Source organism: Phyllostomus hastatus, unplaced genomic scaffold (assembly GCF_019186645.2).
Source record: "Phyllostomus hastatus isolate PE091 unplaced genomic scaffold, TTU_PhHast_1.1 phas_contig_254, whole genome shotgun sequence".
NCBI lineage: Eukaryota > Metazoa > Chordata > Mammalia > Chiroptera > Phyllostomidae > Phyllostomus > Phyllostomus hastatus.
The window spans coordinates 14452368-14524456 of NW_025333810.1; the positions used below are offsets into that span (position 1 = coordinate 14452368).

At 35.9% G+C, this 72089-nt stretch overlaps 1 pseudogene; it reads left to right on the top strand.

Moving 5' to 3' along the window:
- The first annotated feature begins 17859 nt into the window (after positions 1-17859).
- Positions 17860-58401, top strand: LOC123818058 (annotated as a pseudogene).
- The last annotated feature ends 13688 nt before the right edge of the window (positions 58402-72089 follow it).

A 72089-nucleotide genomic window follows, 5' to 3' on the forward strand; every position in this document is an offset into this window, starting at 1 on the left:
CAGGCAGTCCCAGAGACCAGAGCTGTGTGGGACTTTCATGTGCTGACACCTAGTTTCACTTTTTTAAAAAATCATATAAATTAGACCTTATAGACATATCTGAGAATGTCACTTTTTTGGCTTATAGTATTAATAAATACAGAGACTCAGAAACTCATGTCAGTAGCACACGAAGTAGATTACCTAGTCCTGTATATAAGTTAATTAAAAAATAATATATATCCCCAAGAAAGTAGAGTGTCTGAAAGAATGTCACAAGATACTATTAATAAAGACCATAATTTAATTTTTTTGGGGGGGGGCTAAAAAGAAAAAGAACTATTTATTCAAAATTTATACAGACAGAGTAATGACTTAATGTCCTTGTTAAAATCTCGAAGTCCCTTAAAACACCCACAAGCACACACAATCCTTCCTTCCCCTCTTTGCCCAGTCAAGCCAGTCAGGGGTACCGCATCTCAGGAAAAAAAATATTGATCAGTGTTTTATTTTATTTTACTTTGTTGGTTTTCTTTTTGTTTGTTTTGTTTTCTTTTGTTTTAATTTGAATCACATGTGTTAGATACCCAACTAAGGTTCTGTAAGACATTTAAAATTTCCTAAGAAGATTTTTTAAAAATCTGATAATTATAGTCTGGCTAACACAGGAAATAACCTTTCTTGCGTACACACCAAAGCATTGCTCCCACAGGCTGAGTCCTTTAGAGAATGACATTTTGCAAACTTAATGAGAAATAATCCAGTCTCTTAAGGAAATGGAGCTTAGAGGAATTTGAAGTAGAAGATAGCTTCACCTACCTAGGAAAGCATAGTAAGAGCCCAAATGAAGTCAGGGGCAGTGAACCATGTAGGAGGAGTGGATTTGGAAATTTGAGGGGATCAGGGAGAAAGATAAAATAAGATATGGCTCTAGTGTATTAGGGTATGTGAGCAAAGATGATAAATTCCAAACCATTAATTAATTGGGAGCAGTCTGGAGTTTAGAAGAAAGGATGGCGTGAATCACTGAAGAGTGGAAAGTTAGTAACATACAGATAATACTTTAGGTCTAAAACTTAAATTATAAGGCACCTATTATGGACCTAATTGTGTCCTGCCAAATTCATATGTTGAAACCCCAACCTTCATTGTAACTATATTTGGAGAGAGGGTCTATGAGGAAGCAAGCAAGGTTAAATGTGGTCTTGATCTAATAGGATCAGTGTCCTCATGTGAAGAGATACCAGAGAACTCTTGCTCTCTTGTTCTGATTCCACACATATTCACAGTAGAAAGGCCATGTGAGGACATAGTAAGAAGACAGCCATATGCAAGCTAGGAAGAGACCTCTCATCAGAACCTGAAAGGCCAGAACCTTGATCCTGAACTTCCCATGTTCCAGAACTGTAAAAATAAATTTTGTTGTTTAAGCTGCCCAATCTGTGGTATTTTGTCATGGCAGGCCAAGCAGACTAATAGAGCATGTAAATGCAAGAAATTCCCCAGGGAAACTGATTAACATGAGGAGAGCTAAGTAGTACATATCTTAGAAGGTTTAAATTGACCTTTTTTAGCAGATGATCAGGATAATCAAAGTTATCAGCTAGAATCTATGAGAATTAATGGGGGGTAATGATGAATTTAATTTAAAAACATTTTTAAAAATCAGTAGCTTTCCTAAATACCAATAATTATCAGATTAAAAACATAATGTCTAAAGAATCATATTCACAACAACAAGAAAGTATAAGATAAATAGTATTAAACAAAACAAATTACATCATAATTATCAGCATGTAATAAAGAAAAGTATAAAACTATGCAAAAGATATAAAAGGAATATATCTTTACTGAAAACATAACAGACCATCTACATAAATCTATTAAATGGTCTATTTTCTTTGGTAGAAAAACTGATTACTATAATGCTGCTAATTATCTAATAATTAATGCAATTAATACTATTTTTTAGCAAAATATCAAGACTTTTTGTTCAGAGATGTGACAGCCACAAAATAATTAGCAACAACAGTTCTGAGTATTTAGAAAAAGAAACTAATGAATGATTTTGGCTCCCTGGATATTGACGTCACTACCATCATCTGCAGTATTTGAAACAGGGTGGCACTCAGAAAGGTATGAACAATTGTACTAGTAGAACAAAAGGTCTGGAAACAGTTCTATGTAAATGTAAAAATTTGCTTGTAATGAAGGTGACACTAGGATAGAAAAAAAAACCTACTTTTTTTAGATAATGCCAGGAACACAGAAAGGTGTAAATTGTATTGCAACAACTGGATTAGTCAGTAAGACAAAGAATATTAGGCTTAACTAATCACATATCAAAGTAAATTTCAGAAAGACTGATGATTTTAAATAGGGAAAAAGGAAATTGGTACAATAGTGAAGAGGGGGAATCATTTCTAAGTGTGAAGTAGAACCTTGTTTACATAAACTTAAGAACCACAAAGAAAATGCTAATTGATTATGTAAAAATTCTAAATTTTTATGATAACTAATAAAATAAAACTACAGGTAAACTTCAAAAATGGTAAAAACTGCTGCATGTCTCAGAGAGATGTAACAACATTCAGTTAGACAAATGATTAAAATTCCAATAGAAAAATAAGATTAAGCATGTAAAAAGTAAAGTTTTCAAAAGGTTGTATGAATATAAATGTGAAAATTAAAATATGAAAATATTAAATTCAAGTAATACTCCAAATTTACATATTAAAATAGTAACAATATGTATCTTGCATGTAACAAATTAACAAAGATGTAAAAGAAGAAAAAAATTATGTTGGAGGTAATAGAAACTATCATGAACTATGGTGGAAAGGTAAATTGCTGTAACTTATCTGTAGACCAATTTGGAAACAGATGGAATAGACCCTGAAGGCTTGCATACTCTAGTCCTGTGATTTTAGTTTAAAGGACTACTTATGAATATATGATAACTTCTATATACATACCCATATACAAAATATTTTTAAGAATAACCTAAAATGACCTAAGTATTCAACAGTATTAGAGTCACTGAATAAACTTGTGTAATGGAATCATGCCCATTTATTAAAAATAAGTTTAATTAATTTAATAAATTTAATTACAATTAACTTACTAATTCAGAAATATGTTCATGTTATATATAAACAGATTGTACAATAATAGAGTAAGTAAACCTTTAAATCTATGCATCTCTTCCAATTATTTCTTAGTTTTATTCTTTTATTTAAAAACTGTAATCTAGTAAGTAAAATGGTTTAATTCTGTGAGCCCCTCTGGTGAATTAATCAAGCCAAAGAAGTGGCCATTGGGACTTCAAATCTACACCTGGTTGGTCAGAAGCACAGGTGACAACCCGGCCTTGCAAATGGCCCCTGACAGGAAGAGGGCAGTATTGTAGGACCGAGCACTTAACCTGTGGGATCTGACTCTGTCTCCAGATAGATAGTGTCAGAACTGAGATGAACTGTAGGACACTGAGCTGGTGTCAAGGAGTTGTTTGTATGTGAGGGGAAAACCCCCATACATTTGTGGTAGAAGAAAGTCTAGAAGCATAGGTATCAAAGTAATAATGTTGATCTTGGGTGAATAGTGTCCTCTGTGTACATTATCTGATTTTTAAAAATAAACTAAAAATTATAGCTATCTTGTGAAACAAAATACTTTATTTATAAAAATAAGAATTCTCAGTCACCTAATATGGGTAGAAGAAGAAAAGCAAACAAAAAAGTAGAGATTTAGGTAGAAATTAAGAAGTAGACATGATATTAAACCAGAAAAAGAAAACTTTAATGAATAATGAAGGGGAGATAGAGTTCCCATTGCTTCCTAATTTATTAAGTGCTCAGCATGTGCCCAGCACTCTTCTAGATACTGAAAGTCAGAGAAGTAACATCCTGCAAGTGTTTATGTTAATAGAACTTACCAGGAGAGGCACAGTATGGCAGATGAAGCACAATTTGCAGTGTTTGCTTGAAAATGTGTAGTGGCAATGGAGATGGAGGGAAACAAAGAAATATAGAACAATTTGGAAGAGAGAACACATTTTTGGGTCTTGCTATGGGTTGCTTACTGGGAAGAATATAAGAATATTATCAGGGAATACTCTTAAATTTTGGTAGCACTTTTCTACTGAAATTAATAACAGAGGGAGAGAGAAATATCCCAAGTTAATTTCTAGATATACTAAACATGGAATGATGATTAGGTCTTTGAGTGAACATATCAGGTTGGATGTTAGATAAATATGTTTGAAGCTTAATTGAGGAATTAATGTTGGAGATAGAGATTTGGGAAGCCATAAAAATAAAGATGGCTAATAAAGTCAAGAGGCTAAATAAGATCACTTATGAAGAAGCTGTAAATGGACAAGGGCTGACTCCTGGGCCACTTGAATGTAGGGAGTGTTTGGAGAGGAACAAGCATGTGCAGGTGACTAAAGAAAACCAGCAAGAAAAAGAACACAGGTGGTTGTGATGGCACAGCAGCTATGAGAATAATGGGTTTGTAGTGAGTAAATGATAATCTATTTGGTTAATACTAATGGTAAAACAGAAAAATGTCCCCTGGATTCAGCCACCGTAATGTCACTGACAAGAACATTGTTAAGACCAGTTTCAGGATGTGATGAGGTCAGCAGCCAGATTGAAGTGGGCTGACAGTTTTGTGTAAAGGAAGAGAGAAATATATGGTATCAGGAGGCTGTACTTCTGGAAACTGCATGACTCATCCCCAAGTCTCCAGTGCTCCTGTGTGTATCACTGTGTGTAACACTTCCCTTCTCTGCTGATCCAAATACTGTCCTTCCAGTTGCATAAAGTTAGACCAAAGTCTTAATTGGCCTTAACTTGCTGAACTGTGTGGGAAGCTTAACAAAATCTAGTTAGAATTCTGAACTTGGTTCTTGATGAATCCAAGGATTCAGTGAGAGATTTAAGAATAGGTTGCATATTTATTAGTAAGAAAACTTATTAGATAAGATGGGCTCAGAACCTAATGAGAACAGTTACCCCTCCCCCAGGCTGTTTTTCTCACACACCAGAGGTGTCTGAGGGACCCAGCTCCTTACTCCAAGTTCCTGTTAGAAGTTGCAGCCCTGGCTGGCGTAGGTCAGTGGATTGTGCACGGACTGCAAACCAGTGTCCCAGGTTCGATTCCCAGCCAGGGTACATGCCTGGGTTGCAGGCCATAACCCCCAGCAACCGCACATTGATGTTTCTCTCTCTCTCTCTATCTCCCTCCCTTACCTCTCTAAAAATAAATAAATAAAATCTTAAAAAAAAAAGAAGTTGCATACTCAGCTACATCAAGGTTATATGTTAGAAACTGAGAATGTAGAGGAGTCTTCTGATCTTCACTTGGGTGATCTTGAAAACATACTGAAACAGTTAGGAGGGTGGTGAGGAATGAGGTTTGGTTAGAATTAGAGCTGTACTCACTAGAATAAAGATGAGAAGACCCAATTGACACCAGATGCATAGAGGTTTGGACATCTATGACTGATGAGGTAAAGTGTCAATATTTACTTCCATTCCCTCTGAGTATATCTTACCTAGAGTTGCTTTGAGAGTGCTATCAGTGCAAACCAGAGTTTTGTGTATTTAGTTATTTTGGTATTGAGCAGTGAGAGAACAAAATTTATTACATAAAGGAAGAGGTGATTTTGCTTTTTCAAATTCAGAGCCACCACTTTCAAAATATAGGACATATCTTTTTTTGTTCATGCATGGCCTAATAGGCATTGCCTAAAGTAGAAAAAAATAAGGCCTGCAAGATGTAGAAAGAAGAGGGGTGTCACATCTGACAGGCTAGGAAGGACAAGATTGTAAGATTCAAGTGGTCACAAAAGCTGAATTTGTTCTCACCATCTTCAGGGACTCAAGGTGGAGCCCAAAACATTAGTGAAGGACAATTTGAGAAGAGGTTGAAGAGTTGGGAACTCCTGGCTAATCAGCACATGCAAGAAGAGAATAAAACAACTGTGCCAGATGCTATACCAGAACCCACGGGGACGGAAAACAGGAAATAAAGTCAGGAGATGTACATGTGCTTGCTGGAAAAGTGAAAACTTAGTTTAAATAAGTAGCTAAGTGTTAACATTGGTAAATTATTATATGTCAGATACAATCCTAGGGTTATAGCTAATTTAACTTGTTTAATCCCCATTATAAAATAAAAAGAAAAACAAAATCCAGAGAAGCATATAGGAAATGGAAACCCAGAGAGTTAAATATCCTTGCCAGGGCCATGCAGCCAGCGAGTGGAGCCAGGATTCATACCCACTCAGTCTGTCCCCAGGGCTTTTGTCTTAACTGTGAGGAGGGTAAAATAAGGAATTCAAGAACAGGACATAAATCAAACAACATCATTTTAGCAGAAAAAAATTAACTTAAGAATATTATAGAATTAATTGAAGAAGTAGGTCACAGAAAAAAATTTAGCATATCTGAGACCAAATAAAGAATATCATCATAAATGCCAAGTATTGAAAAAATTAATTACTTCTAGGTAAAATGGGTATTTTGATCAGAAATATATATATTTTTATATATAACATTTATCAAGAGAGACAGGGCTGACTGCCCTCATGGGTAGACAGCCTTTGAAGTCACACAGAGCTTTGTGCTTACAGGAAACATGTGCCTTGTTTAATGTGTTAATGTCAGCAGAACATTATTCTTAATACATTCGGAAAAAGGGTCTGTGTATTTTGTTTTGCACAGAAGACCTTGTGAGTTATGTAACTTGTCCTATATGTAGCCAGTGAAATATTTGACAAATTATCCCGTCATGCCAGTACTCTTAAATTTGTATCTAATTTAGCCAAAGTGAAAGCACTAAAAAAGTTAAAGAAGATTTTGGTCTTCTAAAAGTAGAAGATTTTGAATGTATTATTAACACATAACAAAAGAAACTTTCTCATGTGCTCTGTTGAAAAAGAAAAACAGCAATATATCTTTGGCTCTGTAAACAGGTAAGTCAATTGCAACTAATTAACTAATTATAAAAGAGTTTGGAAAGGATATCCAAATTACTGGAAAAGTAAAGCCTCTGAGAATGTTTCAGGAAGCAGTTGCAGCCAAGACAAAAAAGAATGATCCAACTTAGTTTGATGAAGAAAATGCACAGAGGAATTTGAAGGCAGTACCAGAGCATCTGTCAATTCTGCATGGGAAGACAATAAGAGAACGGATAGGATAGAAAGTAAAAATTCATGCCTATACAAGTCTAAATGTCTTCTGCCCAGCAGAAGAGGAATCACCACAGTAGCCTAAGTCCTTTAGGACACAGTCAAAATGGATGAGAAGAACTTTCCAAATCTACTAGGTTTTTGCTAATGCCATTTCAGTCATTAGCATGTGGAATGAAAGAATGTCAGCTAATCCTATGGGTGTTCAAGCAGAGATGTCCATGATATGTGTGGTCTTCGTAAAATTTTGCTTCAATGAATGGAGTAATAAAGTACAGAGATGGGAAGTGTATTTCATTCAGTAACATATTTCCTTATATTATGCCTAGAGTGGGACTTAACAAACTGAATCAGTGCAGTTCTATGGTAGAGGATGACGGAAGGATGACACTCGATTGTTAGTCAGACAATGGAAAGACTAAGTGTTTGAGATCAAGATACATTTCTGACAAGGAGCTATTGGCTACTACAAGATTAGAATAGTCTTGCTTTTTTCTTTTATTGAGCACATAAGTATGTAGGCTTTCTGACATCATGTAAAGAAGAGCTCCATATGTTAAGGAGACTTTAACCAGATTAAGCATGTTTGACTGTATGTTTATGTTAAAGTACACATTTAATCATGAAAAGCCTATAAGCCAAATTCATATATTATGCTACTTCTTAGCATATAAATAGTTCTAAAAAATTCTAAATGGATTATCAAAAAATTGATCAGTTTTTGTTTTCTCATTCAAGAAATACAGATATTCTTTTAAGTATCAAAAGAGACTTCCCAACACCTAGGCATTGATTTGTAGATTTTCAGCTAAACCACGTCAGAGGAATATTTTTGTTTTGTTTTATTTTGTTTTCATGGTTGTTCAATTATAGTTGTCCCAATTTCCTCCTGTTGCTCTCCCCTGCCCCACCCCGACTTCAGTCTGCCCCCACACTCTTGTCAATCACCATGCGTCCTTTGTACGTGGTCCTTATCTAGACCCTTCCCCTTCTGTCCCTCATTATTCCTTTCCCCTCTGGTCACTGTCAGTGTTCCTTATTTCCATGTCTCTGGTTCTATTTTGCTCACATTTTTATTTTGTTGATTAGGTTACACCTAGAGGTGACATTATATAGTATTCATCTTTTACCACCTGACTTATTTTACTTAGCATAAAGGTCCATCCATGTTGTCCCAAAGGGTACAAGTTCCTTCTTTCTTTCTGCTGTGTAGTATTCCATTGTGTAAATATGTACCAGAGCTTTTTGAGCCACTCATTTATTGATGGGCACTTAGGCTGTTTTCAGCACTTGGCAATTGTAAATAATGCTGCTATGAACATTGGGGTGCATTAGTTCTTTTAAATTGGTGTTTCAGGAATCATAGTCCCAGCAGTCACATCACTGGATCAAAAGGCAGTTAGTTCCATCTTTAGTTTCTTTGAGGAAATTCTGTACTGTTTCCACAGTGGTTGCACCAGTCTGTGTTCCCACCAATAGTGCACCAGATTTCCCTTTTCCCTACATCCTCACCACCACTTGTTTGGGATAATGTTGGAGGAATATTTTTGGATTATTATTATGAAGCCTAGCTTCAACAAGCAACTTATATATGCAGAATAAAGTCTACAGTAAAAGTTGCAGTAAAATTGATGTAACATGAGAAGCTTCACATTGGCTGTATCTGAATCAAGAAATCCATACTTTCGTCATGCAGTGGACTGTTATTCCAGATGCTATGGCCATAGAGAGATAATCTGATTCTGCCTTCTTTTTTTTTTATTTTTTAAAGATTTTATTTATTTATTTTCAGAGTGGGAAGGGAGGGAGATAGAGAGAGAGAGACAAACATCAATGTGTAGTTGCTGGGGGTTATAGCCTGCAACCCAGGCATGTACCCTGGCTGGGAATTGAACCTGCGACACTTTAGTTCGCAGCCCGTGCTCCATCCACTGAGCCACGCAGCCAGGGCTGATTCTGCCTTCGTAATTTCTGTATTACTTAGCAAAGGATGCAATGTTTGTCATGTAGTGGACAGGCAATAATAGTCTTCATAGTATAGTAAATGGTTTGGATACTTGTCCCCACAGAGTGAATAACTGGTGTTTAATGAATACATACTATGTGCTGAGGTGTTAGGTATTTGGATTCAACTTTTGGTTCAATTTTAAGTAAGTAGTGACTTTTTAAATCTCAGATATCAAAATTATAGAAGAGAAATAATTCCTCTTCCATTGAAAAGGTTATTTTTTTATTCCCAGTTTTATTGAGATATAATTTACATATAATTGTGTAAGTTAATTTTATACAATGTATTGATTTTAAACATTTATGTATTGACAAATAATTTTTGCACTAACATTATCTAAGAATGTCATCATATCATATAATCTTGTTTTTTTGAGAATATTTAAGATATGGTCTGTTGGCAACTTTGAAAAAAAAGTTAAGAAATATTTTTTAAAGATTTTATATATTCATTTATTTTTAGAGAGAGCAGAAGGGAGGGAGAAAGAAAATGAGAGAAGTATCAATGTGTGGTTGCCTCTCGCACACCCCCTACTGGGGAACTGTTACACAACCCAGGCATGTGCCCTGGCTGGGAATGGAACTGGCGATCCTTTGGTTTGCAGCCCACACTCAATCCACTGAGCTACATGATCCAGGATGTGAAATTTATAATACAGTATTATTAACTATATTCACTGGTTAAACATTAGATCCCCAGAACTTATTTATATTATAGCTAGAAATTTTTATTCTTTGACCACATTTTCTCCATTTCCCCAACCCTCAGACCCATGGTAACCACCATTTTGGTATCTGTTTATATGAGTTCAGCTTTTTTTTAGATTCCACATGTAAGCAATATCAGAGAGCATTTGTCTTTCACTGTCTGATACTTCATTTAGTATAATGCCATCCAGGTCTATCCTTGTTGTTGCAAATGGCAGGATTTCCTTTTTCCTCATGGCTGGATAATATTCTGTTGTGTGTGTGTGTGTGTGTGTAATGTATATAATATACAATGTATATTATATATATTTCACTTCTTTATCTATTCATCTGTAGATAGTCAGTTATGCTGTTTCCATATCTTAGAAACTGTGAATAATGTTGCAGTGAATGTGAGAGTGCTGATATATCTTCAAAGATCTGTTTTTCATTTCCTTAGGAGGTATACCCAGAAGTGGAAATGCTGAATCATATGATAGTTCTATTTTTGACTTTTCTGAGGAAACTGCATACCATTTTCCACAGTGGCACAACTAATTTACACACCTACTAACAATACACAAGTGTTCCCTTTTCTCCACATTCTCACCAACACTTGTTATCTCTTTTTTTTATTGTGATTATTTTAACAGGTGTAATATGATATCCCATTGTGGTTTTGATTTGCTTTTCCTGATGATTAGTGATGTTCATTACCTTTTCATGATTTTGTTGGTAATATATATCTTCTTTGGAAAAAATATCTGTTCAGTTCCCTTGCCCATTATTAATTGGATTGTTTGGGTATTCTTTCTATTGAGTAGCATGAATTTTTGATATTTTTTAATAGTAACCCCTTATCAGACGATTTGTGAATATTTTCTTCCATTTCATAGACTAACTTTTAATTTTGTTTCTTTTGCTATGAGGAAGTTTTTAAGTTTGATGTGGTCCTACATACTTTACTTTTGTTGCTTACACATTTGGTGTCATATCCAAAAAAAATCATTGCCAAGACCAATCAATGTCAAGGGGATTTTTCCCTATGTTTTCTTTGGATATTTTCCAACTGTTTATGTTTTCTTTAATTTCTGTAATCAAAGTCTTGTAGTTTTTAATGTAGTAATATTTTACCTTCTTGGTTAAATTTATTTCAAAATATTTTAGTTATTTTTGAGACTATTGTGAATGGGCCTGTTTATTTATTTTTCAGATATTTTGTGGTAGTGCATGAAAACACAATTGATTTTTGTATGTAGATTTTACTTCCAAAATTTTACTGAATTTGTTGTTTAGTTCTAACAGTTTTATGACAGAGTCTAGGGTTTTCTGTATACAAGCTCATATCACCTGCAAACAAAAACAGTTTTACTACTTCCTTTCTGATTTGGATGTCTTTTATTTTTCTTGCCTGATTGCTCTGGCTAGTATTTCTAGTACTGTGTTGAATAGGAGTTTTGAAAGTGGGTATCCTTGTCTGTTTCTGATCTTAGGAGGTAAAGCTTTCAACCTTTTATCATTGAGTATAATGTTTGATGTGGGATTATCAAGTATTGACTTTATTATATTGAAGAATGCTCCTTCTACAGAAAATAAATTGAACATTTTTATCCTCTCTATTTCAAAGCACAAAATATTTTTGTTTTTCAGTTCCTTTTCTATTGGCCTGTAATGTTTCCACTGCAAAACCCATTGAAAGCCTTATGGAAATTCCTTTGTCAATTACAAGCTATTTTTCCTTTTTATTCTTTTAAGATTATCAAATTTGTCTTTGTTTTTTTACCAGTTTTATTGCAATGTGCTTTGGAGAGGATCTCCTTAACTTAATTGTGTTTGGTGACCTATAAGCTTCATGAACTTAGATTTCCAAATCTCTTTCCAGATTTGGGAAGTTCTCAGCCATAATTTCTTTAAATAAACTTTCTGCCCCTTTGTTCCTATGTTCTGAAACTTAGTGATTTGCACATTTTTCTTTCAATGGTATTCCATAACTCAGGTATGCTTTCCTCCCCTTTTCAATTATTTGTCTCTGTTCTACTTTCATTGGATGATCTGAAAGTTCTATCTTCAATTTCAGATTCTTTCTTCTGCTTGATCTGTTCTTCTTTTGCTTGATCAGTTTTGTTATTTGCACTTTGTTTGCATTATTTAATTCATTTTTTTATCTGTGGGATTTTTTTGTTTTTTTTTATGATTTCTTTGTTAAATTTCTCACTTTGTTCATACATTATTTTCCTGATTTTATTGAATTGTCCTTCTGTGTTTTCTTGTAGTTCATTGAGATTTCTTAAAATAACTGTTTTGAATTCTTTATCTATAAATCACCAGTCTCCATGTTTGATTATGGTCACCAGAAGTCTTTTATGATCCTTTGATAGTGTCTTGTTACCTTAATTTTTCATGTTCCCTGAAGTTTTGAATTATTGTCTTCACATCTGAAATTGGACTCACTTCCTCCAGTCTTTACTATCATTGCAGGAGAAATAACTTCTGTCAGTCCTGCAAGAGATTCTGAGGCATATGCCAGTAGATACAACTGCTCCACACTTTTTGCCTTCTTGTGGCTGAATTCTTAAGCTTGTGTGCCTTCTTTGTTCCCTGCAATGCTCTAGGTTAGGTAATGACAGCCTCTCTTTTGTTTTCTCAAACACGACTTAAAGCTCAATTTTGGGATTTCTCCCCGGCTGGCCAATTTGCTCAGCTTTTTTATATCTCCTCACTAGCTCCCTGGCAGAGTCTGTTTTTGACACCACTATTGAGAGTATGCACAGGGAGCTGGCCATAGGGTGGGTTGTGTGTGAGTGAAGCACTTGGAGCACTATGAATCATCATAGACCAGCTGGGGGGTATTCATGGGTGAGGCATTCCCAGTGACTCATTAGGTGGGCTTCTTGATGGAACCAATGACATAATTAGTACTGTCCAGATCCTTTCAATGTCCATTGAGAGTCCTACCTTTTGCTCTCCTCACCACTCTTCACACACCAGCCATTTAGCTTATGATTCCTTGCTCTGGATAGGAGCAAAAGAGAAATGAGCCCTTTGGCAGTGTCCAGAAGCATTGCTACAGCAGCCAGCTTCTCACTCACTAGCTCTATTTTACTTCTGCAGGAGAAATCATGAGCCAGTGAAAACCCCTCCTGACCGACCTGTTCCCCCTTGGGGTGAGGGTGATCCAGATAAAGTTTAATTTTCCTCTACCACCTGTGTGTGTGTGTGTGTGTGTGTGTGTGTGTGTGTATGAATTTACATGTGTTTATATGAGTTTATACAGACACACACATACATACAGATATACATATATACATACATACGTGCACACACGCAGCTGCTGAAGCTTCTCCTCTGGAAACCAGGATTCCTACACAGGCTCTCTTGTCTGGGGGTAATTGTCTATGTCAGTGTTCTCCAGAGTCACCCAGACCACAGCTTACAGTGGCTAGAGTTGGTTCACAGGCTAGTAAAATCAATGTTCACAGCCAGAATTATGTCCTGTCTGCTTATTTACTGATGCAGAGGTGGGTCCCTTGGCATATGGGTCCTTTGGCATATAGAGCTGGATCCCACAGCTCTCTCAAAGGCACGTTTGTCCATGGCTGATTTTGCATTTGAGTAAGGGAAAAATAATGGATGTCTTTTGCCACCACAGTGATGATTTCATTCTGAAATGTTTTTGAAAGTTAAAACCTCATTGGTTATTAAATTATTAAATTTAGTGTTATAAAGTATATTATCTTAATAAAACAAATATATTCTCTGTTTATTAAGCACCAGTAATTGTTGTAACATTTGAATCAATATTAGAACTCAGTGCTTAGATGTGGGTTCATCTGATTTACTCCTATGGCTGCTGAAGGCTGTTTGATTTTAATTTTTAAATTTGGTAATCAACCTTGATATAAGTCCCTTAACTAGTTAATACTATAATACTCACAATCTCTTATCTTAGTGTAACATATTAAAGAGATTGTTTTGAGTGCTGGACTTTCTCACACAGTTCACATACCCATATTAGATGCCCTTACTGAATCTGAAAATTGCGTTTTTAAAGCTTAACCATAGTCTATAACATAATGTATCTGGATTACTTTTAAATGTTCCAGGTCATTTCCCAACTACTGGATATTTTAATGGAATTCAACTAAACTTTATTCTTTTTCTAAATTCTCACCCCAGGGTGTGTTTATTGATTTGAGAAAGGAAGGGAGAGAGAGAAAGAGAGAGACAGGGGAGGGAGAGAAACATCAATTGCTTGCTTCCTGTACGCACATTGACTGGGGATCAAACCCACAAGCTAGATCTGTGCCCTGACCAGGAACCAAACCTGCAACCTCTGTGGTGTGCAGGATGATGCTCCAATCAACTTGAGACACCCAGTCAGGGCAAGCTATATTCTTGACCAAAAAGCATAATTTCAGTTATTTCTATTTCTCTTTGTTATGCATATCCAAAATCCTTGCATTCCTGCTTGTTTGGCCTAATGTCATGAACTTAATTATATATTAAATTTGTAGGTATCCATTGTTAAGAGGCGCCAGCAAATGCATTGTTTGTTATTTGAATTGTGACAAAAATATGTATCTATACATTGCCTCGAGTTACTCCCTATTTGCTTGCTTTTCATTCATAGGCTATTTTTAGAACAGTTTTACACATACAATAATTGAATAAATAATAGAGCTCCCATATACCACCCTCTTACAGTCTCTGCTATTATTAATATTTTACATTCATATGTTACATTTGCAACAATAAACCAACATTGGTGAATTATTGCTAATGAAATCTATCGTTGGTTCAGATTTCCTAAATTGTACCTAATATCTTTTCTGTATTCCAGGATTCTATTCATAATATCACATTACATTTAATCATTATTTCCCTTTAGATTCCTCTTGGGTGTGACAGTTTTGCAGATTTTTTCTTGTTTATTGACCTTGACAGTTTTGAGGAGTATTGATCATGTATGTAGTAGGATGTGCTTATATTGGAATGTGTCTGGTGCTTTTTCATGGTTAGATTATGAGTTTTGAGAAGCACTACCACAGAGGTGAAATGCCTTTTCTATCACTGCATATCAAGGGTACATGCTATCTACTTGACTTATGACTGTTAACATTGATCTTGATCACCTGGCTAAAGATGTATTTGTCAAATTTTTCCACTATAAATTGCACTTTTATTTCCTCCTTACCATACTGCACTCTTTGGTGGGAATTCACCTGTAAGGTGGTATGTGTACACAATTTATCTGAAATTCTTCTGCATGGAGGATTTGCCCCTTTTCATTTATTAATTATTTAATCATTTATATACATCATATGGACTCATATTTTTTATATTTATGGTTATAATACCTAGTTCCTTTTATTCCAATCAGTCCTAGAATCATCCAAATTTCCAAGGATCTCTGGTTTTTTTCTTTTTAAGATTTAATTTATTTATTTTTAGAGAGAGGGAAAAGGAGGGAGAAAGAGATGGAGAGAAACATCAATGTGTGGTTGCCTTTCTCATGTACCCCTTACTGGGGACCTGGCCTGCAACTCAAGCATGTGCCTCTACTGGGAATCAGACAGGCAACCCTTAGATTCACAGACCAGCACTCAATCCACTGAGCCATACCAGCCAGGGCTGTTTTTTTTTTTTATTATTATTAAAGAATGGTATTAGAAACCAAGATCTGGATACTAGGTGCACTTGTGTTATTGGGCATCCTTTCTTTTAAGGCCTCTCAGCTCAGTTAATAGAGCAAAGAAAAGTATATGATATTAGACCATATATATAAATAAGTGTTTCCATATATGAAACCAACTCTATATGTTTTATTAATATTTCCAACTCTAATACTTTACCACTTAAATATTCTAGCCTCCTCTCTTGTTTATCTGTAAATTCTACTCCAACAGCAAGAAACTTGGATTATACCATCCACCATCCATTTACCTAATTGTTCATTTCCTTTATAGGTGCATAACAATCTCAGATTTGTTCATGCACACTAGTTGGTGACAATCTTTTGAATAGAGTACAGTGCTTATATGCAGTTCTTTTTGCCTTTGGTTTTGCACACACCACTCATTTTCAAAGTTACTTAGGTTACTATCTTTCCCACACTTCCTTTGGTGAGGTTATTTCATGTATTTGTAGTAGAGTTATATTCTCTTGTCACAGTCTGTATGATTTCCTGAGATTCCTCCAATGTCCTAAATAAATTTTAACAGTTGCACTGTTACAGAAAAGATGACTCAGATGGCCTCGGAGTTTGCAAAGTGGGGTTTATTCATGCATGCGGACCCAGAGGAGATAATTCCAAATTCTGGGCATTGAGCTTAAGGTGGAGTTTGCTTATACTCTTGTTACAAGGCAAAAAGGAGGGGTGGGGAAACAACTGCTAAAAGCAAGCATACAGAAGCAGAAAGTGAACGTTAGTGTATGGCCTTGAGATAACTGCTTATCTGGGAATGGCTGCTGCCTGGGAACGGCTGCTGGTCAGCTCCTACCTAAAAATAGCTACTGCTCAGTTATGTCCTGTCACAATTCCCCCTTTGATGCTATAAGGTGCTTTTATCCCTTTAGCATCACTGTATGCCTGGCTATGTGGCTGATGTCATGGGGAAGGTTGTAACTGCTGTTACTAGTATTGGTACCAGTGGAGGGCTAACACCTTGGCGGCCGCCTTCCAAATCACTGTGGCCTCCAGGTGTTGGACCAAGGTTCGGAGGATGCAGGGCCCCAGAGTTATGCCTAGGAGAATTATGAGGATGGGTCCCAGAACAAGCAATATCCACCTTAGCCACGTCTGTGGATTGAATCTGAAATTCTAATCCTCTAGCTCTTGGGCCCAAATTCTAATGTTCTCTTTTAATTCTTTTACCTTTTTTGCTACTATACCGGATTGATTGACAAAATGGCAACATTCTTCTCCTAGGAACATACATGTTCCACCTTTCTCTGCAGTAATGAGGTCTAAAGCTCTCCGATTCTGAAGGGTTACCTGAGCCAAGGAGTTTATCTGCTGCAGCAGGGTGGTCAGAGAGTCGGCTGCGTTGTCCATATCTTCGCTCAGCTGAGCTGACAGCTTGTAGTAAGTGGATGCAGACAATCCCATTGCCCTGACTCCTGCCCTGACTCCCACTGCAAGACTTATCCCTATAGCAATGGCAGCCCCTACTCTTCTCCTACGCCGGGAGGCTTCCTTTACTTTAGGTTGCAGTAGTTTTCTCATCTCGTTAGGGGCCCGGATGCTGACGCTAGGGGCTAGGAAGACTTCAATGCAGATCCTGGTCTATTTTGGGGCAGGCACTGGTAAGTTACCTTCTCACAAAGAAGGAAGATTCCAGGTTCAGTACAAAGGCGGCTGTTGTTAGGAATATTACGTTGACCAGAGCAGAGCTGGGGGTTGAGTGTTCCCACACTGTTCCTCAGCTCTTCGGTCCAGTTTGCCACCAAACAGGTTAACTTCATTCCCTTAGCATCTAGGAAGACAATGGTAGCTATGGGTCCTTGGATCACAGTAGGACCTGTGTCTATGGGCTTATGAGCCCTGTTCTAGCTTGGGGGTACTGGAACATCTAGAAACCCCTTTTCTTCTATAGGCAAACATACCCAGCATTTTTTTTGTGGAGTTAGTAACATTCTGGTATGTTGCATACATGGCGTGGACCATGTACTGAACTTAGACTGCTGGGCTCACCCTCCGCCGGGCTTCCTGAAAGGCCATGAGGTTAGCTCCTTTGTAGATGACTGCTTCTTGGGCCAACTGGTTTGCTATTTCTCTTGCAGACTCTTTCTTAGCCTGTTCAAACTCTGTCTGGCTAATTGTACTCAGCTGGCGGTAATAGTTCCAACATACTTGTTGGCCAGGGTATCCATATCCCTGACACTTTTGGGACTAGTATCCTACAGTTCCTTCCATTATTCCAGTCTGGTATAATTTCCCTCCCCAAGTACAGAGAAATTGGGGCTGTGGCTGAATGCAACCTGATGGCATGGAGGTGGAGGAGGTGAAAGCTACGGCTACGGAAAGCTACAGAAGGGGGTAGGTCATCACTCCACCACCGAGCCTAACCCTTGCACAGGGGCACTACATTTACAGACTGAGGCTGAGATAGACCCCACATTTGTCAAACAAAGCATGCAATATATCCAATTACAGAGACTAAACAGAGATAAACTATTCCCAGGGTGACTTGCTCCCCGGGACTCCATTCTGCCGGGGTCACAGTCACTAGTCCAATTCCCAATACTCCTGTGAAGATGTTGATTATAGTCAGGAACCCTATGGAGCAAGAGTTCATCCCCTAGTGTGTTCTCCACTGGTTGGTGTCCTCCAGAGCCTCAGTGTGGGTAGTCTGGGTGCAGGCTTGGTCTTTGGGTCCTCAGGATCTGCTGCTGCTTTGGCCCGGCTGTAGTAGATCCAAGGGGTGATTTCTGTAACCTAAGCAAAGCTAGCAGCACAAGTCTGTCCAGGGCAGTTTGGTTTCCTGGTGAAATTTAGCTAAGGTTTCTTTGAAAGAGTCCGGTGCATCCGCTCTACTTTCCCAGAGCTCTGGGGTCAATAGGCGGTGTGCAGCTTCCACATGATGTTCAGAAGTTTGGCTGTTCCTTAGATTACTTGTGAGACGAAGGCTGGATTAGATTACTTGTGAGACGAAGGTTGTCACTTCCAGTGGTTAGAGTCATCCTTGGGATGACCTCTCTCAGGAGGGCTCGGGTGACTTCTCGGCTGTTCTCGGCTGTTCTCCACCATTCTTGGGTGGGGAATGCCTCAACCCATCTAGAGATGGTGCACACAATTACCAGGAGGTATTTTAACCCTCAGCTAGGCTTGACTTCAGTAAAATAATTCAGCCAGGAGCTTCAGCAGTGTATGCGTTCCCTCCCAGCACCATTCTTGGGATGGGGCCTCCAGGAGGAGGTTGTCCATGTACTACAGAATCATCAGGTCTGGCCTCCCTCAGCGAGGGGCTTCAGGTCCCCTGCTAGGGCTTCCCCAAATAAGGTTGGGGAGTTCTTAAACCCCTGGGGCAGTCTAGTCCAGGTCAACTGAGTCTTGACCGCTGTGTGCGGATCTTTCCATTCAAAGGCAAAAATGGGTTGGCTGGAAGGTGCCACAGGAATGCCGGAAAAGGCATTCTTCAGATCAAGGCAGGTAAACCACATTGCTGTTGGGGGAAGCTGGCTCAGGAGGGTGCACAGGTTTGGGATGACCGGGTGAAGGGTGATGGCTGCTTCGTTGACAACCCGCAGATCCTGGATGGGCCGGTATCCGCTCCCATCCGGCTGCCATCATGGGTCTGGGCAGGTGTGGCCCCATGTCATGGAGCCAATCTTTTCCGAACTCCCACACAGATGCTGTAACTCGGCGGACCTGCCTCCTAGTCACATCTTGGGCGGGGGGAGTCTTTTTTTATCTCCCTGGCCCAGAGCATTGCCACAGCCATTCAGCATATCTAAGTGACCAGCCAAAGGCTATAGGTATGTCAAATGACTATGCCATGGATTAGCTGTAAAGCTGTTGCTGTACAAAACAGCTCTGCACATTCCTGCTCTGTGTGTCCCTTCCCCCAACTCACACCTGTTGGGGAAGGGGTGAAGACATCTTAAAATCTCCTGGATGCCTTGAGTTCTGGTCCCCATTTTAAATGCCCATTTGGGGTCCCCCCTCTTGGCTGCACCCTGTAACAATCTCTCATTTCAGATATACACCCACTTTAAATTCTTTTAAAGGACAATGGATGAAGGTCTCATCTTCTTGTAACTACTTCCGGCTGGACACGGACATCGTCCTACCTACCCTTGGGTCTGGGGTGCCCTGAAGGGGGGGATGCAGCACAGAGGGAGTTCTTCCTGTAAGGGGAATGACCTTATAGAATCCTGGCCAGTTGGTTGTCACCAGAAAGTCGCAGGCTTGGTGTCCAAAGACTGGCATTGCTGGACCGTTGACATCCTGGTCATATTCTGGAGATGACAGATTTGGAAAGAGTTGGAAGGGCCAATTAAATGGTAACCACTAAATGACAAAGGCAGGAACTTAAGTAAAGAATGGCTTATCTGGAGGAAGGTGTACAAGGCATGCTACACCTATCCAAGACTCTTGTGGTCCATTATACTTCACTCGGGCTGAGGGGAATATATTAGGATTTCCCTCCTTTCAGATATCTGAACCCTTCCTGTTCAAGTCATCAAGACAGAAAAGGGAAAATCACTTCTACAGTGAAGCTCACAGATCACCCGAACTGCTCACCAACCCAACCACTTAGTTCAGCCAAACCGTTGAGTTTCAGGGGGCGATGATGAAAAATGGGCTCCTTAAGTGAGGCCTATATTTCAACCAATCACTCAGGTAATGAAGTCATAGGCATACGTCCTATGAAAACAGAAGAACACACAGGTTAATTCACACAATAGTCCCCAAACCAGTCTCTGTGCCTGTGGGACTGTATTTTGGGAAGACGTTCAGTTGCAATGTCTTTCCTGCAATTACATTCAGCAATTGCAATTTGACAGGTCCTCCATACCTGTAAATTGTACATCTTTGATGATATTACAAAACCAGTTTTAACTTTCAAATGAAAAGAAATTTTCAAGACAGTTAGCTGCATCATTCTGATGTCCAATACTGAGCACTGTGATTTTCCTTGAACCATAATTTTTCTCCTTAAGATCACCCTCACTGTTATTAAAGGGACTACTTTGAGTCCCACTTTTCATTTTGACTGTTCGTTTGCATAAACACACCAACAGCAGGCTGGATCACTTATGATCTTTAAGTCTGCTTTGCTGGAACTCACACAGGGAACCTTTAGATTGACTTCTCAGTATGCCCCTCAGAGCACAGAAGCAGAGCCACACATCCGCCATCTGGCTTCACCTGTACCAGTTGTTTCATTCAAATCCTTGAGGCTTCCATTGTGCCCACAGGTTCCTTTTTGGCCATCTTTCATGAAAGCAACCTTTGTTCCAACCTTTGTTCCTTGCCATGAACTGCACGACCAACCAAAGTACCAGGCTTTTTTCATGGGCTTACACTAGCTTCACAAGTCAACCCCACTTCCTCAGGGCTTTCTGGTGACGACCAGAACCCAGACATGCTTCCTTCAGGTGTGACATTCCAGTCAAAGTCTTGGTTAACAAAACCACTATTAGTGAGCAGATACAGTGCAAAATTCAAAACACAAAGTTCCAGAACAATACACAGGTAGAAGCATTCTCTTGCACCAATGAGTCCATTGGTACCTCTCAGAGACATGCTCCTTTAGGACCTGTCTCTTGGCAGAGACATGCTGCTTTGCCTCTGGCTGAAGCACTCATCAGCCCCCAATGATCCTCCCTGGGTCCCGAGTGGACTGGAGGCAAAGGCATTCTCCCCAACCAGTTACAGCAACCTTTCCTCAGTCTTACAGGTGACCTTAAACAGGTCTTCAAGTACAGAGGGTTTCTAATCAGAAACACCACCAAGGGCAGAGACTTGCTCTTTCAAATCTGGTCTCATGGCAGAGACTCCCCCCCGCCCATGATGAATTCTCCCAATTGGCACTGACAGACAAGGGAAGGGATTCTCATGTCACCCACCTGGCCTCTCCCCTCTTGGGGTACTTAGGTTCCGTCTTAGCTAAGGCTGCCCATGTAGAATTTGGGTTAAACTCCCAGCCATTGTGCCGTATGACAGACCGAGGAACCTCAGGTTAGGGCTCACTCATGCTCCGTAGGCTTCCACCTGTGGAGCAACAAACACAGTCATTCACACAAACATACTGAGTTTATTACATTCCCACCCGCCTGAACTGTGGGAACCCTGCCTGGGCCTTCTGTACTGAGGGGTGATCAGTCCCTCCTTCCACCACAAAGGGTGGGCCTGATCTCGAGCTCCTGGTCCCCAGGGCACTTACCAAATTGGTGCCTTCCCAGATTCCACCAGTTCGCACCCCACCAGCCCGGGTCAAAGAATGGTCCGGGGGCTGAGCTTGCGGAGCCTGGGATGTTCAGGACCCAAAATTACTGGGGTGTGCACGTGCCTCCTTATCACTCCTGGGCCCCACCAGCTGCCCCAAGGCCGCCTTCACTGGAGGCAACAGCCTGCTCATGTGAGTTGTTTCCCGATCAGGGAACCAAAATGTTAACGGAAAAGATGACTCAGACGGCCTTGGAGTTTGCAAAGTGGGGTTTATTCGTGCATGCGGACCCAGAGGAGATAAATTCCAAATTCTGGGCACTAAGCTTAAGCTGGAGTTTGCTTATATTCTTGTTACAAGACAAAAAGGAGGCAGGGGGAAACAACTGCTAAAAGCAAGCATACAGAAGCAGAAAGCAAAGGTTAGTGTATGACCTTGAGATAACTTCTTATCTGGGAAAGGCTGTTATCTGGGAACAGCTACTGGTCAGCTCCTGCCTAAGAATGGCTACTGCTCAGCTATGTCCTGTTACAGCACAAACTGGCATTCATCCTCTGGGCTATAAAGTTCCCTGGGTTTTGACAAATGCCTAATGGCATGCGTTCATTATTACAGTATCAGACAGAACTGTTTCATTGTCTTAAAAATCCCCGGTGTTTCCTATTCATCCTTCTCCACTGAATGCAGGACAACCACTGATTTTTTTTTTTACTACCTCTATTTGTTTTACCTTTTTCACAATGTCATATAATTGGAGTCAGAAAGTATAAAGCCTTTTCAGACTGGTTTCTTTTACTTAGAATGAATTTAAGCTTTTTCCATATCTTTTTGTGGCTTGAAAGCTCATTTCTTTTTTTCATGGAATAGTATTCCATTTTATGGCTATTTCATAGTTTGTTCATCTGTTCACCTATTGAAAAATATCTTGGTAGCTTCTACTCTTGGCAATATGAATAAAGCTGATACAAATATACATGTGCAGGTTTTATGTGGACATAATTTTTTTAACTTCCTTGACTACATACCTAGGATCGCAAGTACTGGACTATATGGTAAGACTATGCCTAGCTTTGTTACACCCTACTAGTTGAACTATTTTTTTACTCATTTTGTACAGGGTCTGTCCATAAATGAAAGAAGAGTGTAGAAATCTCTAATCATAATAGTGGAGACCTCTCTGTCTCTGTATTTAAAATAGTTTCTTTTTTAAAAAATAGACATAGTTGCAGATTTGTTTTTTTAATCCACTCTGTCAATCTCTGACTTTTAATTGATGTATTTAGACCATTCACATTTAAATTGTTACAGTTGGATTAATGTCAACAATACTTGTGCCAGTATTATATTTCTTGAATTTGTTCTTTGTTTCTTTTTTATGTTACCAGTCACTTGCCTTAACTAGTTTTAACTGAGCATTTTATATAATTTCATTTTCTGTCCTCTCTTCCTTTTTAGTAATTAGAGTTATTTTACTTTTTTAAAGAGTGTTTTAGAGCTGGTAGTATCCATTTGCAACTGATCTACTTTAAAATAACACTCTGTCTGCTTCACTGACAGTGCAAGTATTTTCTAACCTAGCATTTCCAATTTCTCCTTTCTATCCTTTATAATATTATTGCCATTCACTTCACCTAGCCATATGCTATAATCAGCCAGTGTGTTGTTACTGTTATTACTTTGGGCACTTATCTATCAGATCAATTAAGAATAATACAAATGAGAGGCAACCAATCAATGTTTTTTCTCTCGCATTGATGTTTCTCTCCCTCTTGTTCTCCCTCCCTTCCCTTCTCTTTCTCTCAGAAAAAAATACATATAAAATATTTATTTTACCTTATTGTGTCCATCTCTGACACTTTTTTAAAAATGTAGATCAGAGGTTCTGATCAATGACATTTTCCTACTGTCCAAAAAATGTATTTTTAAATTTATTTTAAAATCACAGTTGACATACAATATCATATTAGTTTCAGGTATACAACATAATGATCAGATATTTATATACTTTACAAAGTGATCACCCCAGTAAGTCTAGTACCCATCTGATACCATACACAGTTATTACAATATTGCTAACTATATTCCCTATGCTGTATTTTACATCTCTGTAACTGTATAACTGGCAATTTGTATTTCTTAATCTCTTCCATTGTTTTCAACCCCACCTCCAAACCCCCTCCCATCTAGTAACCACCAATTTGTTCTTTGTATAAGAAACTAATACAACTTAACTCTAAAAAAGGTGAGGGAGAGAAAGAGCAAACAATTAGATTAAAAGATGGGCAGAAGACCTGAAGAGACTTCTCCAAAGAGGACATACAGATGGTCCATAGACATATGAAAAGATGCTCAACATCCCTATCCATCAGGGAAATGCAAATTAAAACCACAATGAGATATCATCTCTCATTTGTTGAAATAGCTATCATCAATAAATCAACAAACAACAAATGTTGGTGAGGATGTGGAGAAAAAGGGAAGCTAGTGCACTGTTGGTGGGATTATAAATTGATGCAGCAACTATGAAAAACAGTATGGCATCATCTCCAAAAATTAAAAATGGAATTACCATATGACCCAGCAGTCCACTTCTGGGTATTTATCTGAATAAATAAAAAACACTAATTTGGAAAAATGTATGCACCCCTATGTTCACTGCAGCATTATTTACAGTGCCCAAGATCTGAAAAATATCTTTTAACCTTTATTGTAGGCAAATTTACTGAAGACAAATTGCCTCAGTTTTGTTTGCTAAGAATGTCTTTACTTTTCTTTCACTTTTGAAGAATACTTTCATGGGATATAGAATTCTGGGTTGGTGCATTATTTTTGTCAACACTTTAAACATTGTACTATACCACCTTCTTGCTTGCAAACATGATAAAAGGTCTGATGTAGTAATTATGGTCCTTGTAACTCTGTAAGTAATGTGGTTTTGTTTCTTCTGTTTTTTTCAAGACTTTCTCTTTGTCTTTGGTTTTGTGAAGTTAGAATATGACGTGTTTTGGTGTACAGTTTTTGTTATTCACTCTTCCCAGTGTTCTGTGAGTTTCATTGACCTTGTTTAGGTGTTTGGCATTAATTTTAGAAAATTATCAGATAGTATTACATCAAAAACTTGTTCTGTTTCTTCATTTATTTATTTTTAAAAATTCTCTCTCCTCATTTTGGGAAGTCTATATTGATATTCTTTAAGCTTCTTTCTTCAGCCATGTCCAATCTACTGATGTGCCCATCAAATGAAATTTTTTTTTATTTTTTATTGTATTTTCTGATTTTAACCTTTCATTGTGCTTTTTATTAAAGTCTTATCCTCTCTGCTTACATTATCCATCTGTCCTTTCATGTTGTCTACCTTTTGCATTAGAGATTTTAATGTATTAATCATAGTTATTTTAAATTCCCTATATGATAATTCCAAAATTGATGTCATGTATGAGTCAGCTTCTGTTGCTTTATTTGTCTCTTCAACTGTGCTTCTTTTTATACCTTTTATAATACAAAAATTTGTAATTTTTTTGTTGCTAGTCAGACATGATTTCTCAGGTAATGGGAATTAAGACAAACATGTACTATGTGAGATTTTGTGTGATTCTGGCTCACAATTTATTTAGGTGTCTTTAATGTTGGCTGTAGTTGTAGGTACTATAGCTTCACAGTACTCCAGTATCCTTGTTTTTCCCTGTTATCTTTGGGTCCTCTAAGAACTAAATATTAAATAGATTGTGTCTTAGCTATTTCAAATATAGTCCTCTGTTATTATAGGAGTCCTGTTACGTTGGGGTGAAGTGTGGAGAAAGGGAAGCAGTCTATAATCTTATGATTGAATCTCACTGTTTGAGTGGGTGTGAAAACCTGGGCTGTGACCTTCAGAAGTGTTTCTCAGCGTTTTCATCCCAGTTAGGTGAGACATGAAAATGAGACAGTGCTTGAGTTGGCTAATTGCCCTTTCCCCAGATTGGAAAAGGCTCTGTTATAGGTTTTTCCCTTGGACAGCAGGCCTTTGTTGTGGAGAACAGTCTGGATATGATTCAAAAGGGTTATTTTTGCCTCCCCTTTACCAGAGACACAAGGTGATTTTTCCTGGTTCTTCACCTTAATAAATTGGTAGGGTTTCTGTAGATAAAACCAGTGAACGTGTGGGCCCCTAGGTCTTGGACCTGGCACAGAAGCTGCTGGAGTCATATAGTAGTAAAAAATACTTAAATGTTAAGTTTGCTGAATCGCAGGGGGCTAAATGTGATGAGCTTGAATGAGAGCAATTCTTTGATCTAATTTTTGCTCCTTAGGGCTTGAGCTATGGAAACAGCTGTTTGAATGGATTTTACCATCCTAGCTCAGAGAATATAGCAGGATACAGGGGACACTGAGGATATATGTGAATATGTGTGGCTACATTTCTAACCATCAAGCACTGAGATTTAGACATGAAACAATCTCTCGATTTCTGTAATTCAGAGCAGTTTCACAATGGAAAAACAGTTAGAGGACTTTTCCTATTGTTCAACGCATTTCTCTGTAAGGAATGTGTTGAATGACTGGAGGGTGGTTGTGTAGTCATCCCAGCTTTTGGCCTGAGGTAATTTATAAATATATTTACAGTATCCAATGAAACATATGATGGAAAAGTGGCACTTATTGCATGGGGAAAATAGGAGAGAGGAGTTTGCATGAATGGGGTATTTGGGAAAGTTTCATTGAGAAAGTTCATAAAGAGAATCTTACAGATTGAGGAACTCGAGCAATTACAAGCTAATAGAGAATAGGAGATGAGAGGAAGGGAGATTTTATAACATAGCTGTTGTTCTGGAGTTCTTCAACCACACCAACACAGGCCATCTGGTCTACATGAGCACCTGGCCCATATTTGACTTATTAAAAAAGTGGAAAGATGAAAAAGTTTTTGCTTGCCTGTAGCATTATATAATGAATAAGGGAAAATATCCTGTAAAATATTTTAAACCAGAATACGTAGCAAGATATATTTCAAAATACCTGGAGCATTTATTGGATGATTAAAATACTCCTAGATTTTCACAGTAATTTTAAATGTCAAAAATAAGTTGGAAAATGTTTTTAATAATACAGTGTCCTTGGAGTATTCATAATCATTTATCAGATTATCTGTCATTTAAAGAAACATTATGATCCATCTTTGCCCTGGAAAATTGTAAATTGTATAATAACCAGCTGTTTTATCAAAGCTACTGATTTCTAGGTATATAAACAATGAAAAAATCTTGAATAACTCCTTATAAGATTTACTCTTTATAGATATAAATGTTTAGTTAACCTTTAATACTATTGCACTAATTATTCTACCTTGAGATGTTTTTAAAAAGTCTTTCTAAAGAAAAGGAGCAATTTTGTAAGAAAATCATGTGTGTGTCAATAGACTTCAGGAACTGAAAGAAAAAGAATGTTTGATTTATTAGAAACTTAAACACAAATCTCTTTCTTCAAAATATAATATGGTTATGTGGCATCCAAGACTACTAGATATTATTATTTTTACTACATGTTTAAAAAATTCCAGCTTTCAAAGTTATAAACAATTTTTGCTTTTTGGGTAGATCCTTAAATTGTTAAATTCCTCTAGGGACATATTCTTTATTTTTTAGGGTCACAGAGACTGAGGTGGAATTTTTAATTTGCATTGGTAGAGTTTTTTGTTTATAGATATGAATTAAGTGTCTGCTTATTGATCTTAATGGTGCAATGGAGGGTGACAAAAGGGAATTGTCAACTGGAGTCAGAAGCTACTTGAGCCTAGAGGCATGACATACTTCAAGTGATGACAGGGTTGGAAATGTGGGCATGATTAACTCTGACATTTGGAAGGTAGCTGGAACTTTAGCCAGGTAGAGATTCTAAAGTTGGGCATGCTAGATTCTTTGAATTGCTGCCTCTAACAAGAGCTATATCCCCTCCATTAGATAAGTGGGTTGATGAAAATTATCCAAAGGACAGTCGTGTCCAGAAGAATAGACGGTCAGTAGCTAGCACCCAGCAGTAGACAACGCCACAAAACCTTGGGCAAAGAGTGAACTGCTGGAAAGTGAAGGTGCTTGGAACGCTAACACGAAGCAGATGCTGATATCAGGCATGTGGTAGCTGTCATTGACTGGCATCACCACTGGCTGTCGTCCTCAGCTCCCAGCAATGCACCCGGCACCCAAAGGTGAAGAAACCTCTAATCATAATTATTTCATGTAGACATTGAAGGCTGCCTGTTTTTTTTTGTTGTGGTTTTGCTTTGCTTTGTTTTGTTTTGTTTGTTTTGTATTTTCCCCTCTTCAGTTCACTGATATAGCAATAGGCTATTTCCCAGCTGATTGCTCTCTTCATTACATTACTGAACATTCCGATCATTGGTAGAAACACCTTTATCCCCCAGTCATATTTACATATAACTGAGATACAATTTAAGTTTAAGCAACTTTGCTAAGGGGCTACACTTGAACCTTGGCAAAATTACTTAAATTGTGTCTCAGTTGCACCTACAAGTGGGGTTATTCTGAGTATCTTAAGAGACACATCCTTTCCTTTCAGTCTAGCCAGGACCACCCAGATCAGATAACACCCTCTCCATTTGAATTATTCCAAGTTCTTTGCCTCTGGGTAGAATTTGTTGCTTTCCATTTAAATTCCCCAAGCACTTTTAGAAAGCCCCATAACTTGCCATACCTATTTACCTGTCCATCTTTTTCAGGTAACTGTGAATTCCTTAAAAAGAGGGATCATGACATTTTCATGTTTATCTTACTAATACCAAGCACAATGTGCAGTGTATAAAAGATGTTTTCTAACCATTTGTTTCTTAATAAAGTACAATATTGGAATTGTGTTTTGCAACTTAAGTAAATTATCCTCCCTCCATTGCTATGGTTGCTATGTCCTGATGGGTATTCTCAATAAGAAAGAAAGTAGTGGGAAATAGAGTTAGATGTTTTTCACAGGGGCCTAAAAATATTAAAAGATAGAAAGAATAGGTGAGTGATGATCAGAAGGTAAATTTAATATGGTAAAGGAAGAAAGTATATTAAAATTAGTGTTAGGTAAGTAGAGTTTTTAGTTAGTGATTTTAAAAGATATTATGTTATACTAGGGAAAACTTCCAAATATTATATGCATATTATATTTGGAAAACTTTCAGATATTATGTTAGTAGAAAACATATTTTCTAAAGTTGGTAGATTTAAACGAATATATCTTGTTCCATTTGAGAAATGAAGATTAAGGTATGCTGAGTCAAAGGAAATAGTGTGTTTACATTCAGGTAGCCATAAGGTCAAAGTAAAAAGCCAAGTAGCCATAAACCAAATATATCAGAGGGTCCAGTGAAGACTAACCCTTATAATCAGCATTCCTGTGAGCCCTGGTTATTGGTTCTCCTCCTCATGTTAGTGTAATTTAAAGGTAAAGTTATAGGCAAATGGTTAAAGAGTAATCAGAGTTGAAGTAATACCTGGCATTGTCACTTCATTGGAGGAGGAATGGAAGAAATACTAGTTGTTCAAATAAAGGGAAAAAGAAACATCGTACATGGAAGGACTTTCCTGGTTAAAGAAATAAAAGGAAAGGGAAAGCAGACATGTTCTAGAACATTCTGGATATAGTAACACATTACTTCTCATGATGTAGTTACAAGAGCAGGGGGAAAGCATGATTCCACATACCTGTGCTATCCAACCTTTTACCATCACCGCATGGAAGAAAACCCTCAGAGAGCAGGATAGAGAACTCAACACATAAGTGACACCAACATGATCCCCCCATGATATTATCAGCTGGTTCACAAGTTTTCTCCCTGCTTTTCTACAGCTATCAGCCTCCTAGAATCTCCTAGTCATGTTGGACACTTAGGCTTTTTCAACATTTATTCTATAGGGGTGGGCAAAAGTAGGTTTAGAGTTGTTCATATGAAAAATAATACAGTGATTAATAAATAATAGGAATAAACTGTCTTTCACATACAACTGTAAGCCTACTTTTGCCTACCCCTTTATGTTAGATCAAATATCAGGAATCTGAGCTACCTCATTTAGTACACCTCACAAATATTTAAAGTAAATATTTTTATAGCCATTTTGCAGATAATAAAATTAAGGATGAGAAATTAAATAATGTCCCTTGTCAAACAGCGAGGAAATGGAAGAGCCACAATATTCAGGCCCAGGTAACTCTCCAAACTATGCTTCTTACAGTATTGTGTCCCAGTAAAGGACTTTCTGGTTCATTTTTTTTTTCATTCTTTATATTTCTGGTAAGTACTTCTATATGCCATATTTTAAATTATTTTAAAAACAAAACAGCAAACTATTTTGCTTTCATTGTAAAATAGTTATCACTGATCAATCAAGTAGCTCTTTGAATTTTTAAAATATATTGCTAGTTATCATACTCATTGTGCCATGATCATACTCTAAATTATTTAGACTAGAAAACATGTGCAAATCAAATTGCTGCTAAGCTATTGTTTCTGAAAATTAAGATGGAAAATGTTTTAAATGAATTAATTTAAAGGCAATGCTTTTGGGCCAAAACTTCCACAGTGATTTGTTGTAGGCAATAAGAAAACAGGTGATTGAGATGAGATATTTTATGTCCAATTATTGGTATACTTTCATTGTAAAATGAAAATATTAAAGCAAACATATCACTTTGAAATTAAAGGCCTATACATTGTGAAGAGTGACAGAGTCTTGTGTTGCATGTGGCAAACAGTCCTTGATATATTTATTTGTCTTCTATTGGCTGATCATATTGCTACTGTGCAAACTAACAATGATTCAAAAAGAAACAGTTTGTTTCAACCCAGGAATATACACAATGTCTCTTATTATTTTCTAAGTGGGCAAATGCAAAGTGTTTTATTACTCTGCTTTTATACTGACTTAGGTAACTAGAAAGTTTCTTCCAAAATGTTTTGGACATAGGCTGTTACCATGAGTTGAAAGACATTCTCAGAGGCTTATATATAATTAAGTGGTAGGATCCAGGCTATGAAAAATAAAGACCACTGTGAAGAGTGCTGATCTATTCATCCCAATGTGACACTTTGAACAGTGCATTCTTTTTGAAAAGAGAACCAGGGAGAAATACCATTTTGTGCATTTAGTGATTTGTTTGGAAATAGTGAAGTACTTTAATTGTTTCTCTTTCTAAATAATATTATTTTTAGTTATTGAAATGACAGCTGAATCTCAAAACTTTAATGATGATTTGTATAGGGTTATATAAAAAGTGAAAGAAATAAAAATTAAATGATCATATCTGATATACTACCATGCCTAAATTTCAGTAGCTAAAAATAAGATTTATCCTTTTTTAAAAAAAAACAGTAACATTGAAATTAAGAACAACTGGACAGTAACCAGAGAAGGGTGGGAGGGGATAATGGGGGGAAGGGTTTTAAGGAACAACTGTAAAGGACACATGGAAAAAACCGGGGGTGGGGGATAGAAGCAAGGGAGGGAGGTTGGTTTGGCTGGGGTTGGGGGGAATGGTGGGGGATAAATGAAGACAACTGTAATTGAACAACAATAAAATAATTTTTAAAAATACAAAAATAACAATAAAATTGAAGAAAAGGGTGAAGAAAAACATCACTTTTACTTCTTATCATTGAAATAGTTAGCTATGTATGCATATTAAACTCAGCGATTAAATGCAATATTTTCACAGCTGGAGGCAATATTGTTTTTGCATGTTTATGTAAGATTTATTTTCTTTCATCTTTAAGTCCAGCAGAATTTTTTCTACAAAGAGCAAATTGCTTTTGCGTGGCAAAGTTTTTGTATAAGTAGCCTATACTTTAGATTTTAACTATATAAATTTCTAGTTGATTCAGTCACTTAAATAATTCAGTAGACTACAGGGGAAAATATGGATATTTCAAAGTAAAAATTTCAGGGCCCAGAACCTTATATAATTAAAGTAGATAAATAGATAAATAGATAAATAATTCCCACTTCTGAGCCAGAGAGCAGCAATGTAATGTTTAATAATTGAAATGTAGTAACAGTGGCATATTAATGAAAGTCAATTTATACAGTTGTTTTGTCCAATACAGAATGTTTGAAATATAAATAGGTTTAAAATTAAAGCAATTCAATTAAGTGCAGTAATTTTAGAACAAGATTTTTTAAAATTAAAATTTATACTAGTTTATTTTTTAATTAAGACATGACCACAGTAGGCAGTTTAGAAGAGTAGAAAAAAGAAAAATATTATCATTTGCCATCAGACCTTCTAGTGTATTCCACTCCCATTCCCTCTCTGCTGCATTCTTCACATGGAAGCCAACAGTGGCCAGATTCTTCTTTCTTGGTCTCAGTTTTTAATATTCAATTGCCCAGTGAAAAGCACTTCAGCCTGTGGCACTTGAACATATCCCTAATTTGGTAGAATGTGTCCAGGACTTGGAAAGAGACAATTGTAAAATGATTTTCAGACCTGACTCCATCACACTGGAATGTCCTCTACAATGTAACTGATAATGTAGGGTCTGTTTCAGGTACCTAACAAACCTAGACTAAGAAAATATATTTAGAGTATGCAAAATTTCTTCTGCTGAGCTGACCCTCCCTAGTCTTATCTAGAATCCAGAGATTTTCCACTCTGAAATAAGTGACAAGATGGCTGAAATTAAGCTAATAAATATTCTTCAAGGAGATATGTTTTATTTTTTTTAATGAAACTAGCTTTAGGATGGCTCCCGTACTATTTATCTTTAGTTAAGCCAATAGGAAGCAACTAGGGTATTTTCTTAGGAAACCTGTATAGCTTAGCTTATTTCTATCAAGGACATATCTTCCTAGGGAACTTTTCTCATAGGTGTGCTCAAGACTTTCTATCAGGAAAGGAAACTATTTTCCCCTCAATTTTCAAGCAATATGGTCTTCAGGGTGTGCTCTGCGAACAAGTCAAGGTCCTGAAATTCCAGGGTTTTTTTATTTTTATCTCATCCCTTGAAGATTTTCTTTTGGTATGTATGATTTACAATGTAGATATTCCAGAAAAAATATCAATGCCAAGCTGGGTGATATTTCAAGATATTTATAACTGTGATAAGTGGAATATATTTTAAGTAGTAGAGATAAACATTAGCAAGTATAGACCAAAACAGAATTTGACAACAGATAAAGCAAACCATAGACTATTGCATGTTGCTTTCTGTGAATATGAGGGCTTCCTTTTTTACACAGTATGTACTTTTAAAGTTGTTTTCTTTGCTTGGAATGAATTATTAAAGAGGTAGTAAAGGCTACATACTTTTCGTCAGCTGTGGTGTTGAGCTACTGTTAATGTAACGGCTGCTCAGTGAGTTGGAGGAGGCACTGAATAGCTATTGAAATTAGTAAGGGAAAATAGATTTAAAAATACTGTTTTTTTTTTAGAACATGGTGTCAATTTAGTAATACAGGTTTAAACTTCTGCATGCTGTGTTAGATTATTCTAGCTAGTAATGAATAGTAGTATTCAGCTTCTTTGATGAATGGCCTACAGATTTATTCAGCTCTGAACTGAGCACAGCATAGAGAAATATTAACATGCTTTTATCTACCCACTGCAAACTAATAAGTCAGTCTGCCTCATGGATGATGAAAATTACCCCCTGCCAACACCAGAGTTCATTCTTTTAAAATGAAGCTAATTTAGATTTGGACTAACAATTGAATAAATCTCAGATAAGCACAAGTAAAACACACATAAGAATTATGGCCTGGTATTTCCAGTTGGCACTTATCTTTGCATTTGTTTAACTATACACTTCAATCTGAAGATTTCTCTCAAAGAACAACTATCGGCTCTACTGAGAATCCTGAGGTGTGCAGTTTTCACATTTTCAGTTACACTGAATACTGTTTGTTGACAGGATAGACTGCTGTAACAGGCCAGCTCTAATTCCCAGAGCCAGAGCTAGTCAGGTGGTGCGCCCCGCCATTCTTCTGTCAAAAGCACTGTGTAACTTAACAGAAAGAGCCAATAGTTTAATTAATCTGTTTAAGTTTTCCATTTCTGGGGGTTTTCTATTTTGACAATTTGTATTTTTATTAGAAAATCATCCATTTCTTCTACTTTTCAAATGCATTGCCATAGACTTGCAGGTATTACTTTAATTTTACCTTTTCTGAACCTGTGTATGCTTGTATGCTTTCTCTTAATTCTCTCTCTGTCTCTCTCTCTCTGTCTCTCTCTCTCATTTTCCCCCTTTGCTTGTTGGAATAACAAGAGGTTTAAGTATTTTCTTCACCATTACAAAAATTCAGCTTTTGATTTTATTCATCCTACAAATTTTGGTTAAATATTTTGTTTTATTCACATTAGCTTTTATCTTTATTGATTTCATTTTCTTTCAATTCTGTTGTAGTTTTTCCTAACATGTAAAATTCTTTTTTTCATTTTTAGTCTTTCATCTTTAATATTCAAAGAATTAAATGTACATTTTCTGAGCACAGTTTTTACTCTGTCTCATAAGTTGTCAGTGTAGAGTAGTTTCTTTTCAATGACTTCAAGTTGTTTTGCATTTTCTGTTGATTTCTTGTTTGATTCGTGGATTATCTAGGTCTGTTTCTTAATTTCTAATGATTTAAGTTTTTTCACTTCTTTATTATGTAGTTATAATTTTATTGAATTCTGATCAGAGGATCTAGTACTATAATTTTTCAATTTGTCATTTGTGTAGTTTCTATGTACCCGAACAAATGATTGCATTTTTGTGCTTCATGAACATAAATAACAAAACATATTTGTTCTGTTTGAGGGCTGTAAGATTTTATATATGCATGTGGGTGTGTGTTCACTGTTGGTAGCTTTTTAAATTCAATTCTTTCATAATGTTCTCTTAGTCCATTCCAACTACTGTAACAAAATATCATAGACTAGGTAGCTTATAAACAATATAAAGTTATTTCTTACAGTTCTAGAAGGTAGATGCCCTACATCACGGGTCCAACATGGTCTAGTGAGGGTTCTCTTCCAGGTTGCAGACTGTCAGCCTCTCCATGAGTCCTCTCAAAGTGAAAGGGGTGAGAGAGCTCTCTTAGTGCCCTTGATAAGGGCATCAATCTCATTCATGAGGGCTCTGTCTTCATGACCTAATCCTCCCCCAAGTCTTCACCTTCTAACACTATTACATTGGGCACTAGGGTTTCAACATTTGAATTTGGGGATACACAATAATTCAGATAATAACAACCCTCATTGATTTTTGCTTGGGAACATTAAATCCTTTGTTGGGATCACAGAACAAATTTTGCCAGGACACATTTCATGCCTAGATCCTTCATCAAAATCTTGGATACAGTAGTTTTTGAAATCCCCAGATTAGCTTCTAGTTCTCACACTGTCAGTAGCCAATCTTTATTGATTGCAGCCCATACACATTCGACATTTTCAGGTGTTCTGTTTGTTGCAGGCCTTCCAGAATGTGGATCACTTTCAACAGATTCTTGGCCATCTTTGAAGTATTTGTACCACACTTGTATTTGCGCTGCACTCATTGCATCGTCCCGAGAAACCTGAATTATCAGAATAGTTTCTGCAGAGGAATGTTCAACCTTAATGCATAATTTGATGCAGATTCATTGCTCTACTCACTCAGTCATTTTGAATGTGATGGCCACGCAGTACATATGCTCACTGAATGGTGTCTACCATCTCTACTGACTAGTCCAGTGAAGTCATCATTATTCACACGTGCACATTCCAGTCCACTCTCCTTGGCGTCCAGGTTACATCCACATCACAAACCATTCTCATGATATTAAGAGTCGCTGGACTTTTCCCAAACAGACTTCTGATCTTGCTACCTATCTCTGTAGGGTTCCTGTGGCTCAGCTGCAGTTGCTAGAGTATCCTGAGAGATGGCATCCTAACCAGTAGAGAAAGATGGTTTGGCATGACAGGCTCCAGGACATTTGTAGGCACTTGGTGGAAGCTTTCCAGCTCTCCCAACTTCTTATCTTTTCTTTGTAAAGAGAAAAGTCAGGTAATCTTTCCATTCTGGCATCTTGTGAGTAATGGGAAATCAGGAACACTGAAGAGGGGGGAAGGGACAATGTTGACTTTTCCTAAATGATACCATAGATTTCTGTTGGTCGCTGGTTTCTACTTCTTATCCTGGGGCTCCCAAAAGTTGGTTTCCAGACATTCACCCAGGCACTGGCCTTAAGTTCTTCATAGGCTCTCAGCCAGAACTTCCAAGACACCTAACTCCAACTTTCTTCTTCTGAACTAAGGAAGTACAGGGAAATGGAGGAAGGTCATGTTCTCTTCCTGTCTCCCATTAAAAAGTATCACACTTAATGGTGGCTTTAGGGCCATTGATGAAGTTAAGCAGTGTGTGCAGTATTCCAGGAAACACATTTCTGTTTCATCTCAGGTCATTTATATGCAAGAATATATTCCCTATTGACCTGGTGATTATCCATGCCTCAGTTCTTAAGCAAGAATTAAGCTATGTTTGGCTTTATAAATGCCTAGATATTTCACAAATTAATTCTAACAGTATTAGTCTTTAAAGCAAAAGTTTTATAAGTTATATCTTCATTAAATTTAACCATTTATTTTAAAGTGAAAACCATAAATGTGTCCTTCTAAGTTGCAAAAAATATGTGAAGTTTACATCTGATTAACAGGCTAAACTTACATTTCATGTTTTTTAATAAAGGATTGAATTTTCTTATTAGTCTTCATGATTTTAAATAAATAAAAAGGAAGAAGTAGCTTCATAAAAATTTAATCTGTCAGCTCAGTGGTTGGACTTTTAATTATGAAGCATCTTCCTCTATGCCAAAGAACATTGCCCTATTTCAAATTTGTTGTTAATTATTATTATTAAATGCTCTTCATTTTTTCTCTTGATTTTCTGCCTGTAATCAAAGTTTATCTTGAGAATAAAACTATTCTTTGTAATATTTCTGGTAATAATATTAAAATTATCCAACTAATTTAGATCTTTGAATAACAAGAAAGTTTAGCCATACGATAGAGAGAACAAAAATTCACTGGGGAAAAAAAGAAAACAGAAAACATTGACAATGCTTTTTTCTTCTTTTTTTTTCTTTTACAACACTAGAGATTTCTTTTTAGCAGAGTACTGATTTTCGAAAAATCCACCACAGCAAAACCAAAGAGAAAAAATTGTTCCTTCCATTCTCTTTCTTAAGTTTTTTGTATCCATCTTCAATAAAAATCCCTTTAACCCTTTCTCATAGACCATTCCTAGTTTCTACAAAAATGATCTCCTTTTTTCAAATCTCTATATGACCTTTCTTCTGGAAGCCTCCACAGTACTATGTACGAGATTAACCTAAAACAACGCTTTTATCAACTTTCTATAAAACTTATCTATCTTCAAGTCACAGAAATTTTTCAAAATTATATAAGGAAGAAAAGCATACTTTAGAAAACTCTCAGAGCTTGTGGAAGCCTGTGTTTACATTTAGGATGTGCCATGTCATGTCTTAATATGTGCACCATGCTAGAAATAGAAACAAATAATTTCCACATATTTGTAATTGGACCCAGGCTTTCTAGCCTGTCTTTATGAGGAGTTTTTTTATGGCCAAGTTTTTAAGTTTTGCTTTTCCACTTTACTTGTTAGCCCATGTTTCTGTCCTTCATTCAGCTCTCAGTGGCACCCAAAGCATTCATACTGCCACCTCTGTGCTTCAGGGCCACTGGTTCCTATTGTGGTGTCTCAATGCTTGCAGCAGAGACTGCTACCAACAACGAGCCTGTTCTGTCTGGAGTATGTATCCCAGTCTCCTTTGCAGTTAGACTTTATATGACTGAGTTCCCGCCAGTGGAATGTGAGCAAAGTGATTTCCTGCACGTTCTGGGCAGGCTTTTACGTGTGGACTTCCATGTCTTTTCCTTCCTTCTATGTCTTTCCCTTTCATAGCCTTGGAGGCTATACCTTCAATACAGAGGAACCTGTATATGAAAGGATAGTGAACCCCTCAATCGCCACTTATAGAAAGCACTGTTCAGGTCTTCTATCATTTAAGACAGACTGGATATAAGAAATTTACAGGTAATAGTAACACACTCCCCACTAATCCTCAGTCTCCTTTTTCCTAACAACAATTACCAACCTTCAATTTCACATGTGTTCCCTAAAGAAAGATAAGTGATTAAATCAATTTTTAGATAAACTATTCTATAATAAAGAAAACATAATTATATTGTTAGAATTCTTTCCTGGGTTGAGATTATTCCCTTCTCTTTTTCAGCTTCTTGATTAGAAGCTGATTGATTTTTTAAATAACAAGATAGAGGTTCAGAATGCTGAGAGACAAAAATCTGGCAAAGGAGTTTTTTTTTAAGAAGTTCCTCTTATCATTTATTCTAATCATTTAAAAGGATACTCAGAAATTAGTTTTCTGCTTAATGGCAATTTTCTTTTTTCAAAATACTGAGCATATATATGTTATACCCTCAGTGTTTTTAGGGGTGGACTCATATTATTATATGAAAGGAGGAAAATATTCTATTCTATTTTATATCACTACTGAGGAATGAATTATGAACAGTGCCCAGGTCCAATTAGAACTCCATTACTTTGTTGGAGGCATGTTCAATGGGTAAATGACTCTGTTTTTCATCGTGGGCATATACCTAACTAAATATATGTAATTTTCCTTACATGCAGCAAAGTGTGACCATAAGACTAAATTATTGTCAATGAAATGTAATCAGGGGACTAAACAATGCTTGCCTTAAAGGCGCTAACTCACTTATAGAGCCTCTTTGCCCTTCACCTTTTTATTTCTCCCTTCCACTTGCCATACAGACATGGTGACAGAAGCTCCAGCAGCCCTCTGGGGGCATAAGGTAATCTTGAGAGTTGGTTATTCATTAAATATGATTGAGAAGAAAAGTGGAATGAGCTTGGGTTCCTGACAATTTCTTGAGGCAACGGTAGCAAAATCTTATGACTACTCATGTGCTTTTCTTACCTAACAGAACAAACCCTTTTTCTCCATTGTTTTTGAAAGTTCCCTTAGGTTTGAATTTCTTCACATTCTGGGGAAATTATTTAAAAAATAAAATATATCCAACAGCATTTAAAAATCTCAGCAGTAAATTAAATCAGTTCTCCTGGGGAGAGTTTTGGAGTTCTCTGTCCTTATGGCATGCTACTTTTCTGGGTATAATTTCTGCCCTACTGCTTCAGAGCTGGAGGCAGGGACAGTGACTTGTTCCTCTTGAACTGATACCCCTGCTCTTTGAGCAAAGCACTGAATGAGTGGCCTCTGGTTTCCCTGGCTTGCTTTACCTGCTTTGGAACCTCCATCCTGTGACTCAGCTTGGGAAAGAGGTTGATATGGGCCTCAGTATTTCTGACAGTGATCTAGGGTAGAATCTTCACCTTATGAATGGGGCTGGGTGGAGGAAAGAAACACCCCAAACTTTTAACTGCATTTTACTGGAATTTAGCCTCTGCTATACAGAGCTGGAAGGCTGCAATATGCCACAATCTTGACTGGGAGCTGGGAGGAGAAAGAGCCCCATTTTATTGGCCCCACCCATCGGATTGAGGCTTGTCATACTAAGATGGGACAGGCACTATCAGGTTGCAGCTCAAGCACCAAAAAGTATTACTGTTCTTAAAGGAATTTTTTCCTTTAATATAGGGTTCTTCCTTTAAGATAGGGTTTTTTGAGTAAATTTTTTTTTCATTTTCTGCATGCCCCTAGCCTAAGACTTCAAATGGTGGTTTAGTTGTTTGTTTTTAAATCACTTTCACCAGTTATGTTTCACTGGGGAGAGCATCCACAGAACAACTTATGATGACATTCAGAAAATTTCTTCCTCCATCTGTTAATTGTTTTTAATATTTTATTTTTATATAATTTGTCTTCACTTTTCCAATTATATTTCTATCTTACTCTGTTTTAAAGAATAATCATTTTCTTTTTATTCTTTTAATTTAGCCTTTGTTTATATAATTTTGTTTTTATCTACTTCTTTTAGGCTCTATTAAGCTCATCATTTATTTCTTCCATAAAATTTCTTTTCATATGGATTACTAATGTAGTAAATTACCTTTTAATAATATTCATGGTTAAATGTTTGATCTAAAACTTTCTCTGTTATTTTTTATTTTCTTTTTAAAAATTCTTTTTCTTTCTTTCTTTCCTTCCCCCCTTCCTTCCACCCTTCCCCTTCCTCCCTCCCTCCCTCCCTCTCTCCCTCCCTCCCTTCCTTCCTTCCTTAGCAGAAGGGAGGGAGAAAGAGAGGGAGAGTAACATCAATGTATGGTTGCCTCTTGTGTGACCACTACCAGGGACCTGGACCACAACCCATGCATGTGTCCTGACTGGGAATTGAACCAGCAACCCTTTGGGTCACAGGCCAATGTGCAATCCACTGAACCACACCAGCCAGGGCTAAAACTTTCTCTGTTCTGACTGCATTTTCTCATCAATACAATTTTTCTGCTATTTTTTGTCCAATTTTCTTGTATTTGTATAGATTTTAAGATAGTGTATTTTTAAAAATGTTTTATTTTGATGAAGCAAAAAGTTTTTCTAAACTATTTGCATGTGGTTTATGTGTGCAGTGAATCAATGTTGTGTATTGGTCTAGAAGGAATTTTTATTACAAACTAATTTTGTATGAGATTCTTTAATTTTAATTGTTTCTTCAATGAAAAGAAAGCTTTATGGATTTTTTCTTCATTTTTTTATTGTTTATTATTACAGTTGTCCCAATTTTTTCCCTTTTGCCCCTTCCTCACAACCCACCCTTCTTGCCTACTGTCAATCCCCACACTATTGTCCATGTCTGTGAATCATTCATACATGTTCTTTGACTAACCCCTTCCCCTTCCTTTTATCAGTTCCCACCCCCTTCCACCAGTTCTCTGCTCCCTCTCCCCTCCTACAGCTATCAGTGTTCCATGTTTTCATGTCTCTGATTATAATTTTCTTGTTAGTTTATTTTGTTCATTAGATTCCAGTTATTGGGAGGTCATATGATATTTGTCTTTCACTGACTGGCTTGTTTCACTTAGCATAATAGTTGCCAGTTCCATTCATGCTGTCACAAATGGTAGAACTTCTTTAGTTCTGCTGCATAGTAGTTCCATTGTATATATATACCACAGTTTTTTAATTCACTCATCTACTGATGGGCACTTGGGCTATTTACAGCACTTGGCTATTGTAAATAGCACTGCTATGAACATAGGAGTGCCTAAGTTCTTTTAATTGATGTTTCAGGATTCTTAGGTTATAGTCCCAGCAGTGGAACACTGGGTCATAAGGCAGTTCCATTTTTAATTTTTGAGGAAATTCCATTCTGTTTTTCACCTGGATGCACCAGTCTGCATTCCCACTAACAGTGTGCTAGGGTTCTCTTTTCTCCATATCCTTGCTAGCACTTGTTTGTTGAATTATTAATGATAGCCATTCTGACCAATATGAAGTGGTATCTCATTGTGGTTTTAATTTTCATCTCTCTGACGGCTAGTCTAGGGGCAATTTTCATATGTCTGTGGGCCATTTGCGTATCCTCCTTGCAGAAGTATCTATTTAGGTCCTTTGCCCATTTTTTAATTGGGTTGTTTGTCTTTCTGGTGTGTAGTCATGTGAGTTCTTTGTATATTTTGGAGATTAAACACTTGTCCAATGTATCATTGGCAAATATTTCTCCCATAAAGTCAGTTCCCTTTTCATTTTGATTATGGTTTCTTTAGCTGTGCAGAAACGTTTTAATTTGATACAGTCCCATTTATTTATTCTTTCCTTTTTCCCCCTTATTGTAGAAGATATATCAACAAAAGTATTCTTACATTAGATGTCTGTAATTTTACTGCCTATGTTTTTCACTAGGACTTTTATGGTATCATGACTTATATTTAAGTCTTTATCTACTTTGAGTTTATTCTAGTGTATGGTATAAATTGGTAGTCTAGTTTCAATTTTTTTGTGCATGTAACAGTCCAATTCTCCCAACACCATTTGTTGAAGAGACTGTTTTTACTCCATTGTATGTTTGTGCCCTCTTTGTTAAATATTCATTGACCATAGAACTATGGGTTTATTTCTAGGCTCTCTGTTCTGTTCCATTGATCCTGTACATCTGTCCTTTTACCAGTACAAGACTATTTTGATTACAGTGGCTTTTTAGTGTAGTTTGATATCAGGTATTTTGATCCCTCTGACTTTGTTCTTCTTTCTCAGGATTGCTGAGGGTAATTGGGGTCTTTTTGGTTTCCTATATGTTTGGAATATTTGTTGTAGATCTGTGAAATATGCCATTGATATTTTCATAGGAATTGTGTTGAATCTATAGATCACATTGGGTAGTATGGACATTTTAATGATGTTAATTCTTCCAGTGTATGAACACAGTATATACTTCCATTCATTTGTATCTTCCTCAGTTTCATTCTTCTATAGTGTTTTATAGTTTTCTGAGTATAGGTTTTTAACATCTTTGGTAAAATTTATTCCTAGGTAGTGTATTTTTCTTGTTGCTATAGTAAATGAGATTTTTCTTAGTTTCTCTTCCTGATAATTTATTTTTGGTGCACAAGAATGCCATCGATTTCTGAATATTGAGTTTGTATCTGCTACTTTGCTGAATTCACTTATTAGGCCAAGTAGTTTTTTGGTGGAGATGAGTTTTCTATGTACATTATCATGTCATATGCAAATAATGACAGTTTTACTTCCTCCTTTCCAATTTGGATGCTTTTTATTTATTTTTCTTATCTAATTACTATGGCTAGAACTGCCAGTACTGTGTTGAATAAGAGTGATGGAAATGCCTTTAGTTTTTGTCTGTTGAATATGATGTTGGCAGTAGTTTTCTCATATATGACCTTTATCATGTTGAGATGTGTTCCCTCCATTCTCATTTTGCTGAGTGTTTTTATTGTAAGTGAGTAATGGATTTTATCAAATGCTTTTTCAGCATTTATTGATGTGATCATATTACTTTTGTCTTTCATTTTGCTTATGTGATATAGTACACTTATGATTTGCAAATATTATACCATCCTTGCATCTCTGGGATAAATCCCACTTGGTTGTGGTGTGTGGTCTGTTTAACATATTGCTGGATCTGTATTGCTAATGTTTTGTTGAGGATTTTAGTATCTGTGTTCATCAGAGATATTGTCTTGTAATTTTGTTTCTTTGTTGTGTCTCTATCTGGTTTTGGAAACAGGATAATACTGGCCTCATAAAAAGAGTTTGGGAGTCTTCCCTTTTCTTGAACTTCTTGGAATAGTTTGAGAAAGAGAGGTGTTAGTTCTTTGAATGTTTGGTAAAATTTGCCTGTGAAGCTGGGTCTGGTCCAGGGCTTTTTTGTGCCAGGAGTTTTTTGATTACTGCTTCTACTTTACTGGTTGTTATCAGTCTGTTCAGGCTTTCTGCTTCTTGATTCAGTTTTGAGAGTTGTATGATTTTAAACAATGCATAGTTTTTCTTCTTCCTTTCCTTCTCAGAAACAGAATACTTCCTACATGTATTTGTAGGATTATTTCCTACATGTTTTTCTGGATTATTCCTTGTCTTCAATTTTTTGAGCAAAAGTCATTCTAAAAAAATATCCTGTGGCCAATTGGTACAGTGTCTTCCTGCAGAAAGGATTTTTAGAATGTAGTATGGTTGAAGCGCAATAAAAAATTTTTAGAGAAAAAAAGAGATAGGGTCACTACATAGCTAATGGGCTAAGAGTTCACAGTTTTGAAGACAATATGTGAGTGGGGGCTAGGATGAATATATTTTTATCTTAACAGAGAAAATGAGACATCTTATCTAATGAAACTTACTGATAACATGCAAATTATAGAAAGAATAGTAAAAAATAGTAAAAAATGTATTCTGATGAAAGGAAACAGTGATGGCAAATATGAATGGAATCTTAATCCTGGACTTGAAGATTTGTTTTAAAAGCATTTCCCATTTATTTATTCTACTTATTTGGGAGTGCTTCAAGTCTAGATTGTTTGTATCAGAAATAAGAACCAGAAGTAATCTCAGATAGAAATTATACTTTTAATTTTAAATATTTTAAAACCTTAATATTACATATTTCCAGACAGTATTGGTGGACTGTATGGGAATCAGCATTTCATTCTCTTAGAAGAGAACCCATGGATAGTTCTAGAATTTTGTGTTCTGTGTCACTATCCTGGTTGGGCAGAGTAGATTGAGTAAATGATGTCAATGTCTTCCCATATCTTCTAACATTTACTGTCTTACTAAACTCCAGCCTGACTCCAGCTAACAACACATGCACTCTTTTCATGAAAAATTCTCTAAGCCAAGAACCTACATGGAGAGCCATTCTGTGGTGCCAGGGAATTACTGTCCTTACCACCAGCAGTATCCATTTACCAATGACTGCCTGGAGTTGACATATAAATTCCCTGATTTTCTTGCCACTTGAGTGGAATGACTCTGCAGTGCTCTACAGTGGCTTCCAGATTCCTCAGGGCTATTAAGATCCAGTTATCCACATGGTTAACTCCTTTAGTAATAAACATTTTATTGATTGCATTGCATTCCATCCTTTTTCCCTGTCTCCTTTTTCCTGGGGCTACAGGAGGAGCTTGAAATGCAAACATCCCCACTGGTGTTTCCTAGACAGTGATCTTCCCAGTGAAATAGCCCCTCTTCTTGGAGTACATTTGACATACTTTTATTTAAAAACAATGAAGATGGGATAAAAATAAAGGAGCCACATATTAAACCTGATAAGCTCAGGGGAGAGCTGCCTGGCAGTCTTAAAAATTTAGAGACCTGATGTAACCACATAGGATGGTCTGAAATGAAAACTTTACAGCTAAAAGCATGTCATGGCAGGTAATCATATCCTAAGCCAGTATTTTTCCCTAAAGAACATCAATCTTTATTTTAACTGAGCCTGTCTGTTGTTTTTATTTTGCATCTATGATAACATACCTTTGGAATTTCAAACTAATTTTCTTTGTTCAGGACTCTCAAAGTATAACCCCTGCACCAGAGCAGAGACCACAAATCTCCTTATTGTTATTTATTATTATCACATTGATTGTTAACTGTTAACTACCCTGAACTCACCTATATAAAAGAAGTATGTGTCTATTCAGTTTACTCTTTATCCAATCCCAGAAATTTACCCACTCTGCTTTCCCCATTTCCCTAATCTATCACCAGTGAATTTCATGTAAACCCTTATGTTTTCCCTTTTGATTCTGGTGTATAAAGTAAGTGGTAGAACTGCTATTTTCTGGAGCATTTTCTTAATCCATTGGGATTTTGCTTCCTGGCAATTGTCATCAGGTCTCATGGCCTTCTTGCTTCTCCTATGAGGTCATCACATACTTCCTCTAGAAGTTTATAAGAGGTCAGTGCTGTATAAGCAGTTATGTCAACCCTCTTATCTGTTCTGTTTCCTCAAATTTTGGGATTTCTGAATATGGTATCCTTCACAAAAATAATTGACCATATCATTTTAAATAAAATTTGCCCTCAATGTTTTATTTATAAACTAAATTTTTAATTCTTAATAGCAGTGGGTCTTACTTGTCCTAAAAAGAAATAGGAAAATAAATAGTTTTTACTGTTTTTTTAGGTACAGATAGAATGCATTTCTCTTTAAAGTTTAAAATATGCACTATTTTCCTTTTTCTTTATTTTACTGTATGACCTGAATTAAGTGCAAGTAATAAGATTTATTAAAATAATATCATGTTTGCATTATCTTCATTTACATTTTTAAAAATTTCAGTAATAGTCTGATGAAAAAGAAAAATACAGTAACATAGTCTTACTAAATGGTATTTACTCACTTGCTCATAAAGAATTACAAAAGGAAAGAAAAATGGGATCTTTGAAAAATATATGCATGTACATTTTTAGTTAATGCAGAATATTTTTTGTAGTGGCATAAATGTCATACTGTATTGAACAAGGCAAAAGAAAATCTAGCCTTAAAATTTTTAATCTATAAACAACCATATCTATTATTTTTAAGAACTGGTATTTGGGAGGACAAGTGGCATGGTGGGAAGTAAACATTTAAACAAATAGAATATATGCCTTTGTAATAAATACTCTGCTTATGTCTACAGCTGGATTATTCCAACCTTACCAGTTAGAACCAATCACTCATTAGCAAGTCTTTACATGACATTTTGTGGAATTAATCAGTCTTCATTTTGTTACTAATAATATACTCTCAAACTAGCTAAAGCTACAAAGGGAGTTCATTGCTTCATACAAAGTGGAGACTCAGAAGTAGAACCTCCTTTCGCTGTGCTTCAAATGATGATACATAGAGAAGCTTTTCTGGCTTTCAGTTCTGCTGTCCTGTTTGTTGGCTTTTTCCTATATCAGATGAGCTCTTCCTACGCAGTCACAAAAATAGCATGGTTACTCTAGGTTTACGTTGTCTTTAGAGTTTCTATCTAATATCTAATTTCAGAATATATACCTTTCTTAAGTGTAGATGGAACATATTCAAAGATAGATAATATGTTAGATTGTGAAACAATCTTTAGCAAATGAAAGAAGATTAAATTCATCTTTTCCAGCCACAATAGTATGAAACTAGAAATCAATAACAGGAAGAAAACTGGAAATTCACAACTATGTGGAAAATAAACACACTTCTGAAAGATCAACAGGTCAAAGAAGAAATCAAAGGAATAATAAAACATTTTGAAGAAAATGAAAACATAATGTACCAAAACTTAGGGATAGAACAAAAATAGTGTTAAGAGAGATGTTTATAACAATAAAACCCACATTAAGAAAAAAAAATCTCAAAAACCTAAATTTGTACATCAAGGAGGTAGAATAAAAAATACTAAGCCCAAAGTTAGCAGGAGGAAGAAAATGGCAAAGATCAAGCAGAATTAAACAAAATGGAGGCCAAAAATCAATAGAAAAGATCAACAAAACTAAGAGCTGCTTGAATAAGATGAATAAAATTAACAGTCCTTTCGCTAGACTAATAAGAAGAGAGAAGACTCAAATCAGAAATAAAAGAGGAGCCATTACAACTAATACCACAGAAATACAAAGGAGCATGAGAGACTATGAACAGTTTTATACCAACAAATTGGATATCCTAGAAGAAATGGATAGATTCCTAGAACAGCCACCAACCAAGGCTGAATCATGAATAAATGAAATATGTGACAGATCAATGAGTAAGGAGATTGAATCAGTAATCAAAAATTTCCAAACAAATAAAAAATCCAGGACCAGATGGTTTCCTTGTGAATTCTACCAAACATTTAAAGAAAAATTAATGCCAATTCTTCTCAAACTCTTCCAAGACCTGCTGAGAAGGGAAGATTTCTAAACTCATTTTATGAGGCTGGAATTTCCCTGATACCAAAGACAGATAAAAACACTACAATAAAAGAAGACTGCATCCAAATTTTGGCTGTTGTAAATAATGCTGCAATGAACATAAGGGTGCATATATTATTTCAAATAAGTGTTTCAGAATTCTTTGGATGTATTCCCAGAAGGAAAAAAAGAAAAAAAAAAGAAGAAAAGAAAACTGGGTCATAAGGCAGTTCCATGTTAAATTTTTTGAGGAATCTCTGTACTGTTTTCCACAGTGGCTGCACCAATTGACATTTCCACCAATGACATACAAGTGTTCCCTGTTCTCCACATCCTTGCCAATACTTGTTGTTTGTTGATGTATTTATGATAGCCATTCGGACAGCTGTGTGGCAATATGTAATTGTAGTGACAGAGATTTGACTTTAGACAGTGAACACATAATAGAATATACAGATAATGTATTATAGAATACATTAAAATAGTGTATAGAATACACTTGAAATCTTTATAATTTTCTAACCAATGTCACCCCAATTAATTCAATAAAAATTAAAAGAAAGAAAACTGTGGTCAATATCCCAGATAAATATAGATGTAAACATTCTCAACAACACTCTAGCAAACTGCATCCAGCAGCACATTAAAAGGATCATGTGAGGTCTGTTCGGAAAGTATCCAGCCACATAGTATGAAAATTAGAGACATTTATTGAAGAAGATATAAGATACAAGAAATACTATAAACAGGACAATGATGCCTCTGTCCCCTTCTTCAGTTATGACCTTCTTCAGGAAATCTGTTTCATTGGTAGTGGTTTGAATCAAGTCATGAACAACTTCAGCACGATGTTCCTTCTGCTCTGGTAGCAGAGGCTGCAGAACAAATTTTGCCAGGATATGATTCATGCCAATATCCTGTGTCCAAATCTGGGACACAGTAGTGTTTGGAATCCCCAGATCAGTTTCTAGTTCTCTCACTGTCTGTAACTGATCTTTGTTGATTGTAGCCCATACATGTTCAACATTATCAGGTATTCTGCTTGTGGCTTGTCTTCCAGAACAAGAATCACTTTCAATGGATTCTCAACCATCTTTGAAGCTTTTGTGCTACACTTGTATTTGCAATGCACTCATTGCATTGTCTCCCAAAGCATTCTGAATCATTGGAATAATTTCCGCAGAGGAATGTTCAAGCTTAACACAAAATGTGATGCAGATTCATTGCTCTACTCACTCAATGACTTTGAGTGCAACAGCCACACAGTACACATGCTAATTCAACAGCATCTACCATTCCCACTAACTAGTATAGTGAAGTTGTCATTGTTCATGCATGCACAGTCAGTCCACTCTCCTTGGCTGCCATTTTACATCAATGTCGTGCAAACCATTTTTCTTACATTAACAGTAGCTGAACTTTTTCTGGGAAAACCTCATACACTATCAGCAAGTGACATTTATCCCTGGAATTTAAGGATATTTCAACATACATAAATTAATCAGTGTTATACACCACATTAGTGGAATGAAAGATAAAAACCCTATAATCAAAATCCAACATTCTTTAACGATAAAACTCTTAAAAATTTGTTGGGGGGGGCTTCACCTGCAGACCCCACTGTCTGCCACAGGTGAGAATAAGTCTTCCAAGACATGATCTCCTTGGGGAGAAAAGGTGGCTGATATCTCAAAGCAGAAGGGCCAGGAGCCTGTTCCTCAATGGGCTTTGGGGGGGGGGGGTTAATTTGCATAAGAATACAAAATTTATGTATGTGTATACATAAATCTCATCAGTCATTGTCAGGCTGTAATGATCAAACAATAGATAACATTCAGAGAACTCTGAGGGATTATTCTGAGTCAGGGTCAGGTAGCTAAAGGGCCATAAAACTTTGGGGAAACAAACTCATTCTTTGCTTGGACCCTTATCATTTAAATTGAGGGTTTTAGCAAAGCAGGTTTCACAGGATTTTATGCATTCATTCTTAGGCTTGATAGCCTTGGGGAACCTGCCCTTTCCAGCACCAGGCCATACCCACCTCCCGCATTGTTTCAGGCTTAAATCAGACAGGGGAAGTAAGGCAACCAAAGGATTGGGAGACTTCTTGCAGACAGATTGAGAATTTAGGTTATGTCAAAGCTGAGGGGCGAGGGCCCATCACTCCCTTTTCTGTAGCCCCCAAAGTCCTTCCCTGAGGGCCCTTCCAAGACCATGCCCGTCTTAGGTCATCCCTCCTTTGAGGAATCTTACCCATGATTGGCAAACCACTCATCTGCCCAGGGCCAAGCAGGGTGAAGTAAAAGGGGGCAGAGGTGGTGCTCCTACCAGGAAGATAAGCTTTTTCTCCTTAGTGGCTTATGATCCCAAAGTCTCTTTCTCAGCCTTAGCCATGGGGGATTACAGCTTCTGAAACCATGCAGGGCAGTTCCCAATAAAAATTGGATAGAGAAAGAACATATCTCAACATAATAGTCTTTTGAAAAAGATTTTATTTATTTATTTTTAGAAAGAGGAGAAGGGAGGGAGAAAGAGAGGAAGAGAAACATTGATGTTAGAAACGTTAATCAGTTGTCTCTCACATGTGCCCTGATCAGGGACCAAACCTGCAACTCAGGCATGTGTCCCAACCAGGAATCAAACTAGTCATCTTTGGCTTTGCAGAATGATGCCCAACCAACTGAGCTACACTTGTCAGGGCCATAACAAAGTCTTTATATGACAAGCCCACAGCTAACATCATACTCAATGGCAAAAGGGTGAAAGATTTTCTGCTATGATTAGAAATAAGACAAGGATGGCCATTCTCATCACTCCTATTCAGCATAGTACTGAAAGTCTTAGCCTGGGCAATTAGGCAATAAAAGGAAGCAAAAAGGCATTATATTGGGAAGGTAGAAGTAAACTTGTCACTATTTTGTAGTTTATATGATCTTATATATACAAATTTTAGAGACTCCCCAAAAGCCATTTTAGAATAAATGAATTAAAAAATCAGATGCATTTCTATACACTCACAACAAATTACCTGTAAAAATAAATAATGGAAAAGTCCCACTTACACTAGCATCAAAAAAAGATATTTAGGAATAAATTCAACCAAGAAGGTGAAAGATCTATACACTGAAAACAACTAGACTTTGATAAATGAAATTGAAGAAAACTCAAGCCAGTGGAAAGATATATCATGTTCATGAATCAGAAAAATTAATATTGTTAAAATGTCTATGTTACCCAAAGTAATCTACAGATTCAATGCAATCTTTATCTAAATTCCAATGGCATTTTTTAAACAAAAATAGGTAAAAAAAATACCAACATTGTATGGAACCACAAAATAGTATAAGTAGCCAAAGGAAACTTGAGAGAACAAAGCTGAAGTCATCATATTTCTAGATTTTAAACTATATTACAGAGCTATCATAATCATAACAGTATGATGCCTGCATAAACACAGATGCATAGAACAATATAACATAAGTGAGAGCCTAGAAATAAACATATGTATATACTGTCAACTAATATTTCACAAGGGAGCCAAGAAAACTCCATGGGAAAATGATAGTCTCTTCAATAAATGTTGTTGGGAAACCTGAATATTCACATGCAAAAGAATAAAATTGCATCCCTGTGTTATACCATTCAAAACAATTAATTCAAATTGGTAAGATCTAAAATGTAAGACCTAAGACCATAAAATTCTTAGGGAAAAAAAACATAAAGTTACTGGACATGAGTCTGTGTCCTATGGAATGGGAGCAAATATTTTCAGGCTATATATCTGAATAAAAATTTAGTATCTACAATGTACAAGGAACTCATATCATTCAATAGCAAAAATATAACAAACTGGATTTCAAAAATGGACAACCTGTCTGGGTGGCTCAGTTGGTTGGTGTGTCTTCTTATACACCAAAATGTTGTGGGTTCAATCCCCAGTCAGGGCACCTATGGGAGGCAACTGATCAATGTCTCTCTCTCACTTTCTCTTTCTCCCTCCATCCCTGTTTCTCAATAGATAAACAAACAAACAAACAAACAAACATATCCTTCAGTGAGGATTAAAAAAAGGGACAAAGGATCTAAATAGACATTTTTCCAAATACACATACAAATGGCTGTCGGGTACATAAAGAGTTGTTCATCATCACTGATCATCAGGAAAATGCAAAGCAATACCATGATGAGATATATCAGACCTGTTAGAATGGGTATTATCAACATGACAAGAGATAACAAACGCCAGTGAGTTTGTGAACAAAAGGAAACCTTAGTGCACTGTTGGTGGGAAAATAAATTGGCATAGCCACTCTGGAAAACAGCACAGAAGTTCCTCAAGAAATTACAAATAAGCCCTGGCTGGCATAGCTCTGGATTGAGTTCGGGCTGCGAACCAAAGTGTCGCAGGTTCGATTCCCAGTCAGGTTACATGCCTGGGTTGCAGGCCATGACCCTCAGCAACCGCACAATGATGTTTCTCTCTCTCTTTCTCTCTCCCTTCCCTCTCTAAAAATAAATAAACAAAATCTTTAAAAATAAGAATTATTATAAAAATTTTTAAAAATTACAAATAGAAGTACTAAATGATTTGGCAATCCAACTTTTGGGTATATACCCAAAGGAAATTAAATCACCATATTTAATAGATATTTGCAGTCCCATGTTAACTACAGCACTATTCATAATAGGTGAGGCATGGAGACAACCTAAATGTCCTTTGGCAGATGAGTGGATAAAGAAAATGTGACTGTATATGTGTATATATACATATATGTATATGTATATATACATATACATATATGTATATACACACACATATATGTTTATATACACACAGAGACACACACAAATAAGGAAATCCTTCCATTTTTGACAACATGAATGAATGCTGAGGACATTATGCAAAGTAAAATATGCCTGACAGAGGGAGACAGATACTGTATGGCATCACTTATATGTGAAATCTTTAAAAAAAATGTACTCAGGAACAGAAAGTGAAATCATGGTTGTCAGGGGGGGGTGGGTTGTGGAAATAGGGAGGGGCTGGTAAAAGAGTATGAACTTTCCATTGTAAGAGACAAAGAAGGTCTGAGAATCAAATGTATAGCATGGTGACTATAGTTGAAAATACTGTATTTCATAATTGTAATTTTCTGAGAGTAGAACTTAAATGTTCTCAAAATAAAAAGGTAAAATATGAAGTGAAGAATGTTTTAATTAGATCAATTGTGGGAACCCTTTAAATATCTTACAATTTTGTCAGTTGTAACTCAATAAATCTGAAAAAATATTATATTAAGATTTTATTTTAATACTGATGATAAGCACTTTATTCATCTCACTAATAATGTTCAACTTATAGATTTACCAAATCTCATTATGTCTATTATTGAGATAAAATAATTTCCTTAAGAAAGCTTAAGCATGATGCATTTAGAGAAGAAAAAAGTGAGGAAAGGCTTGTTAAATATGGGGGTTTGAGTGAAGTAATAAAAATGATCTTTTATATTAAAAGTAATAGAATTTAAACCTGACAGCATTGTGCAGGACTAAGATAGAGACTGCTGAGCAAGGGACAGACTTTACAAGAAACAGCACCAGCAGCAGAAAGTGAAAGACCTGTCATTGCCATCTCAGGTGGCATGTAACTAGAAGCAGGAATGTATTGGAGGTTTTTTCCCAGAGGAGATGAGTGGGCATGTCCAGCTGTTGAATGTAGTGTGAAGGGTGAGGAACTAGCCTTAATATCTTCTAACTATAAGTAAAGTCTTTGTAAGCTTTCAAAGAATGGACTGTAAATTCCTAAGAATTTACATTTCTCTCAGGCATAAGATTTTGTGGAATAACTAATATTGTCCCAGCTTGTTCCCTGTGAGACGAATTGGTGTAATTTGACAATGGGTATTATGCATACAGACACAAATGGTCTGTGGGGCTTCATTAGAAAAGTATTAGATACCTAATTAATAGTTAAGACCTTTTAAACATGTCTCTTTCCAAATTTTCTTTTTAATGATTCTTACATAATTAAACTTGTGTGAACATGATTAACTTATTACAGACAAAATGTGGCATTTTAGAAATCTTAAACAGTAAGTAGACATGTTGCTGGAACAAGTAAAATCAAAGGCACATGCAGCCCTCATTGCACTGACAGGAAAAATCTTTTACATCTTTTTTTTATAAGTCACTTCTTATATATCAAAATAATATCACATGTAGTTTTTATAAATTAAATTCTGTGCATTACCAATCACCTCTAAGGTCTTTGTGTCTGTCCTCCAACTTTGTCTTAGTTTCTCAGTAAGTCCTAGATAAACTGCACCGTGTTTTAAGATTAAATTCTTCAGCCCTGGCTGGTGTGGCTCAGTGGATTGAGTGCCAGCCTATGAATCAAAGGGTCACCAATTCGATTCCCAATCAGGGCACATGCCTGGGCTGTGGGCCAGGTCTCCAGTTAGGGTTGTGCGAGAGGCATCCACTCATGGATGTTTCTGACCCTCTCTTTCTCCCTGCCATCCCCTCCCTATAAAAATAAATAAATAAAATCTTTTAAAAAAGATTAAATTCTTCAATAAATCCTCATTAATTGCTGATGCTGTACCAAAATTCCCAAATTCATTCTAGTCAAAAGCTTCAGAAGAATGTATGTTTATATCCTAAGGAGATGAACTTACAGTGGAGAATGCACATTCATTTAAGTATTTCAATTTTGTGATAGAAAAGTGGAGAAGTTTCAATCTCTACTAAATGAAGGCCACAGAAGCTAAACACAGGCATTGATAATGCAGCCAACTTGATGAATACATTCATGGAATTAGTCTAATGTACTCTTAAGTAGTTATCTATATTGACAAAACCCTAATCATGCCCTTAACGCACAAATCAGAACCCTACTAGACTGATTAAGCAAATATTTGAGCTCTTGTACTCAGTGGGATCAGATATGTAATGCCTGAAAAGACAATGAAAAGTTGTGCCCAAAACCTCAAGGTTTAGATTACCTATCAATTTCCATATAAATTTAGTCTGTGCTTCAGTTTTTAGATGTAACACCAATTGCCTTCCTTAACTCATTAAAATTTAACTTTCATTATAGTAAATTTGCCCCAGAGTAACTTGATTTAGGTATAATTTTAATACTCTCCAACAAAGCTTTCTTCTATTTTATTACTGATTTCATTTGAATTTTTATATTATGCTATTGTCTAAGTATTAAATAATCTAGGATGTTTCATGAAAGCAGTTTCTAGGCTGGTATAAGACAGAATTCTCTAATATAAATGTGGTGAAATTCTAGTTGTAGCATTCTGTTATCCTGGGCATGAAAGTGTGGAGGGGAATAGAATAAAGACACATGCTATAATTTAGCTATTTTAACCTTGGTGGGATTTCCTCAATTTTCATATGGATCTTTAACTCCTCTTTTACTTTACCATGAGCCAAGTAATTCAGACAATAGATACAGACTGCCTTTTCACAGAACTACTTGGTCTGTCTTAGCAAAGTGATAATTTCCCTGACTTGATAACCCCCTACTAAATGCAGTTTGAAATAGCCCACATCCATGAATGGGAGAATTAGCTTCTTTAGATCAAAACACATTTAGAGTCATTGAAATATAATATATTTTACAGCTTATAAATGAGAAATGTTTAACTAATTAAGGAATATCATTGCCATGACATTCTTGACTGTTTAAAAATGACAGACTAACAACCATTAATCATAATGCAATCAGTAATGGTTGGTTTCATCTCATTTTAGACAATGCAAAAATCAGTGAGGATTCAAGAGAAGTTAATGAAAAAACTCCACTTAACAAGAAAAAAAAGAAAATATGGCTTCTTAAATATTTATTCTAAAGTAACTAAGGTAAAAACTATTTTGCTACTTTAGTTCAAAATATTCATAATCATAGTAATCACCATTTATTCTGGACTAAAATGCTAGACAGTGTAAGACAGTGATGACATTATTACATTTAATCCTCAGAACAATCCTATAAATTGAATATTATCACCATTTACAAATTAGGAAAATAAATGTTAAGGAGCTAAATTACTTGCCCAAGAACACCCACAATAAATGGCAGAGAAGGAAATGAAAAATCAGATTTCTAACTTCCCACAGGTACCTGGGACCTTGACATGCACTGGTCCTACTGGTCTTCTTTCCTTTCTTCTTCTTCTTTCCTCCTCCCCCTCCTCTCCCCCTCCTCCTCCCCCTCCTCCTCCTCCTCCTCTTCTTCTTCTTCTTCTTCTTCTTCTTCTTCTCCTTCTTCTTCTCCTCCTCCTCATCCTTCCCCCCTCACCCCCTCCTCCTCACCCCCTCCTCCTTCTTCTTCTCCTCCTCCTCCCCCTCCTCCCCCCTCCTCCCCCCTCACCCCCCTCCTCCTCCTCACCCCCCCTCCTCCTCCTTCCTCTGTTTCTTCTTCTTCTTCTCCTTCTTCTTCTTCTTCTTCTTCTTCTTCTTCTTCTTCTTCTTCTTCTTCTTCTTCTCTTTTTCTTTCTTTTTTCTTCTTTCTTTTTTCTTCTTTCTTCTTCTCTGTTTGCCTCTTTTCCCAGTTGTGGATCCAGAGAGTCAACAGTGTGGAGGACTTATCCAACATGATATTTTCTGCTACTGCTGTTGCTTACAGAATTTACTTACTTGATAAGAGAGAGCTACAGCAATTCATTCATTTGTATGTAGTAGGAATTATGTTTAAGCACTATTTATAAAATGTTGAATAACTTATTATCTAAGAAGGAAATAATTATATTAATTTAAGATTATATAGGTTGTTATTAACACAAGTTCCTTGCATATCTTGCTCTAAGTATCAGTACCAGAATAATCTCTGTATTCAAATATTTTGGGAAATCATTGGACTGAAAGAAATTTACTTCAATGTATTTTCATTTCAATAATCTCTTATTTTGGTTACAAGATAATGTCAGATCATTTCTAGTCAATATAACTTTGTGTTAAATAAATTATTTAAAAGAACCCATGAACTCCTTAATCTATTAGTATCTTTCCTAACCCTGAACTTGATGGTAGCAGTTACCAACTAAATTGGTCAAAGTTATCCGCTCAAATCTTTGAAAATAAGAGAAAAAAAAAGAGAAAAGACTACATTATTATCTGCTCAGGTTTACATTCCTGAACTGCCCTGAGAGGAAAAAGTACAAGACAAGAGTGGAAACAAAATAAAATGCATACTTCAACCAGTATGTAGAGGTTCAGCATACTTGTAGGTCCTTAGAAATAATGATAAAATTAATGCCTGTCAAAGTATATTATCCAAATTTCTAGTTTAGAATAATTTTTCTTCTGTGTATGGATGTTCTTTTTCAAAGCAATCCCACATGATGGGCTGTGTTCTTTTTTCCTGCCGATTTGGAGCTTTTGCAATGCATTTTAATGATTAGTTCAGGCATATTGAACATGCTTCTGATAGGAACACAATAAGATATCTTTAGGTTACCATCAAATGAGATACGATGGCATAAGCGGTACATTTTAGAAATCACCATATTTACCTGAAACTATGGAGAGAAATGTACAGATAAAAAAATGTATTGCAACCTCTGAAGTTGAATGGTGAAATTATTAAATGGTATGATGCAATAATACTTGGGTATTTATTATTCCTTAGATTTGTTGTTAATCAAGTTAGATACTCATATATTCAAATTTTTATAAGAACTTCTTTTATTTGGCTTACAATCTCAGAATAATTCTCCTACATCTTAAATTACAACCTATTAAAATTTATAATAGTGGCTGTTTTAATTATCTGCTTAGAATTTTGTGTGAGAAATATATTTACTTTCTACATTTCATTTATATTTCATCCAGGGAAGCAAAAACTACACAACCTTTCAATTACTAGTTTAGATTGGCAGAAATATGTAATCAGGAACAAGGCATATTTTATAGGTAGCAGTAATTTTTAAAATTGATGAAAAACATTAAGAAATATAAAGAATATACACACTTCAAGTTTCTGGTGTAGATTTATCTTACTTTAACTCTATAATTAAAACTTCACAATCAACAATGTTTTTGATATTAAAACTCCAGAAATTTTCTTTTATCTATTTTAATGTAGGATTTTTTGGTTGTATCTCTGGTTTCATATATTTAGGTAGTTCTAAATATGGTAAAATATTTTTTATTTCATAATTATATTATTATTATTATTATTTTGCTGTACTAAACTATTTTATTTTAATTTTTATTATTTATTGTATTTTTTACATGTCCATTTGTCCCCCTTAACACCCTCCTCCCCCCACAATCACCACATTGTTGTCTATGCATCCTTTTTTTTACTCAATCCCTCCACCCACTCACCCCACCCTCCAGAGCTGTAAGCTTGCTCTCTATCTGTGACTCTGTCTCCGTTTTGCCTGTTAGTTCAGTTTGTTCATTATTTCCCAAATATGAGTGAAATCCTGTGGTATTTTTCTTTCTCTGACTGGCTTATTTCACTTAGCATAATCTTCTCCAGGTCTATCCATGCTATCCCAAAGGGTAAAATTTAAATGAATTTAATAAAGTAGTAGGATACAAAATCAGTGTCTAGAAATCAGCCACATTTTTATGTGCCAATAATGAACTATCTGAAAAGGAAAGTAAAAAAACAATCCCATTCACAATTGCTTCAAAAAGAATAAAATAACTAGGAATAAATTTAACCAAGGATATAAAAAACTGTACTCAGAAAATTACAAGATACTGAAGAAAGAAATTGAAGAAGATAGCCTAGTCACGGAGCTGGAGGACTCAGCAACCTTCCCCTTGAGCCTCCCTCGTTTCCCCATGCGGGGTCCCCACTGCCCACCTTCTCCCGCCGCAGCCTTCTGCAGGTCTTTTCCAGTGAGGAAAAGGAATTGTATCATATATTCGCTATCCAAAACCTCCCCTCTTTCAACCCCTTTGTTGATGCAAGTAAGGGTGATGATCTGCTTCCTGCTGGCACTGAGGATTGTATCCATATAAGAATTCAATAGAGAAATGGCAGGAATACCCTTACTACTATCCAAGGGATTGCTGGTGATCACGATAATAAGAAATTAGTGAAGGTGTTTAAAAAGAAATATGCCTGTAATGGTACTGTAATTGAGCATCCAAAATATGGAGAAGTAATTCAGCTACAGGGTGACTGGTGCAAAAACATATGCCAGTTCCTGGTGGAGATTGGACTGGCTAAGGACGACCAGCTGAAGGTTCATGGTTTTTAAGTGCTTTTTGGCTCACTCAAGTTTAAGTGAGGATTTCCTTGCAATGAGTAGAATTTCCCTTCTGTCCCTTGTCACAAGTTTAAAAACCTCACAGCATGTATAATGTAACCATTTGGGGTCTGTTTTTAACTCAGACTAGTGTAACTCCATGCAATAAACTAAAAACAGCCATACTGTCTAGTCTTGAAGTCCCTCATTTAAATGGAGGTCAAGCAGGAGGTGCCTGGCAGTGTCCAGCCTGAAACAAAGCAGTAACGTGATGTTTTAGCCAAGCGCAGAGCCCCAAGATCACAGGTGGCTATGTCTGGCCAGAAGCTCCTTGCCAGAGTTTTCTCCCCTCATAGAATGTTACCATCTGAACAGCTCTCAGTGAAACTGAAAGGAGGGGTAAGGCGGCAATAGCATGTTACTGCTAGAGGGAGCCTGGGGTAGTCAAAGATCTCCAACCTGACCCATGGGTGGAGGTTAGAGCGGCTACCTTCCCTCTAAGCAGGGTGATGAGGATATCTGGCGTGCCACCAAGGTCTTTTTAACCAGATGTATCCCAGCTAATTGATGTCCAAACAGCAGAATTTGAGACCAATCTTCTATCAGAGTTAAACTTTTGACAAGGGAACAAATTTCAAACTGATGTGTTGGTCATGTAGTTAGCTGTAGTGCTTACAACTTACCATCAACAGCTGCCCAATGCAATATGAAGTAATGAACTGATTTTTCCCCTTCAGTTTTAATGTTATGTAATGTATTTAAACCCTTATTTAAATAAAACTTGTTTTCAGAAACAAAAGAAAAAAGAGAAACAAAAATTGAAGAAGATAGAAATAATCAGAAGCATATACCATGTTCATGGATAGGAAGAATTGACATCATTAAAATGTCCATACTACCCAAAGCAATCTATAGATTCAGTGCAATTTCTATCAAGATACCCATGGCATACTTTATAGAACTAGAACAAACATTTCAAAAATTTGTATGGAACCACAAAAGGCCCTGGATAGTAACAAAAATCTTGAGAAAGAAGAATAAAGTTGAAGGAATCATGTTACCTAATATCAAACTATAAATAAGGACATAGTAATCAAAACGGCATGATGCTGGCATAAAAACAGACACACAGATCAATGTAACAAAGTAGAAAACCCAGCAATAAACCCACACTTTTGTAGTCAATTCATATTTGACAGAGGAAGCAAGCATATACACTGGGCTAAAGATATTTTATTCAATGATGGTGTTGGGGAAATTGGACCAATATATGCAAAAAAATGAAACTAGCCCACCTTCTTACACCACATACCACACACAAAAAAAAATTCAAAATGGATTAAAGACTTAAATGCTAGACCTTAAACTATAAAAATCCTACAAGAAAACATAGGCAGTAAAATCTCAGACATTGCTTGTAGCAATATTTTATCTGATATATCTCCTCAGGCAAGGGAAACAAAGTTAACAAATGGGAGAATATCAAACTAAAAAGTTTTTGCACAGCAAAGGAAAACATCAACAAAATAAAAAGACAACCACTGAATGGGAGAAACTATTCTCCAATAAATGTCATAAGGGATTAACAGTCAAAATTTATAAAGAACTTAAAAATCAACACCACCCCTCCCAAACAATCCCATTATAAAATGGTCAAAGGAGCTGAATAGAAACTTGTCCAAAGAGGACATACAGATGGACAATAGACATTTGAAAAAGATGTTCAACTTCATTAATCAGAGAAATCCAAATTAAAGCCACAATGAGATAACATCTCACACCTGTCAGAATGGCTATCATCAATAAATCAACAAACAAGTGCTGGGGAGGATGTGAAGAAAAGGGAATCTTTTTGCACTATTGGTGAAAATGCATATTGATAACAGTCACTGTAGAAAGCAGTATGGAACTTCCTCAATAAATTAAAAATTGAACTGCCTTGTGACCCAGCAATTCCACCTCTGGAAATGTATTTGAAGAAACCCAAAACACTAATTTGAAAGAACATAAGCACTGCTATGTTCATTGCAGTTATTTATAATTGCCAAGTAATGGAAGCAGCCCAATGTCCATCAGTAGATGAGTGGATAAAAACTATGGGACATTTACACAGTGGAATACTACACAGCTGTAAAAAGAATAAAATATAATTGTATTAGTTTTTAATTGCTGTTTTCATAATTTACCACAAACATAGTGGTTTAAAAATAATATGCATCTGTTGTTTCACAACCCTGTGGGTCAGAAGTCTCTGATCCCAGTCTTAAAAGGCCAAAATCAAGGGATTAGCCAACCTCAGCTTTTATCTAGAGGCTATGGAGCAGATTTTCCTTCCAGGTTCATATATTGTTAGCAGATTTCAGCTGCATTTAGTGGCAAGACTGTAATCCTCATTTCTTTATAGGTTGTCAAGTGAAGGAGGCCCTTAGCTACTCAGGTGTCTCTCTTGTCATTGCAGGTGGACTGTACATGTCAGTAATGGTACATAAAATTTTCTCATCCTTGGAATCTTTTTCACATTTTTCTGCCACAAATCATTTGTTCACAGCTAGAGAAAGGTGTTTTGTTGTTGTTTGTTTGTTTTTCAGGGCTCATTTGATTAGCCTAGGCCCATTTGAATAATCTCTTTTATTTTATTTATTTTAAAAATTAATTTAAATTATTTTATTCTTGTTCAATTACAGTTGTCCATATTTTCTCCCTACCCCTTCTCCCTACCCCCTCCAAACCCACCTTCCTTCCTTGCTTCCACCCTCCCTCTTGGTTTTCTCCATGTGTCCTTTATAATAGCTCCTGAAAACCCTTCTCACCACTGTCTCCACCCCTGTCCCCTCTGGCTATTGTTAGATTATTCTTACTTTCAATGACTCTGGTTATATTTTATTTGCTTTTTTTTGTAGATTATGTTCCAGTTAAAGGTGAGATCATATGGTATTTCTCCCTCACTGCCTGACTTAATTCACTTAGCATAATGTTCTCCAGTTCCATCAATGATGTTGCAAGGGTAGGAGCTCCTTCTTTCTGTCTTTTAAATTCAGTGATCGTAATTACTTGTGCAAAGTCCCTTTTTCCACATAACATATTGACGTTTTGTATGGATAAAGATATGGGTATCCTTGAAGGTCATTAATTTGCCTACCACAATAATGCATTGTTTTCTCTTCCCACAATTTAAAATCCTTGTGATAGGATGAATTTTGGAATTAATGGTGTATCAAAATCTACCTGACAGGGATTTTCTTGTCATGCATAATATATGTATATATTATAATGCATACATTACTGGTTGTTCTACACAATGCACATATGATTTGTACATGTTACCACGATATGTTAGAATCTATGAAACATAATCTATTTTATGCTACCTTTGAATATCATTTCAATGTTTAAAGAGCAATCAAAATCAGGGATAAAGAGAAATGTCCTGGTAAATTAGCTGAACTGAACAAACTGCTCATAAAAGAAATCTAAATGGAAAATATATGTACAAAAATTTCACCTATCCTAGAAATCAAAGAAATTGTGCTTTAAAAGAAGCTTCAATTTTTCATCTATCAAATTGCCAAAACTTTGAATGAATGATACCTGTTATTCATGAGAGTAAAAGGAAATAGAATTGGAGGTAGAATCAATTTTTGCAGGCAAATTTTGCAATGTATTTCATAGTACAAAAGTCTTCAAATACATTAATTCTAGAAATTTTTGCTGTAGAGAGATTCAAAGATAAGCATCTAGAAATTTTTGCTATAGAGATATATATAAGCAATTGGAAACAGACTTCCTATTGTGAAATTTAAAAATATTGGTTAAATAAGCATGGTACATCCTTATGAAGAGCACTTATAAGGCCTATAAAAGTGATACTGTATTAGAATCTCTTATGAGAAAGAAAACTATGCATGAAATATCAAATAGGAAGAGGATGTTTGATAATAGCAGCTTGGTAATTTTGAGAAGGGGGAAAAATGAAGCAATGAAGCATTTATATCTATTCTTCCTACTAGTTTGAGTAAGAGAAGTGTGTCTGTTTCTATCTATAGCTAATAACTAAACTCACACATTGAACCTGCCACTTTTTACTTCCTCAGGAATTGTTTTCCCTCATTGTTTCCTCTCCCAACACTCCCTCCCACTGCTAGATTAACTGCAATAAAATGTATGCATACACACATACATACATACATACATACAGAAAACAAATAAATAAAGCCTATCCCAAATAACTCATCATCTCTACTTTCAGTTTGAGTGATTTAGAATTTATTTTTTTATCCTCAAGGCTTCTGGTTCTTTTTGTTCTTCAACTCACTGTAGTTGCTCCAAAATACTGATTTATTCAACTAACAGTTACTCATATCTACTAATTCTGAGGTCCATACCCATGTTTGGGAGATATGAAAATGACTTGTAAATAGGGCAATATATCTGTTTTAATGTTTGGGGACAAAATAAATAATAAAAAAAATCAGATACTGACAAGTCCAATGTAGAGAATTACAAATGGGTGTTTTGCAACATAAAGTAAATTAAAGGTTACTCACCTCAATGTTCAAATCAGGCTTGATTTAAGTTAAAATCTCAATTATTAGAAAGCATAGCCATGTGAAATCAGTGGAAATAGAATTTCAGGTAACCTAATTCCAGATATTAAGAAATTGGACATCTATTAAAGGAGACCCTGCAGAAGTAGGGGACAGCTAGTACAAAGAACCCCTAAGTAAGAAATGACTTTGAAATGATAGACATTTAAAGAAAAACAACCTGGGTGAAATATATTGGCCTAGAGAGGAGTAGTAATAGAAGAAACTTTCAGAGGTCAAACTATGTAGGACTTTCTATGCCAAGATATTAGCAATGGGGGTGGGATTTTACATAGGGAGGTGTGTACTGTGAATATCTGATTCTTATTTTTAAAGAGTAGTCTGTAGTGTAAAAATGGATTGTGATGGGGGCAATAGTGGAGACAAGAGTCTTGCTAGGAAGCTCTTGCAGGCGGTGGTCATTATTGTAGTGGTCTGAGAGGAGGAGATGTGGAGAACTGCAATCCCAGGACATGTTTGTATTGAAGAAAAGGGAAGTGAATGACAGTGGAGAGGGAAGGAGATCATGTTGGAGTAGCTGCTAAGATAACAATAATCTTTCCTGAGATGAACCCAGATTCTAACTTTGCCATGCTTTTGAAATGGTTCTTGTAAAGGCCATTGATTCTCTTTTTAATTTTAAATCCAGTAAAGAATTATGAGTTCTTTCCTCCCTAGACCCCTATGTACTTTCAGCACACACATAAAAAATTTACTCTTTTCCTTGGTTATATTTCTGTATCATTTATCTGATTTTCCTTTATGGGTCTTCTGATGCTGCTCATACCTTCAGTGTTGGATTTCTTTCCCCAAGAGTCTCTTCATTCTCCAATCTGCAGTTGTCTTCTAAATATCAAGTCTGACAACTTCTCACGTGTCCCTAGGACAGAAAATTCTACCAATATCCCAGTTTGTATACCAAACTGCCTGTTAAATGCCAGTGTTTTGATACGCTAGATGCATCTCAATATGTACAAACTCAAATTTTGTTTTTCTATATTATATCTTTCTCTTTAATTTTTTGTTTTAGGAATTGCCCCACCATCAATATGGACTGTGTTAAATTGAATAATTGTTCTTAGAGCCTCACTTCCTTGGGTTAGTATTATGTATTACACTCTCGTCATAGTGGATGCAGCTCCTTTATCATTCCTTTACTTCACCTTTTGCCAACTGACTTGCTTTGACCAATGCAATGGTGGTATATATGATAAAATTACAAGTTTAAATGGCGATTGGGATGACTTCCTTATGACCTCCTGTATGTCATAATAAGAAGATGCTTTGGGTAGATGTTTGTTCAAGGAAAATGAGAGATGTGTAGAACAGATTGGGACCTTACCTGTGGTTTAGAGTCAATCCCAGTTGGGCTCAGGCTATGGCAACAGTTGTATGAACAAGAAATAATTGTGTATTGTTGTATACCAGTAAGATTTAGTGGTTGTTATGTAGTCAAAGGTAACTCATACAAGTCCCAAATGAGAGCAGCCATCCCTGACTTGTCTTCCTCTATTGACAGTCACATGGAATATCTAAATCTTACTGTTTTGTTTTCTCAACGTCTCTTGTAACTATCACTACCTCTCTGTGACCTCACATCCCTTATCATCTCTTGATTGAGCTACTCTATATTTTATTAGTGATTTCCTTGGCTTTACTACAGTCCTCTTTCAATTCATTTTCTGTATGAGTGCTAGAATGATCTTTCTTAAGAGGGAAACTTGTCTAGTCATGTTAGTGTTTACAGTCCTTCAAGGGCCACCCATAAGCAAATCATAAGTATAACATCCAAATTATTAAGCGCACACTGATTATTATATTCTGGCCTTTCTCTAATTCTCCACCCTTATTTCATATACTTTTCTCTCATCCTTGCTTCCAGCAACATCATGAAGATTTTCATGTTAAAGCTATCCCACGTGTTCTTCACATCTTTTTAGATTTTTTGCCTCTACTCTCTCTTTCCTTTTGTCTTAAATACTATTTCCACAAAGTTGTTCCTGAGTTTCTCTATGTACCTCACTTTGTCCATCTTTGTTTTGGAACACCATGTTGTGTTTGCATCCATGGAAATCAGTGGTTGCTTATATTGAAGCATAAAGGATAACTGGTTAATTTCTATTTGTTCTTAAAATTTGGTTCAGATGAACCTTCTGCATTCTATTAACTTGATTGCTTGCTTGCCTTCTAACCAGCAAATAATTTTCTTAGGGCCATGACCAATTCTTTTATCTGTTTCTTTACATGATAACTGAAACTTTATGAATATAATTATGGAAAAAGAAAAATAGAGAGAGAAGGAAAAAGAGAAATCAATTAATATTTTGGAGAGAAAAACTGAAGCCAAGAAAATTTAATTTTCTCATTCCCACTCAGCAAATAAGTAATGAGAATAAAGGTCCTCTTCTCCATGAGTAGTGCCTTTTCTCCTCTACTATGTTGATTTCTCAATAAACACTTCTAAAATAGAACCATTTCTTGTGATTACAGAAATTTGAGATACTATACACATATGTATATATATAATTAGGAATATATAATTATAATTATTAAGCCTCTGTGAAAGAAAAATAATTTGATAGAGTAAAAACTTTATGTTTAAAGAAATAGAAATTATCCTGAAAGTCATATTTATTGCACTCTATGTAGGAGATGACTGAATGACTTTGAAAAACATGAGTAACAACAAGTCATGATTAAACAATAAAGGGAAGTTAATACTTAGAAGAATCCTCTTGCAATACAAAGAATCACATCCTTGTTACCTGTGCATATTAGATAAAATTAAGTAATCAAATTTAAGTAACTTAAAAAGTCCTCTCTAGTCCTATCTCTCTTCCAAATCCTCTTTCTTCGGATAAATTTTTGAAGACACATTCTAGCTGTTTGTTTGTTTTTATTAATACTTTATTGTGTTTGGAGGAATTTTATGTTTACAACAAAACTGAGTGAAAGGTAGGAAGGTATTGCAAGTACTCCTTGCCCCCACACAGGCATAACTTCCCCATTATCAACAGCACCCCCACCAGAATGGAACTTTTGTTACAATGGAATATCTTGAATTTACACATCATAATTACCCAAATCCCAAGCTTACATTATGCATTCTACTTGTTTTTAATTAATTGAGTCAAACTCTAGCCTCTGTATTCCTTCTTCTCTGACATTTATAGTATATGTTCACAAATCACCATTGATCAACTAGTATGTCTTTAAAGCCTCTTATTCCTGCTTATATTTGTTTGCTTTATATGTGTGTTTATTTATGTTTGTGTAAGTGTGTGTTAAATCAGTGTCCCCCAGTATTTTCAAATTTTCTTGAAAGGAGAAATTGTGTTGTTCCTCTTTCTGAATGTCCATCTACTGTTTCTATCTACATCAAGCTTCATACACACAGATTAGTTCAATTAGCCATTAACTGAGAACCTCAGATATATTCAACAATAGAAATGATGCACATATCTCATTTTATGGAAGAATTAACTGAAGGCTCTAGTGGTAAATCAAGTGACTTTATAGTGTATTCATTAAAAGCTGGAATTAGAAGTTTGGATTCCTGTCTCTTTGCTCAATTCTAAGACCCCTTAATAAACATTCTCCCCTACTAATTAGCTTGAGAAATAGCTACTGTACTTTCTAAAACAGCCAAGAACTGTAAAAATTGTGTGAATTTGCAACTGTAAGCATTTCTCTTGATGTTACTTCAAGGAAATTTCTTTATATATCATGGCAAAAGATACATATAAGAAATAAATAGTAATGTCTCTTGATGGAAACAATGGTACTTCAAAAATAATTAATGCTTTAAACTTCTTTTGTAGCAGATTGGTTATTTTTACTGTATATTTGAAATTATTGTTCTGACTTAATGGTGAACATAATGGTGATGATAATGATATTATCACTACCATATTGTATCCTTTAGAGCTTTATATACTTACCAGTCCTTTTGGTCATTATCATACTGATCTCCACCACACTCTGGAAGACAGAGTGTCTACCAATATGTCAAATTGGAACCTTAGTTACTTTTTTTCTGTAATTTCATTTGCTTCTACAAAATTCTATTAATGGGCAACTATTATATATTTGGGTGCTGAGTTATAAATATAAATTAATACATTATCCAAGATTTTAAGAAATTGGTCATATAGCAGAAGAGACAGTATGGAATGTTACTTTAAAATAAACTTGTATGTTTCTTTAAAATATACCATTGGGGTTTTATTAAGTCTTTATATTGCTTTGGTAATATGGCCATTTTAACTATATTGATTCTTCCAATCCATGAACACAGAATTGTATGGAATCACAAAAGACCCCAAAGAAATCCTGGGAAAAAACTAATGAAGCTGGAAGTATCACACTCCCTGACTTCATATTATACTGCAAAGTTATATTAATCAAGACAGCATAGTATTGTCAGAAAAACAGGCACACAGACCAATGGAACAGAATTCAGAGCCCAGAAATAAACCCACATGTATATAGGCAAATAATTTTTGGTAAGTAAGCCAAAAATATACAATAGAGAAAAAAAAAGCCTCTTCAATAAATGGTGCTGGAAAAATTGGAAAGGCAAAACTAGACTACCGTTTGTCCAATATACAAAAATTAGCTAATAATGTGAATCAAAGACCTAAATATAAGGCCTGAAACAATAAACTACATACAAGAAAACATAATACTAACCTCATGGACCTTGATTTTAGAGGGGATTTTATGAATTTGACCTCGAAGGCAAGGGGAGTAAAGGCAAAAATAAATGAATGGGACTATATCAAACTAAAAAGTTTCTGCACAGCAGAAGAAACTACCAACAAAACAAAAAGGCAACCAAACAAATGAGAGAAAATATTTGTAAACAACAGTTTGTCAAGGGGTTAATATCCATAATATATAAAATATTTATACACCTCAACACCAAACAAAAAAGCCAATTAAAAATGGGCAGGGGACCTAAACAGACACTTCATAAGAAGATGAACAAATTGCCCAACAGATATATGAAAAGATGCTCAACTTCACTAACTGTTAGTGAAATGTAAATCAAAACTACAATGAGATAGTATCTCACACCTGTTAGAATGCCTGGTCAACAAGACAAGTAATAACAAGTGTTGGTGAAGTTGTGGAGAAAAGGAAACCTCATTCACTGCTGGTGGGAATGTAAACTGGTACAGCCACTATGGAAAACAATACAGAGGCTCTTCAAAATAATTAAGAATAGAGTTACCATCTGACCCAGCAACCTGTCTTCCACATATCTACCTGAAGAAATTTAAAACATTTATTTGAAGAAATATATGGCCCCCTATGTTTATTGAAACATTATTCATAATGACCAAGACATTATGTCCTTCAACAGATGATTGGAAGAAGATGTGGTACATATACACAGTGGAATACTACTCAGCCATAAGAAAAGATGAAATACTGCTATTTGCGGCAATGTGGATAGACCTTAAGAATATCATGCTAAACAAAATAAATCAGACAGGAAAGGTAAAAAACCATATAATTTAATTCATATGTGGAATATAAAACTGAAAGTAACAAATTAACAAACAAGAAAATCAAGAAACAAAACCTCATAGTCATAGACAACAGTGTGATGGTTACTCAAAGGAAGGTGGGTGGGGGTGTAGTAAAAGATAAAGGGGATCAAATGTATGGTGATGTAGATTTGACTTTGGGTGGGACCACCCAATACAATATACAGATGATATTATCAGAGAATTGTACACTTGAAACCTATACAATTTTATTAACCAATATCACCCTCAATAAATTTAATTAAGAAATAGATTTCTTTGCCCTGGCTGGTGTGGCTCAGTGGATTGAGTGCCAGCCTGCAAACTAACGTGTTTCTGGTTCAATTCCCAGTCAGGGTACATGACTGGATTGCAGGCCAGGTCCCTGGTAGGGGCGCTCACAAGAGGTAACTACACATCGATGTTTCTCTCCCTCTCTCCCTCCCTTCCCCTCTCTCTAGAAATAAATAAATAAAATATTAAAAAAAATAGAATCCCATTGCATCAATAATGCAATGAGAGATTATTTCAAACTGCAGAGATCAGGGAGAGCTTCATGGAAAGGGCTGCTTGGAACTGGACTATGAAAATCTAAATATGGCATCAGGTCAAAAGGACCTAGAATATGGAATTCTCTTGTCACTAACTAACCTTCTGTTGCTACTTTGCCCAGGGTAGTTTAATAAATACAATTTCTATTTTTTTTGCCTTGGTAAGAGTTTTTCATAATACTGATCATAGTTCTTTAAGACAGAACCTCAGAAATAATTTAGCATCACATAAATTATGACTTGACAATTCAGCATAATACAGTGTTATACCAGCTCTTGTTCACATCTTATCTGAAGTAAAATGTTGGGGTACAGAAAGCCCATTGATCAATATTTCAGCCCCATTCCTTACCTATCTAGATCTGAAGGTATAATAACTAGTTATTCACTATCTTTAGATTTATACTCTACTGTGGCTTGGGTGAACGTGTGTGGTGAAGAGGAGTGGGAGCATTCATCTTTTCAGTTTGGTTTATTGAGTTGTTTCTCCACAAGGTTTTTCATATTAGTATTTTAAAATTTGAATATAAATATATTCAATATTGAAGCCTATGCAGAGTTGTGATTTGAGACAATTTTTATCCTTTATTCTTCAATTATTTTTTGGTTATCCACTATTTCTGGTATGTAGTAGTGGTTAGTCAGAGCAAAATCTACTTGTCCTATGGAAATGGCTTGGGTTTCATATCAAATGTCTAGGAAAGAGTGAATAGTCTGCTTGTTATTTTTCTCAAGGAAACAAAAATGTGGTAAAAACTGGCATTTCAGCTGCAAATTTTTATTTAGAAAATGCCACTTTTAACCAGGCTAATCTAATTTTGACATTATCAAAAGAATGATTGTTTTAGACTGCACTGTTTAAGGAAAATGTTTCCACTGGGTGTATTTATTGTACTTCATTGACTTCCTGTCTTGCCAAGTCATTTGGAATCTATCTAGAATATAATTCTCTTCACTAAAGAAAATATGTCATATCATATTCTACATTTCATAATAATTATTTGCTTTTGTTTATAATTAGCAACACGGAGCTGAAGACCTAAATGGGCTCTGAAGCCACAGAATTAATAATTTTGTTACCTAGAAAATGGAGAAAGAAAACAAAATTTAAACTATTTTAACTGCGGAGTTTCAATATTGTTTAAAACATTTAGTTAATATACGAAACTCCTTTTGGAAAACAAAACAGATAATATGAATTGGCTATGATTTGGGTCCATGATCTGAAATAATTATCTTAGCTAGAAAAATCAGTATTTTTATTTAGCTAGTTGAAAAGCTAGTTTTTCAGTATGTTATTTTAGTGAAACTCTATAGCCTACTAATGGTGAAAAGTAATTTTAGAGTCAGTAAATTGGGTTCAAATCTTGGCTCTGTTACTTATTATCTCTGTAATCTCAGGTATTTAAACCATTTGAGTCTTGGTTTCTTTCGTCATAAAAAAAAATAGCTGTTCCTAATTTACAAGGGTTTCTTCTATCACTTTAAGGTTGGAGTATTATGACATTTATTTTTCTGGTTTCCGAACTGTAATTTAGAAGTGTAATTTTCTGAACTCTCTAAAATAAATTCACATAGAAGATTTTTCTATTTATGTTTCAGAAGGAGATGAAACAAGAACTTGCATATGTATGAACTATTTTCAACTATGTATGTCCTCTTGAGAGTCTATTGCCTATGCCTCTGGTGTCAGTGCACCCATCCCTCAAGTGCTGTAAGTACTTAACTGCAAATTGCTCATAGTCCTTCCCCTCATCATGAACCACAGTCAAGGACTGATTGTCATGAGGTTAGAAAACATCAGCTTCCTTGCCATAGGTAGTAAAATCAACTCTGGCTTTATTAATGTTCCACACCTGTCCATGGGATCAAGCTCAGCTAGAGCTCAGCTAAGAACCCATTACTTTTTTTTGTTCTTTCCCTTGCCATCCTGCCTTCCTCAATCTTTTTCTGCTGAGAACACTTTCAACATCAGTCTATTCATTCGAATCAATTTCTCAGGCTCTGCTTTCTCAGGGACCCAACCTCAGACACAGATCATTAAAAATTATGAAAAAAAATGATTTTGTGTGAACAGTGTGCTTCAGTGCAAAAGGTAGCCAGGTGAGATTTGGAATTGTTTTCTTAAGCTTGGTCTGAATATAATATTGGGTAGATAATTCAATCTTTTTGAAACTTTATTTATTTTAAAGGATATAAACTATTTTCTACTGACTGTTGTGAAAACTGAGATAATGGTGGATTGGCCAAATAGTTTGTTTATTTTTTTCTGTAAAATAAAAGACACATTTTTCATTTCACCAGTAACTTTATTGATTCAGATATTTTGAGCATGTTGACTCTCTCCTGCATGGTATATTATTGATTGTTCTCAATAAATGTCTTGATTTGATCACTATCAACTTCAACTGGTCGACCCAAGTGTAGAGTAGTATCCAGCAAGAAATCTCCAGCACAAAACTTCACAAACCACTTTTGACACTTTCAATCAGTCACAACACATTTTCCATACACTGTACAAATCTCTTTTTACATTTCAGTTGTATTTGTAACTTTCTTGAAATAATAAAGCATAATATGTCAAAAAGGTTGCATATTTTTCTTCCATCTTCAATATTAAAATAGCTACACAAAAATTCACAAAATTAGATAAATTTTTCTCAGAAAACTACACAACACTGAAGAAATTAAGACACATATATCATGTCTTCCTTAATTTCTTCCTTAAAGAAGAAATAAATGGAGCCATATACCATGTTCATGGATTGGAAAAATTATCATCAAAATGTCCATACTACCCAAAGCAATTTATAGATTCAGTGCAATTCCTATTAAATTACCAGTGACATATTTCACAGATATAGAACAAACATTTCAAAAGTTTTTATGGAACCATAAATGACCCCAAATAGCCACAGCAATTTGAGAAAGAAGAACACAGTAGGAGGGATCATGATACCTGATATCAAACTCTATTATAGGGCCACTGGAATCAAAACAGCCTGCTACTGGCATAAGAGCAGACATATATATCAATGGAGCAGAGTAGAGAGCCCAGAAATAAACCCATGTCTCTATGGTCAATTAATGTTCAACAAATGGCACAGAAGCATAAAATTGA